This window comes from Setaria italica, chromosome IX (assembly GCF_000263155.2).
Source record: "Setaria italica strain Yugu1 chromosome IX, Setaria_italica_v2.0, whole genome shotgun sequence".
Classification (NCBI taxonomy): Eukaryota; Viridiplantae; Streptophyta; class Magnoliopsida; order Poales; family Poaceae; genus Setaria; species Setaria italica.
This window is the reverse complement of record NC_028458.1, coordinates 35,848,165-35,902,062: the sequence shown is the minus strand read 5'-3', so window position 1 is coordinate 35,902,062 and position 53,898 is coordinate 35,848,165. Positions and strand designations below refer to the sequence as shown.

Genomic DNA, 53,898 nt, shown 5'->3' with positions numbered 1-53,898 from the left:
CATCGCAACTCATGATGAGAAATGATGGCAGATTGTTAATTCCAGTCAGAGTGCGTGATATGTATTACACTCTAGACACTGAGCCTAAGGGAGGAGTCGCTGAACAAATGAATACAGTCAAGCCGTTTCAGTCAGGTACTGCAATCTCATCTCGGGAACGAGATATGGGACACGGCCATCGAGCAGTTCGTGGGTCGAAAGTTCCATCGAACTTTACGGCGAGGGGTTCGTTAAGATGTACGGCATTTGCAGACTGTCACGAGATCGATCAGCCGGGAGGAAGCTCAAGAGCGCACAATACCTTGCAAAGATAAGGCTATGTCGTTATATAATGACATTGTTGTCATTTGGGATCTGGTTGTAATGTTATCTCATATATGCTCATGTTCACATTAGAGTTGTATAAATGCCTACTTAGTTAACTCGTAAAAAAAATTGTCCTATGTAATTATGCATCAGCCATACATAGAATATCATTTCACGACACTACACCCCAATACAAACTGCCCCCCCCCCCTAGTTCCTCCACCAGGTACTTGCAGACCTCCAAATGGCCCTGGCATGCTGCGCAGTGCAGCACCCCAAAGCCACCCATGGTAGAAGAAAGGACTGCTGCTCAGTCGCTGTTTTGTATGCCAAGGCTTTTCATAATACCTTTGGCCCAACATAACACCAAAACAAATCAGATTGAGGGTAGGAATAGGAAAGTGAACATAAGCAGTGCACAATCACAAACAACAGCCTCACTAGTGCAAAGTGAACAACAGAAGCTAAGTGCATCAAACATTCAATTTGCACGAAATATATCGCGTAAAGACTTGACCACAATATGAATAGAGTATCTAATGTAAACAAAAGATGATGGCATGGCGATAATCTCATGGTTAAGATGGAGCATTGGAGCTAAAGCAAGCAATCTTGCAATCAGAACTAGGTGAAAAAATAACTTGGACATACACAAGCTAATCCAAACCCCTAGATAAGGCAAACCTCAGTTGCATGACCAAATCAGGGCGGCTATTTACAGTGCCACCAAAAAGAAAGAGATTGATTTCCATAGGCACTACAAAGTAAATTTATTTTAGAAAGCGGCAAGTGGTTATCCCCATCAAATTTCTACCATAGATGGTGCCAAAACGAAAATTGCAACAAAACATACTGGCTGGTCTCAAAATAAAGAAGAAATAAAGAAAATTAAGCATATGGGTAGGCTAGTAGGCTACCTACGAAACATCTATCTAATTTTCCCCACCATCAGCAAAATAATCAAGAGCTATATTGCTGTTCGCTTTGTTTTTCTTTTCTTAAGCATCACTATGGCGGCCTCACCTGCGCACACACAGACACAGAGCGAGAGGTATCGCCATCAACATTACATTGCAGATCGCGGTTCCCACTCACGCGGGGAGAGGTCAGTGGCAGGAGAGATGGAAGGGAAGGTATCAGCGCGGGCTTACTGTTGCCGTCGCTGGAGAAGCTGCGGTAGACAAAGGGCGCCCCCGTGTCCATGGCTCGCCCCGCCTCGCCGCCTCCGCAACCTCGCCCCCGGGGCTCCATCCCTCGCGCCTGTCCGGTGAGGAGGAGGAGAAAGGGAAGGAGACGGAGAAAACCCCTACGCCGCGCCGGGTGGAGTGGGGTTTTGCGCTCCTCCTGTCCTGGGCTCCTGGTCAGGCCAGCTGCCCTGCCTAGCTTTTCGGTGGTGCGGTCGGGCGGAGGTGGTGTTGGTGCGCCAGCTGCGGTGGCAGCCGCGCCCCTGCTCCCTGGTGTACCAACGCCGGGTGCACTGAGGTCGTCTGTACCGGGGCGGAGGACGTCAGCGCGCGGAGCCCAGGCCTTCTCTCCTCCTGCTAGCTTCACTCGCCGCCGTGTGGTCGTGGTCCATGACGAGTGGCCCACCCTGCGGCGGGAGCCACTGGCAGAGAGAGACCGGGAGGCGCGTCGAGACGTGGACGGGTGGGTGGTGCGGCGGAGAAGCGCAGCAGAGGTTGCTTGCGCGGTGAGGAAGGCCAGAGCCGAGAGCGCGAGCGCCGGTGGACGGGCGACGCGTGGCGGTCAAGGGCGAGGACCGAGCAAAAGAAAAGCTGCTGCGCCGCGATGCTCGACTGCTCCCACTGTACTGCCGTGGCGTGCTGCCGTTCTCGGCTTCTCGCAGGTCGCGCAGCGGTAGCGAGTGCTCCGTGCCTGCAGTGTCGACGTCGACGGCTCAAGTGGTAGTAGCACGGCAGTCTGCTGCTGCGGACTGCAACGACACATCTGGCTCTGGGACTTGGATGATAAGCCAAAATGGGCAAATGGCAGAACGCTATAGCTTTTTGCATGGTTACAGCTTACGGGTACTTGTGATTGCAAGGGAGTTTCGGTCCTACTTGCTCGATTTTGGACAACTAAAATCACTGTACCGGCACTGTAACGTTTCGTTTGTATTTGTGAATTATTGTCCAAATATTGACTAATTAGGCTCAAAAGATTCTTCTCGCAAAGTACAACCAAACTGTGCAATTAGTTTTTGATTTCGTCTACATTCAGTACTTCATGCATGTACCGTAAGTTTGATGTGATGGGAAATCTTGTTTTTCATAGTGTGAATTTTAGGGTAACTAAACAAGGCTACGTGTTGTACGGGATTGGCCAGCGTAACAGCTCTTTACAGCAATTTCAGGGCGTGTCCGTACGAATAGTTATGGTTGATTATTACCAGTAAAAACAGAAAACAAAATGCAATTCTTGCAGCGCCGAGTCCGCGGACGAGGCTTTGGCTTTGCACACCTTCTCATAATAGCAGATTCTTCGGTAGCATCGGCAAGGCACGATGTGATCTCGGATTGGAAATAATTGACATGAACCCGTGGTGACAGCTATAAGGAGAAGTAGAGGTACGAGGCTATCGTAAGGATCGATTGATGTCATAATGTGGAACTCCTAATTATTACCTATACCACATATTCGGTTCATCAGTTGTAATCTTATTTTTAAGTGCATGAGAAATAGGCATATGTGACTTCGTTATTTTATTATGACATATTTCGTTTGTTATAGATTGACGAAACCCAATCTTAAAAATTATAAAACTAGGAATAATTATTCTTATTTAGTTGCATGAACGGATATGATAGTGCCACAAAGCAGTAATGCATCAGTTGATTCATTAGGCAAATTCTACAATCATGCGTAAGCGTAACTGAACAATACTCATAAATCGTGCATGTATCAATGAGGTAAATATGTGCATGTATATAAGCATATACTCCTTCCGTCCCAAAAAGAATGACTTTCTGTGATTTTTCAAACAGATTAGGATGAATGAAAAAGACGCATGTATCCTTAGTCAGTTTAGTTTGCATATAGAAAATGGAGAAAATATGTTATATGCATGCACGATATCAACGTGCCAAATTATGCACGCATAAGATTTAAATCCTAGAACGTCATTATTTTTAGGATAAATTTTGAATGTCAAAATATCATTCTTTTGGGGATGGAGGGATATGTTTGTATCATATATTTCATAAAAAATCGTGCAAAACAAGCATATGTATGCAAAGGCTGCGCATCATGAGGTCCTTGTTCTAAGGGTCGTGCATGAACACACGCCTACCCTGCCAAACTCATGGGGTTTGCATACCTATTTCTGACCCTCTATGGTCCGTCATGCGCCAAGCTTAATATGGGCACAATGTGGCTGCTAGAGCGGGAGGTCGCAGCAGAGAACCTAAAGGAGAGGCATGCCGATTAGGCCTACTCCGATCCTGTCACCTTCGTTCTCTTCTCTACTATCGTGCTCATCCTTAACACAAGAGTCCAGAGACCTCCGTGCTTCTTTGTTTGTGGGTTGTTCATGTGGTGACTTAATGATATTGCAGCAGTTAATTTGTGATGTAGTAATGTTGATTTTTTTTATGCAACAGGAGGGGAAAGATCCCCTATTGATTATATAATATATTAATAAAAAGAGATCATCAACTTATGAACAAGGCTTAAGAAACCAAGAACGAAAAGAAAAAGATTAAAAAGATTACAATGTCTGCTCTAGCCATGAAGACATTGGAAGTTTCCAATCCTCTTTTACTCTAAGAATAACGTGAGTAAAAACCGATTTGAATCTAATCAAGCATGTTTGCACAGATGGAGCGACCCCTTAAAGATCCAATCATTTCTGGCCATCCAGATGCTCCAACTCATGATGATGATGATTTCCATGAAGGACTGCACCTGCAGCTAGGTTTTGAAGCTTTCTAAAATTACATATGGCTCATCAGAAAGGTTTAAAAACAGGCCAAGATGAATCCAGCATTCTTGTGCAAAAGAGCAACCAAGTAGAAGGTGGAATAAAGTTTCTTCGCCCCCATATTGACATATAACACAATCATATGAACGAAGGAACATGTTTTTCCTCCTAAGGATGTTCCTTATGTTGATCCTATCTTTAAGTACCAACCAGAAAAACACTTTATATTTATTCTGACATCGTGATTTCCATAGCCACTTGAATACTTGATGGACCTGTGTGTGGCCAGTGAGATAGCGATATGCTTTTAATGATGTGAAAAAAGAATTCCCCCATATATATGTCCACACATCTGAATCATTATTTAACACTATGTCCTTCAAATTATGTGCTAGATGAACCAGTTGATCAAGGGCTTGAGCTGGAAGAGGGAGATGGAACAAATGTTGTATATCCGCTATTTTTTGAGCTTTCTGAATCGTGATATGTTGCTTTTTGGTGAAGGAGAAGAGATGAGGCTATGCTTGGGTAGGGACTCGTTCTTTCCATAAATCATTCCATAATGAACATGTCTATCCATCATTAATGGTAACCAGAGCCAGGCCTTTGAATTTGTCCAGCAACTTTAGCACATGTTTCCACCAGAAGGAACCCTTCTTAACGTGGTTTAGTATCTTGCCATTAGAGTAGTATTTCTCCCATACGAGGTGAACCCAAGGAATGTCCTGTCTATTGAAGAACTTATGCAAAAATTTCAGAACCAGAGCCTCATTCTGTGTTTTGATATTTAGTACTCCCAAACCCCCCTCTTTCTTTGGGACACGTACCATCTCCCACGCTGCTTTAGGCGGTGCTTTGTTGTTAATATATGATCCTCTCCAAAGATAGTGCCTTCTGTACTTGTCAATTTGTTTATATACTGATTTGTGAAGGATAAACGTACACATATAGAACATAGGCAAAGCAGTAAAAACTGAATTTGTTAATTGCAGTCACCCAGCTTGGGACAGGAAAGATGAGGTGCTGACTAGTCTCCTTTCACATCTAGACACCATTGGAAGGAATTCTTCCACTTTTGGCTTTGTGAGGTCTAGAGGCAAACCCAAATAAGTGAATGGCAAAGCTCCTATAGCACAGCCAAAAAGCTAGGGCAGTGTTTGGAGTCTTTCATCTGCGATATTAATGGGCACCATCATGGATTTGGAGTAATTAAGTTTGAGACCTGTGGAGAGAGCAAAAGACTAAAGGATGTGTTTGAAAGTTTGCAGTTGTGAGGGACAGCCTTCCATAATAATAAGCGTGTCATCAGTATACTGGAGAATTGGGAAGTCTTGACTGTGAATAAGGAGTATTGGTGATCTTAGGAGCCCCTGCCTCTTGTCATCATTAAGAAGAGACCGTAATAAATCAGCTGCTAGAACAAAAAGAGTGCAGAGACGGGGTCCCCTTGTCTCACTCCTTGTCTGCATGTGAAAAGTTTTTCCTGGTGCTCCATTCAATAAAATTGATGATGTGCCTGAACTAAATATTTGCTTCATCCAACCTAGCCAAACTGCCCCAAAACCTTTATGTTTCATGATAGTCAGCATTGCCTCGTGCTCCACTCTGTCAAAGGCTTTTTCAAAATCTTAAATATCACAATTTCCTTCTTTGATCTGTGACATAAATGTAGATACTCAAATGTCCAACCCAAGCAATCTTGAATGGTTCTGGTTTTGATAGATCCATATTGATTTTTTGGATAATTTGCATAATGACTCTCTACAATCTATTGGCTAGGAGCTTCGTCAGGAGTTTCATGGAGGTATTCAGAAGAAAGATTGGCCTGATGTAGTAATGTTGTTTATGTTGTATGAGATGATTTGAGATATTTTATTATTGATTTTTGATGTTGCATGGTAGTTTTCATGTGTTGCTGTATCTTAGATATTCATGTGTGTTGTGATACATGATTTATATTGTGGAGGGTTTTTCTTACGAAATTGGATAGTAGTGACTAGTGAGTTATTTTTTTAATATTTTTTGGTGTTGCGAGTTGTGTTTTGACATGTTCTTAAAGAAATTTGCCGATGTTGCACGTAATACTTCTAGATATTGCAGCAGACTACACTTTACCTAAGGTCTGATTAGTTTGGTTCCAAAATTTATCATGCCAAATCTAGGATATGTCAAAACGTGGGCATAACAAAAAAAATTGGCCAAAATCTAGGCAAGAACTTAAGGATGCCACTTGATTGGTTGCCAAAATGTGATAGCTAAAAATTTTTAGCTTTGAATCAAACAAGTGCCAAAATTTATTGGCTTCCCCTAATTTTAGCTGGGCAAGTTTTTGAGCCCGACATGATGCCTATGTTGCAATGGGAATTTAACGGATGGATCTATCGTCAATGCTTTGGCCGGGTATCCAGATGCTAGTATGTTCCTATATTTTCATATTTATTGATGTTGTAAATTATCATTAAAGAAATTTGCTGATATGCAATATTGCATATGAGATTTCTCAATATTGCAAATAGACCTTACCGTTCAATGCAACTCGACATCTGTCCGTAAAGGCACTATCATATGCAAAAAAACGTTAGCATGTTCAGATAAGTATGTGCACCTACCACGTATGTACGCTATGTGGTGCATTCTTTCAAAACATTCGATGACATCTCAACATTTTTCAATGCACAATCCATTGTCTGAAAAACGGTAACCACGCGACATCCGGGAGCTAACTTGTCCCTAATAAAATATATAATAATAGTAATAATAATAATGAATAGCGTACATATCAAATTTTATTGATATATGTTGTACAAGCTTAAGCACTTATCTTTCGCATTGTGCATTCGTGCTGAAACAATAGACTGCATCTAAACCATTTCCATATATTGCACAACCCAATCCAATTAGACCTGCCACTGGAGAGGGTATGGACAAGCCCACTCTTGTTCATAACCAAATCAAAATATATATTATCCAATCCTCACCCTCCCTATTCTCACCCATATCCAGTGAATAATTAATTTTATACTAGATACTATCTATATCTAATTGATTAATCATACCTTTTTTATATCCTACTCTCTTCATTTCTAATGGGTATCTAATTGATTAATCATCTTTCCTCATTTTTTATGGTTATATAATTTTCTATCCATACCGTCTCCATTTGATGTGGGCGTGCATTTAGGTACGAATTACGGATACCGCGACACGTCCTGAACTCAACCGAAAAGGCACCCGGAGCAGCCAAGGCAAGCCACCCATGACCCACCGGTGCGTCGAGGCGACGCACTGTCGCACCCCGCCCCGCGCCCGACCCATCCGCGCTGTGTGCCGCGCCGGGCGGCTCGTACCACACCGCCTTCAGCGTATATAAAGCCAGCACGGAAGCACGCCCGCCGCCTCGCCTCCCTTCCCTCCGCCCGGCCTCCCCGTGCGTCCGTCCCGTACCCCGCGACGCGGGTTGGAGTTGGGCACATGATTCACCACCGCCCCAATCCCCTCCTCCCCACCTTCTAAACCCTCGCGCTCGCAAGCCCAAAACCCCACCGATGGCCGCCGCGGAAGCCGCCGAGGCCGTCATCGCGCAAATGCCGGCGGAGCCGCCGCCGGTTGCCGCGGGAGCCGTCGTGGAGCCGCCGCCGGTTGCCGCGGACGTCGTGGAGACCTTCGTCGAGCCGCCGCCTATCGCCGCGGACGCCGTGGAGACCGTCGGCACGCCGCCGCCCGCGGACGCGGACGACTCGGAGGCCGCCGCCGCACCGATACCGTTCGTTCCTCTTCCTCCGCCGCCGCCGCCGCCGCCGCCGGAGCAAAAGGTAGTGAGTCGCGCGCTTTGCTCCCCCAACCCCTTGACTCTAGTCCTCGATCGTGTGTGCATGTGTTGATTTTCTGTGCGATTGCTGGGGTTTTGGAATTCGGACTATTTTGCTGTGTATTTAGTGCGCGCACCTTTCTTAGTATTAGTTCGGTTGCCCTGCGCCCTTCACCTTATATCGCTAGCGTTTAGTCGAGGATGTGTTGTTGCTAGGAGATGAACCTGGTTGGTATTTGGAATCGTCTAGGGATTCGCGTTGCCTTGCTGCGGTTGTTCCTATCTATGCGTAAGCGTTTAGTTTATTAGATTGGTATTACTGTTTCTACTACTATTCCCCCCTGGATTTTGTAGATCGTCAGGTGCCATAACCGAGCGACACCCCTCTCATTTACTGAAGTGTTTGATTTTGTTCAGCTATTCCAAGTCTAAAAGGGTCCGTGTTATAGCTGGTTCAAACTCTTGATTTGGTGCTTTGTGCTGATCCTAGCATACAAACTTGTTAGAGCCACCAACTACACTGCGTTGTACTGCCTTTAACTATGCACGGCAATGTAGCTTGTTTTGTCATTGTGTCACCATATCTTGCAGTACAGTTTGTTGATCTCACCTTCCCGAGGTTGTGTTCTTTCTAGGTTCAATCTGTGATGGACGGTGGAGAAGAGCTTTTGCCAAATGAAATCCTCAAGGTATAACTCTAGTACCAACAGTGTTGGATGTGATTGATCAATTAAACCCTCATCATGTTACTAATTCTGTTGATCATTGCTAAATTTGATTAATTGATGACTGGTCTGGTACTTGCAGGTTATTGAAAGCATTGAGGTTCAGCTCCCTTCTCTTGCTGATGATCAGAAGCCCTGCGACATGGTAACTGCACTCGTCTGTTTCTAAATCTATGCATATGGGTGGCTAATGGTTAACTTGTGAATGAATTTATCAGATTTGCCATTTTGTTGTGTAGATTGGTCATATCTAGTTGTATATTGTTTGCAGTAACAGTTTAGTTTCTTTAGGATCTATACTTCTATAGGTTCAGCGAGTTGTTGCCTAACATGATTAAACTTCCCTTCCATTTCTTGTTATGCTTGTTTGTGACAGAACTGTTTCATGTTGTGATGAACCTTAGCATGAACGATTATTGCATCTCTGAACTGTAAATGATTTCATTTACTACCAAAGTTCCTGTTTCATCTTTAAAAATTGTTTGTGAACTGTGATATGGATTATGAAGCATTTATAAGAGAAAGTTCCATTGTAGTATGCCATCAAATTGGGAATTTTTATTATCATGCTTATTTCTGTAATATTTACTTACATGCAGCATTTGCCTGATTATTTGGTCCCTCATTCTTAGGTCACTGATGTCATCTGTGAACTTATTATCCATTTAACTTCCTTTTCTTTTCTTTTCTTTGCTTCATTACCTAGGTTGTTTCTGACAACAGCAGCAGAGAAAGTGACAAACAAGTACCAACACAACCATGTCCTTCAAGCCAACAGCAAATACCTATGGTGATAGTCATTTCTGTGCAGCTTATTCCTCAAAATATAACACTAGTTCCTTGTAAAGAATCGCTTTTACCTTCTCAAGCATGCTGTGTTCTTTAACCCCTATATTTTGGTCCTTAGTTGGGTGGTGCTGTAAACAAAGAAAATCAGGATGTTTCTCCTATGAGTTCCAGTATGGTTTTAATAGACAACTGCCCACTGGCAGCTACTGAGGAAGACCAAAATTGACATGGGAAGAGGCAATAAATGGAGATTTGAAGGGATGGAATATACCCAAAGATTTAGCCCTGGATAGGAGTGCTTGAAAAACAGCTATTTATTTGCCCGAACCCTAATTTGTAGCTCTTGTTGGGTTTCAACTCCAGCCTACCCGAACTTGCTTGGAACTGAAAGGCTATGTTGTTGTTGTACCAGATTCTGGTTTTCATTAGGAGCTGGCAATGACAATTCTCAATGACTTCCATGAGTTGCTATCATAAATTCATAATTGTGCATTAGCCAAATACTCGCACCTTGATACCTTTCAGTATAGTACTTGTGCTGCCTAAACTCTTTCATGATAGCAATACTTTGGCCCACAACCCTGCACTTGTTTCTGCTGCTATTTATGGTCTTTGTTAAAAAATCTACTGCTTTGTCTTATGATGCTATTTTGAATTTTAATTCTTTGCTTAGAATTCATGTTCTGCTTAATTTCCTTGCCAACTGGGACTTTTTTCATTGTCAGGCCTGTTGTATTCTATCATGTACTCATTCCTTGAACTAAGCTGCATGATTACTTTTATTAAGCAACATTATGCTTTTGTTGCTTGCACTCATAACTTTCACTCACGATGACCATGGTTACGGTACAAAGAGGGATTTATCTCAGCATTGTCATCCCTGGTTACGTATGGAAGAATCATCCTCTCTCAAACACACAGGAGAACTGCGTGTCATTGTATTAATAGATAGAAATGGTCCCAGTGCATGCCGATTCCACGGCTGGTGTTAATTTTTTTTTGTTACATTCGCGCCTTTGCATTATGGACATGGATCTATTTCTTTCAATGATCAGATTGAGCTCCACAGTGCATACTTGTTCTTCAATCTCTGGGGCAAGGACACTGCATCTGCATGGACGCATGCACAAGCCAATACCATTAAAGTGCTATATTCTTTTCCATTTGTTCTACAGGACACTGATGATCTTTCTGACGATTCTCCTACGAGGAACCCTAATGACGATAGTGATCACAGTGATGGTGATTGTTGTGATGACCCCTTTTATTATCGATTTATCCATGGAAGAGAGCGGAGATATCGTGGATATCGATATATTTGTGATGCTAGAAGAGACTATTGGCTTCGTGATTACCCATTTTTCTCAGGTTTGGAAAGTCCATGCAATCCCATGGTAATCCTCTATGTTCCCTTTGTATATATAACTATTTGTATACATAAGAAGTCATTGTTTTAGCATCTTAGAGTACAGTGTAGTTTTAGTTTGCGATTTAAACCTTCATGTCTATTTGCAGCCTTCTGACTTCAGATTATACAGTGCAATTTCATTGTTTATATTGATACTTTGATATCCTAGCTTGGATTGTTTGATTTCCATATATTTACTTCTCTTTTCTGCCATAGGCTTGTCATGATACTGAGAGTTGGAGTCATTGGTCCTCTCCTGAACCAGACCATGTAAAGAAAAGATACCATGCAGTAACCTAGACTTGTTGCACTTTCATGCTTGTCTTTTTTTTTTGGGTGCTCTTGAAGTCATGACTGAATCAGTTTGATAGGCATTGCAAATTTCACTGTTTATATTTGTGATCCTTTGATGTCCTAGTTTTTTCTTTCCCTTTTAAATATCAGATTTTTGACATCTTCTGCTTTTGTTTTTCATCGTAGACTTCTGCTAATACTGGACATCTGAGTCATTGGTCCTCTCCAGAGCCAGATTGTGGGAAGAAAAGATACAATGTGGTAAGCTAGATTTATGCTGCTGTTTGATGCGTAATGCAGCTATACCTCTTGAAATCAAGTTCAAGTTTCTATACCGATTTGTGTTGCTTGCACAGGGTGCTGGGCTATTCAATCCTCGTTTGTGGACATGTTTTCTTAATTGCATCCTCCAATGTATGGTTCACACCGTTCCTCTTGTGTTGAAGCTTCGGAAAGCTGATCACCCAGATCCGTGTCCTCGTAAGGAATCTAGTTCAATCAGTATGACATTGTTCCGCATCATCTTCTCTCCATTCTTACCTGCTTTTGTGATTTTAATTGGGATTCCATAGGTGCTTCTATCGGATTCTGCTGTTTCTGCTCCCTGAAACTGCATGCTGATGAATCTATCAGACTTTCTGGAAGTGCATTCTACCCTGAGAGATTTGTAAATCACCTGAAATGTATGTTTGTTCCACCAAACTTCTATTTTGAAGTAGCTGTGGTATTATGTGCAGCTGAACTGGTACTCTTGTTATTAGAAATTTGAGGCATCTAGAACTACTTGAAATGCATGACTCAATAATACTTTAACAGGATAATGATAGTTTGCACTGAACCTAATTCTTCACATGTTATCTGTAGCAATTTCATCAAATTTTGAGAGTGGAGTACAGCAAGATGCGCAGGAGTTCTTTTTCGACTTGCTTGAAAAATTGGATGAGGCATATGTCGCTCCCAGGTCGTCAGAGGAACCCTCTTCAACTGAAGAAGGGGGCATTGCAAAACAAATATTTGGAGGCCGCCTAAAAAGCCAGGCAAAGACTTGTAAACTTAACTTTGCCACTTGAATCCCGATGATCTCTAATGCCTTACTGTTACTTATTTCCCTTTTTTGCTTTTTTACTCAGCTGCGATGCCCAGAGTGCAAACGTTGCTCGGATAAATCTGAGCCTTTTATTGATCTTAGCTTGGAGGTTACCATGGTGGAGAGTCTGATGGATGCATTGCATTCTTTTACAAAAGTTGAGTTGATTGAAGACTTCATGTGTGATGGATGCAATTCTCGTGTGAACATGGAAAAGCACTTTAAGGTAGAGCAGGCACCTGAAGTTCTTGTAATCCATCTGAAGAGGTTCACTAATTCTAGGGGTAAGATTTGGGACAAGGTCAAGTACCCGTTAGAGCTGGATATAAACTCCTTCATGAGCTCCTCGGATGATGTGAGTTCCAGATTCTTGTAGTTTGATTTTAGTCCCAACCATTTGGCTCATGTATTGCTGTTTTGTTGCAGACACCACAAAAATATGATCTATATGGAGTTGTAGTACACCATGGCATATATGGCAGGGGTCACTATGTTTGTTATATCCGGTCATCTGTAGATGATTGGTACGAATTCAATGATGATAAGGCAAGAGAATCTATCTTCTTTAGTAGCTGATTGTTTTCTTCTCTGAGCTGTTGTTTAGTTGCACAGTTCTTTTTTCTTAAACACGCAGGAGAGTTGCATATCATTTAGTTGCATGGTTCTGACCTTTCAGCTGTGCAGGTATGCAGATGTTTTGAGGCTAGCGTTTTGGACAGTGCAGCATATCTTCTTTTCTATGTGAAGCAAGGTTCATCCCCTTGGTTCTCTACCTTGCTTGAGAAAGAAGACAAGTTTCCACAGGATGGTTCAGTAAGCTTGGCAGAACAAGGTACCAGTGAATTTGCTCTCGTCAACAACAAAGATGAGTCAACATTTTCTCATGGGCGAGATAATTCAGGTTACTGCTTGTTTGGACCAGCAGAGGAGAATGGTAACGGGTCTAGTTTGCCGGAATTCTCTCAGGACATACAACAGAATGGAAATGGCAATACCTTGTCAGATTCGACAGACAAACTGGCAGAAGGTTGCTGCTTGGGTGGAATGTCAGGAGGAACACAAGAACTGAGCTGCCTTACTGGGTCAAGCGATAAGAATGGCCATGCTGATGGGTTTTTGGAGCCATGGGAGAAGGAAGATGTTAGCCTAAGGGGCTCACTGGACACAGATGAAATAAACCCAAGCACTCATGGATCTTCAGAAATTGATCCCACAGTCACAGAGGGAGGTTCACCGCCAAAGATCTGCAGCTTACTCCAAGTGTCACATAAATATGACGACAAGCCATGGGAGAAGGAAGATGTCAGCCCAAGTGGGTCGCTGGACACGAAGGAAATGAACCCAAGCACACATGGATATTCAGAAGTTGATCCCGTAGTAACACCGGGAGGTTCACCGCCAAAGGGTGAGAACATCTGCAGCTTACTCCAACTGTCACATAAGTATGATGACAAGTCATGGGAGAAGGAAGATGTCAGCCCAAGGGGATCACTGGAAACGAAGGAAATGAACCCAAGCACACATGGATCTTCAGAATTTGATCCCGCAGTCGCAAAGGGAGGTTCATCGCCAAAGGGTGAGAACATCTGCAGCTTACTCCAACTGTCACATAAATATGATGACAAGTCGTGGGAGAATGTCAACCCAAGGGGATCACTGGACACGAAGGAACTGAACCCGAGCACACAGGGATCTTCAGAAGTTGATCCCGCAGTCACACAGGGAGGTTCACCACCAAAGAGTGAGAACATTTGCAGCTCACTCCAACTGTCCCATAAATATGGCAACAACTGCAGTTGCAGGAATTTCTCCTCTCAGGGTAAGTATGGTCACATTTGTCAGTCAATAGAAATGATTTGATACTTATGCTAATACAGTGTCCACAGTACTAAGGCTGATTGTTACTTTCTAGAAAAAAAAACTGTGTTATTGGTAGACTTACTGGTCTTATTTTTTGTTTTTATAGAAAATGAAACCGGGGCTTATTCTGGAGCACCACCTGTGGGGATGTGCACCTCAGAGAACGAAACAGTAGATTCCAAGTCCAAGTCTAACCTTGAATTCGAGACAGCAGATGGCGCTACTAGGGGCAAGTGCAATCAGCTCTAGTGAGTTAGCCGAGTCCATTCACATAGAGTAGGCGCCTTCTGTAATTCAGCCACTTACTGCTACATGTGTACCTTGGTTCTTTTTGTTTCTCCTGAAACCTCGAGCCGTGGATATTCTTAAGCACACAAAAGTAGAAAGCACCATTTGTGAAACAGAATTTCTGCTATCAATTTACCATGAACTTACAGATGCGTGCCCGCACCTGTGTACCCCCGTTCTGAATTTTATAGTCAATCTGCCATGAACTGTGTTTGCATTGCATGGCGTTCCTATTTATTTCTATTGTGCTTCTGTGGTGTGCAGGCTGCCGCGAAGAAGGCAACGGAGGGTGCAAGAGTGAGAAGCGGAAGAGGCCCTCGTGCGCGGATACAGGCGGTGGCGGTGGCGGGGAATCGAAGGCATCAAAGCGGAGGACAAAGCTCCGCGCCGTGGCAAGGTACTTCGATCTGTGTAGGCGGAGAGCATGGGCGGCTGCAGGAGAATGGAAGAAGAGTGACGACGACGGCAACTAACGGGGTTCGGGGGCTTGCCGCTCCTGCACTGCACCTCCCTAAGCTCTCATGTACAGCACGGATAGGCAGTCAGAACCGCGCGCAGCCGGAGCAGTTAATAATCTAGAATACATAGAACCAATAGGCCATCACTCGTGACCACAAGCATTCGAAACAGGAATCGTGTTTTGGGCACTTGCTTTAGACACTAGGGGAGGTCTGTGTCGCGCTCTCAGTATAGAAAGCATGTTAGCCTTTAACTAGTGGAGATGTAATTTAGCGTCGCGACTTTCCTATATGACATCTTTTTACCGGAGACCCATCACCGATGCATAATCGAAGGATCATGATGAGAGCCCAAGGTCTACAACTGCTTACCACAAAGCTGATCCTCAGTCGAGCTAGGAATGCCATGTTTAGATCCATTAGAACTAATAAGTTAGCACTTAATGGTTCAAATTGGTAGATGGGGATGCAAACAATGGCTGCAAATAGATCTACTAACTATTAACTATTATCGGTCCACTGTGTTAATAGTTACTCCTTCCGTTCTAAATTATAAGTCGTTTTAGCTTCCATCAAATTAAATTTTTTAATAAATATCTACTCTCTATGTCCCACAAAGAGTGTCCCTTAATGTTTGTCCTAAGTCAAGCTATTTTAAATTTAACCAAGTTTGCAATAATTAGGTATGCTATAAAAATATATTTCATAACGAATCTAACGAAACTTGGTAGATATCAAAAGTATTGATATATTTTTATATAAATTTAGTTAAATATAAAATTATTTGACTTAGAATAGAACTAAAGGGACCCTTTTGCAGAACCTCTTTGCAGAACAAAGGGAGTACAATGATATAATGCTGGGTTGGTGGGCCGAACAGAAACTCAAGCCCACGATTACAGGCGAGCCTTTTTTGTTTACGCTAATTAAAGAGTGGAAACGAAAAGTGTGACCCTAGCGGCTCAATTCAGCCCAAAGCTGAGGAGGAAAACCCAAAAATCCTATCCATCTTCTGGAAGATAAATTTACCAGTGTATGAGATTCGTGTTGCAAGTGTGGACAGATTGGATTCACGCAGAGGAGCGCCGCCAAGCATGCACCCATGCAACAGGCACGGCATCTGCACACACGTGGCGAGCAACTGTTGGTTGCCAGATGGGTGGCAGGTGAGCAACGTTACTTCAAGATTCAAAATTATTTATCTCCTAAGGGGATGTGTGGATACACCCCTAAACTTTAGTACCTGTCATATCGGATGGTCGATACTAATTAGGAGTATTAAATATAGTCTAATTACAAAACTAATTGCACAGATGGAGTCTAATTCGCGAGACGAATCTATTAAGCCTAATTAGTCCATGATTTGACAATGTGGTGCTACAGTAACCATTTTCTAATGATGGATTAATTAGGCTTAATAGATTTGTCTCGCGAATTAGTATAGAGGTTCTGCAGTTACTTTTATAATTAGCTCATAGCTCATGTTTAGTCCTTCTAATTAGTGTCCAAACATCCGATGTAACCCTCCTAAAATTTAGTAGGTTGTATCCCAACAGCCCCTAAACTACTTATCATTTTTCGAATCCGTTTGAACCATGAGATTATTTAGAATTAATGAATAAGATGAGATCCAATTTGCATATTTTTTAATGAAAAATAAATATTTTAATATTTGCCTGAACCATTTCAACATTTAGACTAACTGTTTCAACATTTTTATGTTGTTTAAATTTTTTTTCTATATTACCTTAACATTTAACTTTTTATACTGTTTCAACATTTTTTCTATATTACCACAACATTTACATAAAAATGTTGAAACATTTTTTTAACGAAAATGTTGAATTAGATCTAAGAAATGTTGAATATGATATTTTCCAACATTTTTCATAAATGTTGAGGTAGTTTTTCTAAGAGTTGAACGGTGTTTCGAGAATCGTTGAATCTGATTATTCAAAATGTTGAAAGGATGAAAGTATAAAATAGTAACTTATAATCACATAGATTAAAGCAAATGGGATAAAATGAGCAGGATGTTGTTATAGTTGTCCGTTCGTACTTCGTAGTACATACAAATTAAAAAAACAAAAAGCAGCAAGCTGGCAAGCTACTGCCTCCGGTGATTCTCGCGCTAGTTTCCCACGTAAAAAAAAAAAAGTAGCAGGCCATCCTTGACGCAGAGTATTGAGCCGTGATGGGCTGTGCGACGATTAGCTTACCCATCCTCCGGAATACAGATAGGAGCGCCCGGAAAACCTACATCCTTCCTGCAGCACCCCAGCCGTCACTCTTTCCCAAAAGTAATAGCACATCCTCGCAGCCGAGCCGCCGCCGCATCTCCAAACACACTTCTCCTTCCATCAAAATCGTATCCAAACCCTGATCTTTGTGCGTGCATCGGTGTCGAATCGCTGCATTTGTTCACCTTCGTAAGCGCATCTCACATCAGGCGGAGTCCAGGTATTCTCAGAATTTTTTATTTGATTTTATGATGCTTTCTTGACAGACATCAAGATCTTTTGTTTGAATTCCGATGCAATTTTTTTTTGTGTCGCTCTGAGTAGAATTTCGTCGCATGTTTTTGTTGCTTCTAGTAGAGAATTGATAAGAGGAGCCTACCCTCCAAGTGGAGAAGAAGGGCAGCAACAGTAATCTGCAATGGCGGCGAGCTTCCTGCGGCGGTTTGTGTATCTGGTGTTGGACGGCCATAAGCCTTGCACTTTGGACCTGCACCGCATCAACATTTCGGGCTTCTTTAATCCGAGATCCCTGCAGGCCTTGTCTGCGGCCATGGTGGACGCCCGGCTGCCTCGCCCCACCATAACCTTCTACGCCCCCTCGTCGGAGCAGCGCAGCGGCAACATGCACTTCATACTCATCGATCGCGACAAGGTGCTCGCCACGGACCAGACGGGCCGCGCCAGCATCTACGACGCCGGCCTCCACGCCATGTGCACCGTGCCCAGCTTCAGCAAACCCAAGGATAGGCCCATGTCCGTCGCCGTTGGGGACAGGCTTTATGTCCTCGACAATTTCCATATCGTGCCCTGTTTTGGTGAGAAGCAGCATTGCTTCGAGGCTCTCGTATGTATGTGAGCATGGCGGCGTTGGCTGGCACTGCCGCTCTCTCCCGACACCGCCCTACCACCCCGCCCACATCCAGGCCTACACGGTGGTTGGTGGCTCGGAGTTGTGGGTGTCCACGGAGGAGGACGAGGGCACCTACTCGTTCGACACGGGACGCGGCGCCTGGGCCAAGCAGGGAGACTGGACGCTGCCGTTCTGCGGCCTTGCTGAGTACGTTCCTGAGTTGAAGCTCTGGTTTGGCCTCTCCAGCAAGAAGGGCAGCTACCTTTTCTGCGCCTTCGACCTCGCCGCAGCTGTCAGGCGGCAGTCTGCCCCTACCCCTCGCAACGTCTGGGAAGACCTCCGGCCGCCCAAGGAGTGGCTCCAAGTTGGATCCTACCTCGTTCACCTGGGCTCCGCCAGATTTTGCATCGCCAGGTTGTTCTGTGATACAACTGGGAAGCCAGGCGACATGGATGACTTCCCGCCTTGGAAGATGCTTGCTGTTTTCACCGCCGTTGAGGTGGTGCCGTACGGCAACAGGGGACTTCGAATGATCGAGCACAAATCGGTTGGGGTTGGGCGCGCCAAGAAGTTGGGCACGGGCTTAGGCAACTGTTGGAGCCGTGTTCTTTTCTGTTTCCTCCTGAAATTGAGTTTTGGGAAAGTATTTTGGACACTCTTGGAGATGTTTAGAAAAGACAAAATGAGTTGAAATTTGGAAGAAGTTTTGATGGAGATCGGATGATTTTAAGGGATTGGGAGCGCAGCGAGGCGCACAAATTTACCTCCGCTGACCGTCGAATTAGGCGCGCGAGAATATTGGATATTGGTTTGCACGTCTATTGGAACTCGTGTTTTTCCGGTTAACGCTTCATCGTTTTCTCTGGAGGCCCATTCATATACGCAGGATCAAGAATTGCCTTTCCTTTGTGTTCGATTTGCAAATGCCGCTGCCGTAATGCGGTCGACGAGAGCCCCAAGTTGCCCCTGTTTGCCACAACAGAACCTCAGTCGAGCTAAGCTTGCCAGTTGCCACCGAACAGAACGTAATCTAGGTCGAGGATAAAATTGCAAAAAGCTCCCGTAACTTGGAACTACTCATGCAATTGGTCATTACAAAGCAAAGTATAAAATATATGTTGAGTTCCTTCTGGAACAGAAACAGAACCAACGGCAAAAGAACGTTTCTGTTACAGCTCCAGGTGCATACATGACTACAGCATTCGCACAAGGTTCCTTTCTTTCGATTTTCCCTAAGTCCCACTTGAGGTTTTCAGACGCCTACGAACTCCTAGACAGATGGTGCCGGGCCGGCAGGTTTGTGACCCAGTTGACGGGTGAAGCCAGCCACTGAAGCAACGTAAAGGAGACTCCACTATAAGTCAAGCTCAGAGGATCCGGTCCTGAAGATCAGTGATGATGTTGGACGCCATAGATGTCAACTTCTTCCCCGTCTCCCCCGCCATGTTCTTCAGAGATGACAGGTCCTGAGTGGCCTGCCGAGACAACACAAAAGGTGTTAACACAGGTCCGCTAAGGAACCAAACGCTATCATATGCAGCCAGAGTGGTTTTACCTGGAATGAGATTCTATTAATCAGATCTGAAGCACTAAGATCCACACTGGAATTGTTCGCCGGGTGGCCAAATAGGTCAGCACTTGATATGGACGAGGAACCCTGCAAAGAGATCAAGTCGGTTAAGTGTAAGATTCAATGTTGTACCAACAGTACCAATCAGTATGGTGATTTCAAAATAGCAATGCAACAATACTTACAGAAAACTTTTGGAGAGAAACTTGAGCCTCCTTTTCAAAGCTGGCCTGGTCACCGAAAAACTGAGAGGATGAAATTGATTTCGCATTCGAGAATTTCTCTCTTGCTTCACTACTTTCCTCAACCTGGAGAACATTGGAACCAATTATTTCAAACTACTTGGAAGTCACCTCAAAGGGATGAAAAGAGTACTTGGAATTTGGAACAGAAGAAAATCTAAATAAGGTATAACGTATGTAACAAGGTTCTTCCTTTCAAGAATGTTGACACATGATTTTTTATGCATATATGAACTAAGGAAATAAGCATGATATCAGTAAGAACTTGAGTTGAATGTTTTAAAGGCATAACTAGAAAGAGCTGAAAGGCTTAGCTACATGTTTAAACGCATTCAAACAACTTCGAGATTCTGTTCATTAAAAAAACAATTTAGAGTTCTTGAGCTAGAGCAGCATCAATGAGATATGGTCCTCGATCCTCTAGCTGACAGTTAACTAAGCAGGAAGGTCAAAGTATTTTATACAGCATGGAGAACAGTCCAATCAGAGAGAATTCAGCTTCAAATGCGTACACACAATTTATATGCACAACTATTTTACCACCCCTACATGAATTTAAACCTTTCACACTATCGTGTTACTCACAGATAAGAATTCAACGTGGACATGTCAGTGTTCTTAGTAACAAACTAACTATTCCATAGCACCTCGCCAGAATTTGATGACCTAACAGTGGGAATGAACACTCCAAAAAGAACTAGAAGTAGTAGTGCGTATCAATCTCCAGATACTTCCCCGAGGATCTCAAATCAAGTGAAATAGTGGAACTAAGTACAGATATAATTACTCAAAACTAAGACAAATGGGGGCCACCAAAACATAACAGAATTCACATACTCATGATTCATCCTGTTTGTATGAATAAACCAACAGTTACCTGCACTTTGGATGAACTGGAAGATTTTTTGTTATATCCACTGTCCATCCCAAATTCAGCAAAGAAGTTCGAAGACTTTGGGGGTGCAACATGTCCACTCATCTGGTTATCTCCTGAACTGCTCCCAGTCCTAGAAGCAGGTGCATTTTCTACATATTCAAATCGTGAAGTATAGGATTTGCTCCTAGTTGTAGTACTCTCAGTAACCGATGGCAGGACAGGAGCTGGTTCCTCAGGCTTCTGCTCATAGAGACTTTCATTTGGCTACAGCAAAAACAGAAATTGTTGGAAAGGAAACCCCACATTACTTAAACAAACACGAAAAAAAAACAATGAAATGAGTTATATAGCTACTCTTCCTTTTTCTCACTCCTTCGACACAACATAAGAAAGCAGATATTGTTACTTGGTGTCATATGGAGAATAAGGACCAAAATGCTGCAATGAGCTCTCAAGATAATGAAGTAAACACTCCATCATACACTGCATAAAGCATACCTTTGACGTAAGCTTCCGCGCCCCAAGTCCACCAGTCTTATTTCCAGGTTTCTTCGCACCAATTGGCTTCTTGAAAGAATGAGTTGGAGCTCTAGGTGAACGAACAGGCTCAGTCTTTTCACTTGCATTTTCTTTTGATGCCTCTGTCGGCTTGAGATCGGGAAATGCAGCAGTTTGATTTGGGCCCTGGGGAGCTGAAACTGGGGAAGATGGCCAACTATTATTGCCATCTTCTGTGGAGCTTTTAGCAACCTCTTTAGCAAGCAACTGCCGGTACAAGTCAGCAGCTCTTGATGTATACTTTGCTTCAATTTTTCCACCATCTGTCCAACCATGCTGCTTAAAAAAAGCTTGTGCTCGGTGGTTTCCTCCGTAAACCATCATTTTCAACTGTTCTGGAGTCCACGAATCCAAATTTGTTGACCTGCAATTACAGAAGTTTTTTCAGTATTGATTCAGTTGTTCGATATGAAATTGGATAAAGCAGCAATGTTGCAGAAAAATTGTTAAACACTTCCAAAGGATACGATGTTAGGTGGTCAGGACCAGAAGGAAAAAAAGCAAAGTCACGTGCATTCAGAGAAGCTTAAGTCAACTTGGACTAGAGGTCATATTAATTGTATCTACTCAAAGTCAAATGCCAATAACATTAAGTCCGTGATAGTAACATTACTCAGGATCATGAATTCATAATACAGGAAGTTTACAAAATGTGCGTCAAACAGTTCTAATGACAGTGCAAAAAATTACTCTATAAACAAGGAACACAAAAAAAAATGGACTTTTGCCTCATGCCTCGCACACAAACTGTGTATTAATCTGCATATGGGGCACCATACCACAACAGAGTATGGGACTACAGATTACATGAAATCTGAACATGCGTGGCAGGCAAACCAGAACACAAGAAATTCAGATTTTGCATTCATGTAACCTTATCTACAGTATTATATAAAAAATGTGCAGTTGTACGTATGGACACGTGATCGAACAGTCACCCGCTGCAGCAGATTAGTATTACTATTATGCACCGAGGCATGGCCACGCGCTCCCGTACGTGGACAGGTGTGAGAAGAGAAGAGAAGCAGATGAGGGGAGGGGAGGTGACCTGACGAAGGAAACGTGGACGCCGAGGCTGCGGTGCACCGCCGAGCAGTCGATGCAGAGGAAGACGCCGTAGGTGACGGACGCCCAGGTTGGGTTCTTGGCGTAGCAATCGAAGCACATCTGCATGCGCACAACCGTCAGAACCGGGAATTGCCCAGAGAGGGAAAAAAAAATCACACACACACACAGACACAGAGACGGCACTCCAGAGAAAGCGCGATCAATCTCGAATCCACAATCGAATCAATCACTGCCAAAAGAATAATACCCTACCTTGTTGTCCGATTTGGCGCGGAGCTTGCGGAAGACGGCGTTCTTATCTGCGGAGGCCTCCGTCGCCGCCATGGCGCCCACCGAAACCAGGCAATCAACCAACCCGATCGAATCGAAGTATCGAACGGGAGGAACCGCTCCGGATTGGGAGCCTGTGCCCCGTGCTCGATCGATGGATGGGCCGATCGATTGGCGCGGGAGGGAGGGCGAGCGGTGGCCCGGTGGGAGGGGATGGAACAAGGGAAGGGGTGGAGGCGAGGAGGAAGAGGAAGAGGAAGAAATGGTGGAGGTGGACGGTGCTGCCCCTCTCCGCCTCGCCTGCCTTTGCGTGCGTGCGTGGCGTCTTCTCTTGTCAAATGGAAAGCTAGTGGAGCAGTGGACTTCCCCCATATGTTTTATTCATTCACGTGATGTGCGCGTACTTCTTGGGCCGTCCTATTAGGCCGTCCGTGACCCATGTTGGGCCTTGAGCTTTAATTCGGCCTAAAAGAGGTATCGCGGAGAAAAATATGGAGCCTTTTTGACTAGCGACTTGTTGTAGAATAAGCGGATGACTGCCTACCGTGAGCTTGGTTGCTTGCCAAAACTTGGGCATGCCAAAATTTTGGCAATTCAAAATTTGAGAAAAAACTTACCAATATTTTGGTAAGATAAGTGGGAGAAGTTGCCAACTTTTGGTAACAAACCCAACGGTGGCTAAAAAATTGACTTGCCAAAACTCTGACATGCCAAAATTTTAACAACAAACCAATCCAATCAAGCTCTATATATAGTCTGAACCCCACGCATTTCTGCGGGAAGAATTGAAAGAATCAAATGTAGAGTTTAATGAAAAGGTACGAAATAATTATAAGACAGGATGCTGGTAGCAAATATAGAGGCTGCAGGCATTGTTTTGTGTTATATATAGGTTAAATGCAGAATTTACGTTGCAACAGCTGGGACATTTTAGGTGGATAGAGCAGACCTATTGTGGGTACTACATTTTGTTGTACGAAGAAAAACTCCAACCAACAAAAGTAGTTCTTTTGCAGAGGACCATTCACAAGAGGAATCAATTTCCATGGGCCTGTTTGTGCAAACATGTAGGGGGAAAATTTGAAGAAGATTGGAATCCGGTTAGTTGGTTGGAGGTACATCAACAAATAGTATCGAAGACATTACAAATTCTAGGAGAACGAAAGGAACACTCAGTTTTCAGGTTTTCAGAGGATGCTCGGTATATGAAACTTGGCAAAGTAAATAGTGAGAACTTGGCCTCAGAAGAATAGTAAGAAGGATGATAACATGTGCTTCGATTATCTTGATTGGGTTTCGTACAGAATACTGCTGGTGTGCCAGATGACCAAAACGTTAGTACGGAGTGCATGTTCAGTTGTATACGTACAAATACCGAAATACGGAACCCAAAAGCATGAGGGACGCATAGAAATATAAGCTGAATAAGGCAAACTATATGAACAAATTGGCAGATGGCAACTTTTAATTTGAAACTGAATACCGTTCATCTGTCATCTCTACGAACCTTAAAGGAACTGATGGATCGCCAGGATATGTGAACAATTCCAGCGACCAATGTCCCGTAAGTCGACCTCCTGCCCACCCGTTGTACATTACAGTGCATCCATATTAATTTCATGTCCGGCCTCACGTTTTTCTTTCATTGCTGAGTGACCAAGTTGAATGAGAACAAGTGAAGATTGCTTCTCCGCGGCTATAATCCATACAAAGGCTGATTAGTAACATTTTTATATAATACCTAAAAATAGTAGCCTATAAACTAATTTAACGTAGTAAATACATACATGCGCAAAACTGCATATGGACATACGAAGGGGCCATGCCCCCTCCATCCTCCTACTAGCTCCCTTCCTGCCTCCATCATCCTCATTTTGATCTAGTTTTCACTGGGTGGGTACTACTACAAAAATTTGTAGGCACGTCCCGATTATTTTTCAGGGACGTTCCAAAAGGTCCCACGCTCCTACAAAAAGAACATGGTTACTGTAGCTTTCTGACCGCCGTCTAAAGAAACATTTGCAGGATTGGATCATGGAGTGAGACTCCTCTGGAATGTTAACTACTTTCCCAAAAATGATTTCTACAGATGGATGATGGTATGATCCGCCATAGAAACGGTCTCACGAAGATAAATGTTTCATATAATTTTGTATAAAGACAAATTTTATATCAAAATTGTAGAGTTCGGCGAGACCTAAAACCTTGTAGTTGATAAATTTTTCATTCAAGGTCATTTAATAGTAAAAAAATCATTACAAGTTCTCTAATTTTGAATTTTTCTAAAAATCTCGGATGTAGAACATCTTTATATTAAAGTTGTAGTGGTCAACATGATTTAAAATTTTATAGTTTATACATTTTTCATTTAAGATGGTTTAGCATCACAAGATCATTTAGACATTAGTTGTGCCCTACACGACTATTATTGTGAATATGGATAGTGCATTTATATACACCTCTGCAACTATCCTCATATGTGCCGGCATGAAACCATCATTCGTGCCAATGATGGGCCTGCTACCACGTGACCGATACAAATGAGGGTACGTTATTCGTGCCAGTGTCAAAACCGACACAAATATTTTTCTAAATGTGCCGGTGTACTTTCCACCTATTAGAATATGGTATTATTCTAATTGGGTTTCACTAAGAGCCGGTACGATTGAGTAGCTAATTCTACTGGTGTTTGTTAGCGCCGATACGTATAGGGGTACTAGTTGTAGCAATGTCGAATTAGGCCGCAATATTTGTTAACCTCTAACTACCGTTGCAGATTAGCGCCAGTTAGACAAAAATAATTGGCAATTGTGTTGTCCATAAAATCCACGATTAGTACCGAACGAATTTCACAAAAAATAGATGCACATTCAAAGGAATATGCATGTGTACATACTAGATGTTCATAACAACAACATATTACTCTCAGCATCATTTGAACATCATCAACTGAACTAAACTGACCACATCATTATAGAGAATATACATTTATTTGAGCCTATTTTAAATTTAAAATTTTTCCTGTTGCAACGCATGAACATATTTACTTTCTCTTCATTTCAAATTGTAGGTCGTTTTGACTTTTATACGTTCATAGATATTATTATACATCTAGACTTACACTATATCTAAGTGCATAGCAAAAATTATATACCTAGAAAAGCCAAACGACCTACAATTTGGGCGGAGGTGGCAGTACCTATAAATTAATCAACTCAAATAGGTATTCAGGTGCTAGAGTTTCATAAAACATTTGTCTTATTTTTTTAAAAAAGTTACTCCCTCTGTCCTAAAAAACAAGTCATTTTAGGTTTATCTTAAGTCAAACTTTCTCAAAACTTTAACCAAATTTATAGAGAAAAGTATCAATATTTATAGCATCAAATAGGCATATTATAAAAATATATCTCATGATAAATCTAATGGCACTGATTTTATACCATAAATATATGATAATATTGATTGAACTTAAAAATATTTGAATTAGAACAATTCTAAAATGACTTTGGACGGAGGCAGTATTCTACATGCATGTGCCATGTCACATGTTATATACGGCAGCTGCTTGCAAAAAAAATATTTGTATCGTCCATGTAACATGTGCGTGGGCTGTGCTGTGAATGATGCGAGTCGCGACCTGGGCTACCCAGTGAACCAACATCTAGCCCTGATGATGAGACGGGCCGGGCCTCGCAACAGCCCAAGACAAATCGTGTTTTTTATTTCTTTATAAGGAAACAAGGCGTGTTTGGTTGCTTCCAAGCACACCGCTAGACGCGAGTAGCTCTTATCTTTGTTTTTTTTAACGAATGAACATAAGACGGTGCCTATTTCATTGATAAAGAGGGATAGTTACAACCGGCTAACTGGTAAAATGAAAAACAAAAACTATACAAGTTATGTGCTTAAACTCGTGCTAGTAGGCCCGCAAGACTTTTTGCCCCGGCTGTTATCCACAAACTGGCTGAGTTCTTGATTTTTACCAAAATTGACGGTACTAATGATTCTGGTGCCAAAATATTTTAGAGTTCTTTTCGTTCCATACTTTCCACATGATCAGTAGCGTTATGCTATGTGTCGTCTTTCGTGAAATTCCTGGCGTTGATGTAATGTTAGTCCACCATTCCAGGCACGTCGTACTTTGCGGCTATTCGTGTCCATATTCGTCTGGTAAATCTGCATTTTACTAGTAGATAGTACGCCGTCTCCATCGTGCATATGCATAGGGGGCAAGTCGGGGAGTGGTCCCAACCTCGTTTTGCTAGCCTGTCTAACAACCAAACCTTGTTCTGCAGAATTAGCCATGCGAAGAATTTGCACTTAGGAGGGGCCCACATATGCCAGATGCTTGCCAGCTTGGGTGTCTTTGTGCATCTGATGAAATGTGCCTTATAGGCTGATGCCGCTGTGTATTGACCGCTTTGCATGAGTTTCTAAGTGATTCTGTCCTCCTACATAGGGTGTAACTTGTATGGTCATATTAGGTCCATAGTGTGGCAAACTTGCTTAGGTGTGTTGTAGTGAAACTGGAGAGGTGGTTGAGGTCTCTAATCTAGTTGTTGTTTTGTAGTGCGTCGGCCACCGTCCTCTTTTTCTTCTTTGTCCTAGCATAAAATCCAAGGGTGATGTCTTTCGGTCATCTTCCCTGTATCCACGCATCATGCCAGAAATGTGTTCGCTCACCGTTTCCAAGATGGATTGTCGTACACGCGGCGAAGAGCAGTCTATCGTGATCGTTACACGATGTTTTGGTTCCGACCCACGTCTTATCCGGGGAAACCTATTCATGCTAGAGCCATCTAATGGGCGGTGTCCTTGCAATTTTGTCGAAGTTTAGAACCCCTAGTCCGCCATGCTCCTATGGCAAGCTGGTTCTTGTCCAGTTGATCTTGCATTTTCCTCTAGAGAGTTCCTTTTCACCTGCCCATAGGAAACATTTTTGGATTTTGTCTATCTCTTCCAATACTTCTTTTGGCGTTTTGAGTACCGTTAGCAGGTACACTGGTTGTGAGGATAACACCACTTTAGTAAGATAAACACGGCCTGCCTGGGTTAAGTTCCTGCTTTTCCAACTTCAGAGTTTGTTTGTTGCTTTGTCCACCAGTGGTTGGGAATCTATTTTCCTTAGGTGTCTGATCGTTAGTGGTAACCCTAGGTATTTGAGCGGAAAATTCTGTCATGTGACCGGGAAGTTGCGTAGCACTGCTTCAATATCTGTGTCGGTACAACTGATAGGTGTGACGCTTGTCTTGTATATTTGTGTGGAGGCCAATAGCTTCTCCGAATTTGAGTAGTAGGTCTTTCATGTTTGTTACATATCTTGTCATGGGCTTGACGAATATTATTGTGTCATCTGCGTACATAGATACTCTCAGTCTTGCTGCTCGGCCGTTTAGCTTGTTTAGTAGCCCTCTTTCATGGCCACTGTCATAAGTCATTGTAGCAGATCTATTCCTAGTATGAAGAGCAGCGGTGAGAGCGGATCACCTTGGCGCAGACCTCTGCCATGCTGTATGGGGTCCATGGGGATCCAGTTTAGCTATATGCGTGATGTTGATGTGGTCAGAATGGCTGCAATCCAGTCTCTCCATTTCGTTGGAAATCCTCTTTGCTGTAGTAGAGTCATTAGGTAGTCCCATCGTACCAAGTTGAAGGCCTTGGATATGTCAAGTTTCATGACCTCGTTTCTATGGAAGCGGCATGCCAGGTTGCGCATGTAGAGGAAGTTATCATGAATGCTTCGTCCTTTAATGAAGGCACTTTGGTAGGGCGATATAGGCTGTTTCATGAATGAAGCTAGGCGCAGGGCTAGGATCTTTGTTATGATCTTCGCTATAGCGTGGATTAAGCTGATCGGTCGGAAATCTTTAATGTCCTCCGCTCCATCCTTTTTTGGAATTAGGATGATGTTGGCCTTGTTGAGTAAATTTAGATTTGCGCAACGGGAGTTATGGAAGGAGTTGATGGCCGCAATTAGGTCGTACTTGATTGTCTCCCAACAATGCTTAAAGAATATGCCAGTGAAGCCATCTGGTCCCGGTGCTTTATTTTTCGGTGTTTGATTGATTGCCCGTAGAATTTCGTCCTCTGTGAACGGGTTATCAAGGGAGGATAGGTCCACCATAGGTAGGTTTAGCGCTAGCCAATTAAGATCGACCGGTCGTGGTGGTGGTTCTCTCATTATGTTCTCGAAGTGATCCTGCACGATTCGCTGCTTATCATTGTGAGAGAACACCCATCCGTTGTCTTTACGTAGCCTCTAGATGAAGTTCTTCCTACGTATTCCATTCGCCTTTAGATGGAAGAATCTCATGTTAGCGTCCCCTTCCTTGAGGTAAGTCCCCTTCCTTGAGGTAAGTTATCCTGCTGCATTATTTTTCCCTTATCTTTTCAATGGCTGCCCATCCCATGAGTCAATGTTTCAATTTGCCCCGCAACCATGTTTTGCCTGATGTCTTGTGCCTCATCCAAGCGCAATATGACCGTCTGGGCCATGTGCATCTTCATTCTAGCCTCAGATAGCATGGACGTGCTCCATTGTTTCAAGGCCCTAGATGTTGCATGTAGCTTGTGACCGAGTCTGTGAAATGGCTCTGTGTGTTGAGTAGGAGTATTCCAAACCTAGAGACTACTTCCTGAAAATAGGGCACTAGCACCCAGAAGTTTTCAAATTTGAACGGGGTCAGGCGTCTGAGGCCTACTTGGTTGGTTAGCAGCAAAGTGCAGTGATCTGAGTACGAGGACGATAGCGCGTGGAGGAGGCAATTGCCGAATTTAAGGTCCCAATTTTTGTTGCAAAAGACTCTGTCAAGATGTATAAGCGTAGGTCTCCACCTTTTATTGCTCCATGTGAATTTTCTATTCTACAGGTTTATTCCTTTGAGGCTGCAATAGTTTATTGCATTCCTGGATCTTCTCATTAGCTTCAGGTTGAGGTTTCGGTTTTCTTATCTCTTGCGCGGTAGATGAGATTAAAATCCCCTAGTATGATCCATTTTGAGTCGTCGGAAGTCCACGCATGTATCTTAGAAAGGCTTCTTTTTCGGGGCGTCTCGACGGGCCGTAAACCGTAGTAAGCGTGAAGGTCGTCATGCAGTGTCTAATTGTTACGTCTACCGATACTAAGTAGCGTCCAATCTGCAGGTTCTGAATGTCTACTGCCGTGTCATTCCAGAGCAGGAGAATGCCTCCTCTTGTGCCTACCGCCAGCTTGTACGCAAAATTATTTAGTCTATAGGTTTCAGGAAGTGTGCCAATGCCGAGTCTACGTTTTGAAGTTTTGTTTCTTGCAGACACACAATATGGCATGGTGTTGATTTCAGTGTTTCATGCACCGTCAGGCATCGAGCTGCCGCGTTTAGGCCTCAGACGTTCTAGGATAGGATGTCTACATTTTTGTTCGACATGATGCTTCTTTAAGCACTCATGCTGGCCCGTATTTCCATGCCTTCATGACATCGGTCACATTGATTGTAACTTTTAACGAGTCCCTGGTGTTGGGAGATGCCCATTCTGATCGTATACAGGTTCTTTGGTTCAGATTACACACAGTCGCCTGAAGGTTGAGGCCAGCAGGGCGTGCAGGTTCGATTGCCAGAAGGTCGCAACCAGCAGCACTTTTTGAAACAGTAGATAAAGTGGACGAAGTAGATTGATACATGTAGTGCAGTTTGATGCTCGACACTTGCCGCTGAAGTTTCAGGTCGCGGACGCTTCATTTACCTCCTGCAGATCCACCACTGTCGTGCCTGCGTGGCGAATCAGTGCCTCGTCCAGCATGTCCGCTCCCTCATCATCCAAGTCAATGATGGCTGTCATGGCCGCCATGATGTGCTCTAGAAGCGGTCCACGGAACATGGAGATGAAGTCGCGCAGGACCTCCTCGATGGGGGCCATCTCATCATTGGAGATGCCCAGCTTGCGCCACTAGTTCCTCTGAGCTCGCTCAGCGGTTGGGATGGAAGGCTTCTTTGCAAGTCGCGCGCTTCTTCTTACCGCCACCATGTCGAAGGCACGTCTTTGCCGGGGGCAGCGCGGCGTCGACTGTTGCAGCAGCGGCGGCCGTGGGGTGCAGAACAGGGATCCCGCTGTTGGTCTTCCATGTGTGGGCTGGAATCCTAGGCTCCGTCTTGGGTGGCCTCTGGAGCCCCTGGAGCCTCCTCAGGGTTCTCTATGGCCACCTGTGCGGCCTCCTTCACCTCCTGGGCCCCCTGCACCGCTTTGGCCGCAACGTCCGCCCCGGCCTCGGCCTGGGCGGCCTAGGTCTCCTCACCTGGACCGCCAGCTTCTTGGTTGCGCTAGCAGCCTCTGTAGCCACGCTGGCCACCTCCACGCGGGTCGCCTTCATCTCTCCTGCATGGGCCGCCTTGGACGCAGAGTCCACCTCCTCGGCTGTGTGGGCGGTCCTCGAAGTCACCTGGGCCACGTTCATGCGGGCTGCTTTCACGAGGGCCGCCTCGGCCTTGTTGGCTTCAGTGCAGGCCTCCACACGGGCCGCCTTCAGGAACAGCTCGGCCGCAACGGGGTGGAGTGCCCCTTCCTGGGCCATCTCGCTGCTTTGGTCCGTCGTCGAGTCCATCAGTAAGGTGTGTTCCACACCTATGGCCATGTTGTCCAGGGCCTTCTCGACGTCAGCCACCATCGGTGGTGGTGGTGCGGCGAGCAGCGCCAGCCGCAGCGTGGTGAAGGCGCGTGGCACCACCACCGGCTCAGACCGGGCTTGTTCCCTAGCGTAGGCATCTTCAATTCCCAGGCGGTCGGCGAGCTAGCAAGCCTTACGGATGTACTCATCAGCGCCGACCATCCAACAGTTCTTCCTCGCATACATATCCACGGGGTTAGCTTGAGCAGGTGGTGTGGTGATTACCTGTTCATGAATGTAGCTCTTCAGTGCATGTGCCTTGGACGTGAAGAGGGATTGCAGTTGAGCTTTGTTCATGTTGCCCAGTCCCTCATCCTCCATGTCGTGCCGCCGTCCATGTCGTGGTGCGTAGTCGCAGCACGGTGGGGACCTAGTACGATCCCGGTGGAAGAGCTCAGCTGTGCCTCAGTAGTCGTCGCTGTACTTTTGCCCATGACCCGGATGTTCATATTCGCCGCCGTCTTCGTCATCACCGTCTCCGCGGTGCGGCGGCCAGATGAAGGCGCGATCGTTGCAGCTAGACCTGCCCGCCCGCTGCTTGCCACGTTCGCGTTCGCGGTTGTCCTGTGGCTCACGGCGTGCGCGCTGGGCACGTCCGCGTCCCCCGGCCCCCGCGTCGTGGGCGTCATGGGCATCGCGCCTGTCGCAATTACCGCGACCGTCGTTGTTTCATCCGCGCTCGTCCGATGGGCGTCTTTGTTCCTGGCCGCTGAGCTTCCGGCAGCCCTCATCATTGTCGCGTCCCTCCGGTTCCCACGGTGACCTAGGTAGGCAGGTTTTGAAGCATGAACGTGCATCCGGTGGCACGCCATCGACCAGCCCATAGCACCACTCGTAACACCGGCGAATTGGCATGATACCCGCCGTGTTGTCGACCGCCTCCTAGAGGTTGCGTGCCACCGCCGTGTAGTCCTCGAGAAGCAGCATGTGGATGAACACTTCGTAGCAGGTGCCTTGTTGACATGACTCCGGCGGGGGCTCGGTGGACATGAAGATTGCCGAGGATCTGTCAGTAGGCTTGTGCGTGAACGCGAGCCACACCTTCTTGGGGATCTCACTCGGGTTCGCCGTCCACGCCCAAAGCTCGATGTGTCTTGTGTCCGTTGGCTGGATGAGGTCGGTGACGATGCACTGGAGCGCGCACTTGTGGTTGACGACCTTCTTGACGATCTCCGGCGTCCAGGCGTGGGACGGGATGCCGTCTAGGCAGAGGCAAATCCTGTAGAAGATGCGGAAGTCGAGGGCGTGCGTGAGGCTGCGCTAGGTGCGAAGGCAGATGTTGATGCCTCCTCCTATAAAGCATCCTTGGCGGCGCGCCTCTGCCACGTGGACGGCGTGCTCGAAGCGGATCAGGTACGGCTCCGGCTAGTGGACCGTGACGGAGACCTGCCCTCGCTGCAGTTGGAGCTCTCGGGTGAGGAGGTCGGCGATGTCGCGTGCTCCGATGTCACGTGTCAGATGGAGTGCCCACAGGACAAGGGTGTAGGATTCCCAGTGCCGCACATCGTGCTCGAGACGAAATGAGTTGAAGATGAACATTTTATCCACATCAGGGCGCGTGTTGGGATCCCCTATCGCCATTGGCGCCACTCTAGTAGGCGTAGTTGGTGGTGGTGGTGGTGGTGGTGGCGGTGGAGGCGGAGGATGCAATGGCTTTGGCTGTGGATGGGGCTACGGATGGTGTCGCGTTGTCGACCGGCGATGGTCAGCAGCGGAGGGGCACGATGCTTTACAGAATCGCTCCCTGTGACTTGAGCGGCGGCAGCGGAAGCAACGTACCGGGTCGTGGCAGGTAGCAGCACGACGGTCACGAGCCAAGCAATTGAAGCAGCGCCTTGTGGTAGCTTGATTGAAGGTGCGCAGGGCTGCGGTCGGTGTCCGCCTTGAAACCTCTCTGCGGTGCCGGTCATGTCCGCCGTGGCATCGGAGTAGGTTGGGTGGCGCACACTGTGATGAATGCCCTCTATGGTGCTTGATTGGCACCCACTCCTGCCGCGCTAAGGCTTGCTGAGGTGAGACCGGTGTAGCATGGCATGTGGGCACCTGACGCAGGGCCCTGGCTCGCCATGTCCTTGGCGCCTCGCCGGAGTAATTGTGCCGTGTCCTCATCCCTTCGCTGAAGTAAATGCTGCTTCCTCGGGAGGAGGCGTGCTTGGCTTCAGTGTGGTGATGATGTGCCATTGGCCGGAGGGGGCATTGAATCGCCCCCTCCTGACGACCTCCGCATAGGTGGCCCTCAGATCCGGCTTGGCAGAGGGCGGATTCTAGGCGGCAGGTTGCGGATCCGTCGATTGGGCCCGCAAATCCGGGTTCTCCGGCACGCATTCGTCGTCCACGGCGGCAGGCCGGCCGCGTTGAGGTGGTGGGCACGGGGAGTCGAAGAAGAACTTCTCCCAAGAGGAGAGGGTGCGTGGGGTGGCAGGTGGGGTGTGGGGTGGCTCGGGCTGTAGTTGGCAGGGTTCACGGTGCAGGATGCGTGGCAGGGTGGGTTGTGCTGCTCTCGCCGGCTGATGGTGGGGCGGCGGCGGTGGTGGAGGGGGTCGGGGTCGGGCAACATCATTAGCTCTTTGTGATGTTCGAATGTTGGATGGATGGGGATGGATTAGCTTTTAGCTAGGTTGGCGATTTGCTTTAGCTTCATTTGTTGTTGCAAGTCGCCACGACACACATGCAAGTGTGGTGTGGGACGCGACAAGCCATCTTTAGACGATGGCAAGCATCTTTACCGACCAAACATTCGTGTGGTTAGGAAAAGAGGGCTTGGCATTGGCGACAATACATACCATGCGCTGTACCTATGAATTTTTTTATTTTTAATACTAATTAATACGGTAATTACAAAAATAAACACCGAAAACAAAACATATCGGAAGTATACCTAAGTCGTCGAACGAGCAGACGAAATCAAGTTTTCGTCGACTCATCAGACGAAATCATCGGACGAGCGGACGAAATCGCGTTTTCGCGTCGGTCCAGCGGACGAAAGGGCTCGCGTGTTGCGCGGCGAGCGGAGACGTTGGTCGTCGAAGAGGGCCAGAGAGTAAGAGAGCTCGCGCTTGGCGCCGGGTGCGGGCAGCGGGTGTCTGGGCCATGACTGCCGGCGGCATGAACTGGGCGGCAGCATCAAGGCAGGGCAGTGCCCGGCGGGTGGGCGCATGCTGCAAAGCAAAGCTCGGCGCCGCCGGCTAGAGGCGGTCTGCGCCAGTCGCAAAAGCCTCCTCCGCCACTACGGCTTGATCCGACGCGAGGGATCCGCTGCCCAGGCTTAAGCCCGCGAGCGCTCCGGCTTGATCCGACGCTCGGCGCGCAGCTCGAGCCCCGCCGCGTGTGCCCTCCGTATCTTCGCGCAAAAGAGGGCTCCGCCGGCGTACCTGTAACTCCTTCGTGGCCTCGTGCCACACTCGAGCCCCTGCTCGCTGGTTCTATTCCCTTTCCTCCATCCGCTCCCCTGCCGGCCGGCTGCCGCTGACCGCACGCGCGTGTGGCGGCAGAGCTGCGATGTGCGCAGCCCTGCGTGCCTCCGCCAGTCCGCCGCCCCTCTCTGTGTGCTATGCGGCTTGCGTCAGATAGCATGGATTTGATTTCCATGAACAAAGCCGGCGGATGGTGCGGAGGACAAAACAAGCGCCAGTTGAGCAAATTTGCTTGATTAGAGAAGGCGGGTGGTGCTCGGCAGTCTCGGCGGTGAACGGCAGCGCTTGCGGGAGACAGCCGGAGACGGCGAGCAAGGCATCCAGTTTCCGTCTGCTGCTCGGACTAAAACTAATTTCGTCATGCAAATTCGTCGGCTCAGTCGACGAAATTATTTTCGTATTTGTAACGGACGAAATTCTCTAGATTTCGTTCTTCCATCAGACGAAAATAGATTTCGTCCTACTGTTAGACGAGATTAGGATTTTTCGTCCGCTCACTAGACGATAGTGCTATATTTTTGTAATTTTATGATATTAGGGTTTATTTTTGTAATTGATGTATTAATTAATATTAAAAAAAACTCCTGCGCCTACTGGAGTACGTGTGCTGATGTGCCTAACGTAACGGAATGCATGAGGGGCAACGCAGGATGTCCAGTTAGCTCCCATCTGCTTTATTTGTCCATCTTTGCGTATTTGTCGTCCAGGTACATGAATAATAATGCATCGTACGTATTACACCGTGCTACATTATTTTCCCCACCCGGGCGAATGGAAGAAACGTGTCACGCGCATTTTAATTTTCTACTAGGATCGTGACCGTGCGTTGCTACGTGCAACAAAACATTTATATTGCAATATACTGATCGTTCAACGAGGCAACAATAATACGAAAATAAGCACAAATATTAAAAACAGTACACAAATGTTGCTACGGTCGAAATAAATTATCTCCAATAAGCATTAATTTTCATATGGACAATCATGCACAAATCATTGTATATAAAAAACAGTTGTCTTCTCAAGCCAACAATGAACAAGTCAATTTCCATTGGTGGCCATCAGAACCTGCCACTAGAGTGGTCGACGATGAAGCTTGTGCACAGCAATACAGCTGCCCCAACTTCCAATTAGATGTGCAATGCTCAAACACCTAAGATATAAAATTTTGATTGGAATATCAACAACCACAATTATTTCAAAAAAATCACTTTCCCACAGCAAAGACTCCTAATTGAATTGCAAGTTCTGAGCATCCAATTGACTTTACTTAATTCATAAATAGAAGTTATCTTCACTCATTACTTGAAATCATGTAGGTACCTGGTGAATATCCTAGAACACAGAGGCACCATGTGCACCTCCGTTAAGATTTAACGTATATACATGCAAGGTATGAAACTTGCACCTCTATTTAAAGATAATATATACAAGCAAGACAAGATGAATAGACAAAGAAATTCTATGGAGTGCATGATTTCTTCATGGAGTTTTAAAACAAAAATGGAACATGCATGTTAATCACTGGATTTGGCCTCAACCTAAATCATCTGTTACAAAATTTGCGATGCACATGGCAAATATCGATCCCGGAAGGCTGAATCATTTTAGCATTTTTAACAAACATGTCATAGGCATGCTTCCTCCTGCTGATGCTAACTGATAAGGAACCAAATAAACAAATTAGACCTGTTAGGGAGGAGTTTGTCGAAGGGTTGCTAGCACTAGGTATGTTGAGTGTAGGGATGCAGCAGTGCAGGCAACTGCCATTGAAAAGTACGAACACCAGCAGCATGGCAGCATCCCATGCGCCCCTCTTCCAGATGTTTACCATCCTAAGTATTGTCTGTCTCTGTCCACCTATTTTTCATATCAACACGTTGCAACCATCTAGCTTAGGCCTGACTCATGAGAAGCAATAACACAGGATCGTAAATAGTGATTAAAGTGGAGCATGTAAAAAAAATGATCAATAAAGAGATCGGTCAAAAATCACTTGCATTTGGATTGGATACAATTGTAGAATGGGAGAGAAAGAGGAAACAGAAGAACTGGCAACCAACAACCGGATCACGAACTATCTAAAACAAAACTACAAACCCAGCAATAATGTACAGTACGACATTACCCGGACTCACCGGCAACCGAGCCAGAACCTGATGTGCCGCTCGATGTTGGAAGATAAGTTTGCGAATCCGAGTGTGCCATTGCAAAAAAGACCTGACATGCAAACACAGTGAAATGAATTGTAAGCTATCAAGCATCAAGTATTGATTAGAAGCTATGAAAAGAAAATATTCAAGTGGACCAAGAGGAACATATGAAATTACAGGAAAGTATTCTGCCCTTTACAAAAGAACCCTAAGCGATGACGGGAAAGTATTATGCCCTTTACTAAGGAAGAAGAAAAATTATATGGTAATTTTTAATAAAGCTGGTAGCATTTCAACCTTATGCACCAAATATTGAGGTTGGATGTACGATATAAGCTTGCCAATGTTTCAGTTATGAAAAAAAATTATTGAATAGTGTAATAGACTATAAAACTTCTGAACTTCAATTTTCTAATCTGAATGTAACCTTTTGAAAGTATGAGCTGGTCACGAGCTGATTAGCATTACAATATTGTAATATGAAAAGAGAACTCTTTCCAATCCGAGCTGATTATGATCTTTTTTCCTAAATCAGCGTTGTTCAAGATCTGTATGAAAATCCAAGAATCAAGTTCATGGACTGGCCTAACATACTATACAAAAATGAGGCATAGACATTGCAGTTAACAGTAAGAAAAGACACTGATTTTAGTTGTCCTCAACTGTACTGTCTGTAATGTAAGCAGCACACTACAAAGATAACCAGTGTAATGTACTAATGTCTGCCCAAATTCCACAGACAAAACAATTAATGACAGAATGTAGGAAAATAAGAATGATTAGGTGAACAAGTTGAAAACATCACCTGTTTTGGAGCAGGTCCTGCAGGAATTTGGACCATCTTCGACGTAACTTCCAATATATCTTTTTACTGGCAGGTAGTTCATTTTCCACAGGTAAATGATGCTTTTCTGGCCACAAGTGAATCCTTAATCCAGAACATGGAGCAAGATTTGTTACAAAAAACAAAGTGTCCTCTGCCATTTGATCCCTTCCACACGAAAAGAGCAAAGCTGTCAAAGCTATTCATCATATGTGGCAGTAATCCAATTTAAACTTCAATGAAAGTTTTTAAATGATAAACAAAACTTCTAAACACATATAGATAGCGATTGAACCCTAAAATGTCAGTCACCTACCAGCTTTTTAATATCCACCTATTTTTCTCATGCTCATGCTTTCCTGAGAGAACCATGGAGAGTCAAGATGAAAAGACACCTACCTAAACAACATTATAATTCTAGCTGCATCAAGCAGTACACTCCATTTTTCAATTTGCATTCTGGTCATATCTATTCCTACGCGAAATAGCAGGGTATATTTGAAACGCAGATGCTTACCTGCAGTAGTGATGGCTATCTACCTTTTCAGCTTGGTCAGTGTCTACAGCGAAGAGAGGCCACAAACAGCACACAGCTTGTTAATTATTGGGATGTTTATAGTTACTGAGCCCTACTTGTCCTGATTCTTGCTAAAATTTTAAGAATGCAAAGGTAAGATGCACCTACACATTCCTTGCAGTGCCTTGTAGTTTCCAGGTAGTGACATGCTCTTGTAGATTGAAGGTAATCTCATGAAAACAGACTAGCGACTGGTAATCAAAGCCAACATGCAGTATTAGACTATCAATGATAAAAAATGAAGTCTGAATTGTTTTACAGGCACTCTTACAGCAGGTTTTCTGACAACTGATATGCAAGACTACCACTCATCATTGCAGTAGAAAAATGATAATTTAAACTTGAAATGCAAGAGGAGGTTATCAGTGTTTCAGTTAATTAGATAGATCAGCTGGGAATTAGCCCATTGCACACATCTAGCTAATCCTACTTGTGTTAACACAAGAGCTTGTTAAATTAACACGGAGGAGATAGCATTTTTTTTCAACCTCTATGATTCCAATTTCATCAGTATATGCGTAGTCCATAATTGACTTATTGGCATATTTAAAAAGGTATACTTTTGATGTCTCAATCTCAACAACCACCATGTAACCCTCTAATAACCATGATATTCTATATGCAGTATTGAGAAATCTAAAGGTAGAAAAATATTAGGGTGCGTTTGGTTAGGCTGTGGCTTTTGAAAAAGCTGCTGTGAGCTGTGGAAAAGCAACTGTGAGAAAGCAGCTGTGGGAAAAGCAGAAGACAGGAGCTGTGAAACTGTAAGCTGTGTAAGAAATACCTGTAATACCCCTAAAGGTCTGTGGGTGTGTTTATAGGCAAATTGCTCGTAATAAAATAATGTGTTTACTAATTCACATGTAAATAACTATTTTAGAAAGGAAAAAAATAAATTTTATATGTTCTTCATCCATTAAAGTGATTGGTCCACATAAATAGAACAATATCCATCAAAACTTTTATACAATAATGCCATCCCTCAACATTATTGTCCTCCTCTCACACTAACCAAAGCATCAGCTATTCTAGTACAAATGGTATTCATGGTATCCTCATTCTCCACATCGTCACTCTCATCTCCTTGTGTTTGTCTCGTGCCACTTGTATGTTGTACCAAGTACTCCTCCTCATCATCATATCTCTTGAACTCCTTATCACACAAATTGCTATCACGGATAAAATTATGCAATGCAAGACAAGCCATAATTATATGCTTCTGAGTACGAGGTGAGAAACGTGGCATGCCCTTCAAAATACGCCACTTCTGCTTTAAGACTCCAAAAGACCTTTTAATGACATTACGAAGAGATGAATGCAAGAAATTGAACATCTCGTACTTTCCTTGAGGAGGCCCTGAACGTTGCCGAAATTCTGGTATATGGTACGTGCTTCCTTTGAAAGGCGCAAGATACCCAATTCGGTTTGGGTAACCCGAGTCCACAAGATAATATTTTCCTACAAAACCAAGTTAGTAAGATACATAATAATACAAGTATTGCTAACTTGATGAAGGAACCATATATATCTTTAGGAGGCACGGGAGATGAAGGAAAATTTACCAATGCATGATTGAGGATACGTGTGTCATGTGCAGAACCCGGCCACCCGGCAACCGCAAAGGTAAACCTCATGTCAAAGTCACAAATAGCTAGCATATTTTGAGATGTATATCCATGATGGCATGTGTGGTTAACCACTTCGTCCACTGGCACTACCACTTTAACGTGTGAACCATCTATTGCTCCAATTGCGTCTTTAAGTATGGCCAAAAACGGTCCTCTCTCACCCTTTCATGCTCCATAGAAAAAGTAGGATCTCTCGGCTTAATGTCCTTATCTAACTTACGCAAACACTTCAACACTTCGTGAAACTTCATGTGAACTGTCCAAAGTGACCGTGTGAAATGATTTTTAGCTTGTGAAAAAGATTGTGGTCCTCTGACGATCCACAAGAATATTGCCAATGACTCAGTAGATGAAACATTCTTGCTTGATGTCAATCCGTAGGTAGAGACCAGCAAGTCATGAAGTTTCTCAAAAATCTCAGTGCTCATCTGAAACATCTTATAAAAATACCTCGGACGTGACATACACCTCATCACCCATTGAATTCCAGTTTCTGACGTTTCCCTATATTCAGCTTTTTGCAAATACCGTTCAGTATACAAGTTGCCCATTTCTCCAATAGCACCAGCATGCTGTGCAAGTTCAGCTAGCAGTAGTAGTCCTTTTTGTCCTCCTTTGGCTACATCTCCCAATCTATCATCCATCTACATGAGACATTAGTATATTAATAATTAAATACAACAACTTTCTTGACAATACTAAATGAAGAATGTCAACATAAACAAATAATAATAGATAAATAATGTTTCACATCTCCAAGCAAATTATGGTTCAACATAAGATAACTTATTTTGGTTCAACATAGGGTAACATATGACAAGAAAATAATTTGACAAATATGGAAACAAATCAGTGACGCTTCATCGTCTCCTTTTCTAGCTCCCTCTCAATCAAATCGAGCCTTTCTTTCATTGTTTCTAGAGAGCTAAAGAGCTCCCTAAATTCAGGCTTAACAATTAGGGAGGCGGTTGTATACATTAGAGCAGTTCCTTCTTGTACCCCACATTCTTTCACCACCTTCATAGTCTCTGCAATGGTAGGAACTAGGTTGGTTGGAGGAGCTGATGATGCTTCAACACTTGTGGAGATCCTCTCTGCAGCATTTTCTATCTTCAAACAAGTGTTTTTGTACAAACGAAAGAATGGGCTCTTCTCATCCTTCTCTTCAACACCACTGGAAGTTCTTTTTCCTAGGTTCACTGTCATATCCTTCTGTGTAGGTTTTGGTACCTCATCCACATCCTCATGACTTGCCTCATCGGAGGATATATCTCCAGGACAGGATGCAAAAGATCCACTGACATGTGCTTTGCCAAACAAGATATGGAGGTCATCAAGGAACTTGGGTCCTTGTTTTCGAAACTTCACATGTTGGCATTTGATTCCTTTCTCTATTGTTGCATCTTTAAAATTAAAAAAAATAGCAAGGCAACCAATAACAAAGAATAGGAAGAATATATTTAAAATGGCAACATAGTTCTTATAGCAAGATGTTCATTCCACCATTCTTCTGAGCAGTCAATAGTTTGTTTTGCATCATCCCATCCAAGACCAGTGGCACAATTATTGAACTCCATAAATAATACTCCTTTTTCAGAAGATCTAACTTGTTCTTCAATTATTTTTTTGTTCTCCTATCACCGGATTTTTCTGCAAACTTGGAAACAACATTCTTCCCACCGGTAGTAGTGAAAATTCCTAACGGCCTATTCACGGCTTCAATCTCTTCTTTGCAGGCATCAATCAAATGCCTTAAAAAAGCATCACCCCAATCTACCTTGTCACCCATTCTTCAACCAACCAAAAATAAATCATAAGAATTCTGTAAAGCTGTAGCTGCATGTAGTGAGTATGTAGTGAAGAGTAATGAAGAGCGGCCACAGGTAACAGTACAAAATGCACAGGAAGTATGAAATGCACAGGAAGTAGTTTTGTAGGAATTGAAACTCTAGTACGAAACATTCTACATGACTCAATCCCTAGATATTCTGTATGAATTTTGTATGAAATTCTAGTATGAAATTCTGTATGACCCAATCCCAATCCCTAGCCATAGGTAACAGTATGAAATTTTAGTATGAAACATTCTGTATGAATTCTTTCTACAATATGACATTTTTTCTGCAAGGTAGCATGATTCTTCTCCCCGTTGTCATTGCATAGAGAACTGCTATGACCGGTGCGAATGTTCTTATCCAGGTGGCCTTGATTTTTCTTTGCCCTCCTACCACCAGTGCATTTTTTTCCACTAGTAATGGAAGCCCAGGATTCGGTCGAGCATGGAGTGCGGCTTACCAGATGGATGGATGAGCAGGGAGCAGCGGACGCCTGGCCAGCGCCCGGCAACTGGGGGCGACGGGCGGCGGGGTGCGGCGGCCAGGGTCGTCGGGCGGCGGCCGTCCGGGGGGCGGGGTGTGGTGGGCGGCCGGGGGCGACGGGCCGGCGACCGGGGTTGGCGGGAGGCGGACTGGTGACCGAGGGCGACGGGCGGCGGCCGGGGTCGATGGGTGTCGGGCGGTGGCCGTCCGGGAGCGGGGAGTGGCGGGCGGCCGGGGGCGCCGGGTCGGCGGGAAGCGGACCGACGACCGAGGGCGGTGGACGACGACCGGCGGTGACGGGCCACCGATGGCGGTGCGCAAAGAGACGGAAGGGTATGCGGGGAGGAGCGGACGGACACGTCGGGAGAAATAGATCGGGGCAAAAAACGAATCGTTACCGTCATAATCAGTGGCAGGTGGGGAATTTTTTACCCCAAAAGCACTTGAAAGCAGGGGAAGGTGCTTTTAATTTTGTACTAGAGCAAAAGTTGTTTTTGGCAAAAACACATAGAGCTTTTAGCCCTTTGATCGGCTTTTGGTTTTTGCAAAAGCAAAAGCAGGTTGGAAAGCCCAACCAAAAGGCACCCTTAATCCAGTTGCAAAACTCGAATATACCAATCATGGTAAACCTCAATGCAGCTTTGAATTTGATGTTTATATCAATTGGAACTCATGAAACCTATCTCAAATAACCAGTTTTATGAAACTCAAAATCTCAGCACCTATCTCAAATGGTTGGATGGGCCTGGAAGATAGAATTACAGGGCTTCAGACGGAGAGGGATGGGGCGGCAGATGGCCAGGCTGCCATTTTGAAAAGAGTACGAAGCTTCAGTCACAAATATTCCCTCCCTGACGAATACTAACCAAGTTGTAAATATTAATCTAGAATCTGCAACTGCTAATTAGCATTTTGGCTGTAAGTTAACTTCACTTATATATATAGCTTGCATATATCCTTGGCATAGCTAAAGTTGTACTCGTTCCTACAGGTGGGACTGAATAAATCTTTGATTCTCATTTTGCAAGAAGAACATAGCAGGTAGCAGCATCCATTTGTTATAACTAAAGGAATACTCATATTTTGATAGAATACAGTAACAGTACATTCTGAAAAAACAAAGATATTATCATCAGAAAGGTGTAAAATTATCCCCTGTAGGCAAATAATCAGGAGTAGTGAGATGACAGCGGCGTACCAAGAGCTTCCTTCCCACGCGGTGGTGAGCGTTAGGCGCAAGACGGCGGCTGTTTCTTCGTCGATCTGAGGCTTGTCGTGCGCATGACGACGACGTCGCAGGGAGCGGCGAGGACGACGGTGAGCAGCGACACACAAGAGCTCAGGTCATGTCCTCGTACGCCGCCCGTGCTTCCGCCACCGCCACCGCTGCTCCTCCCCTGCCGGAGTCGATCCGATCAGAGGCTTGGTTGTCCAAGCTCTCTGCCCTGGAACTGCGCTGGCCTGGGGTAACGAAGATCCAGCGCGCGTCGAGGAAGACCCAATCGCCGCCTGCGCAGATCCGCCGAGCGTGGAGGCTTTGTGCCTAGGGGAGCGCGGTAGAGGATCCTTGGGTCGGAGGGCGGGGCGATGCTGCGAGGATGGGGGGACCTGTTTGGTTGTCGTCGCCGCATCGAGGTCGTCCTCCCTCGCGGACGGCACCGGCGTGTTCGTGGTGGCGTAGGCGGCGTCCGGAGGAGATCGAGGTCGTCCTTCCTCGCGGACGGCAGCCCGAGGAGATCGAGTTCGTCCTCCTCCTCCGCGACCACGAGAAGCTGTAGAGAAGAGAAGAGATAGAGATGGGCCATAGCATGCGTGGAGTGAGCTGCGCCGAGCACCGCACCCACTGGGAACTGTGCAACTGCCACTCTGCCCACTCATCATAGAGTCAGCAACCAGCTCTGTGCCTCTGTCGGTTCGGTTGTTTGTTTCTCCCCGGGACTCGACGGAGCAGCTAGGAGCGTTTAGGACAAAGTGACGGTATTTCTTCATTCCTGTCAAATTTGCTGGACTCTTCCCGGTCTCTCTCACACACACAATGCTCAGGGACGAAAAACAATAAAGCCTTGCTGTTGTTGATGGAATGGGGTCCGTCCCCGTTGTACACTGGACCAGGAGCAGCAGTGGTTGTGCGATGGCAACTTGATCATGGTGTCACATGCTGGTGGACGCATGCATGGATACACGGAGGGTTAATTTTGCCCGATGGGAATGTATATATTTTAGGACGAGGTTTAGATCAGTAAATAATACTCAGATCGTTTTGAATTTAGATTTACAACATTTTACTATATATCTAGATATAGTGTATATATAAATGCATAGCAATATAGCATAATATCATCATCTGCGAGCTGCTGCAGCTACGGCCGCTGCGTGGTCGTACCGAGGGGGCAGGAGAGAGGAAAGGAGGAGAGAGAAGAAAGAAAAAGAGAATAGAAGAGAGAAGAATGAGCTTACATGTGCGCTCCAATGCCAAGTGTCATCCACATCAACGAAACTTAAAGTAGGTAGGTTGTCAAACATGAACGGTGTTGGCAGTTGGAGGGTCAAGAATACCCGATTCTAGAATTGAATGGTCAAATCAAACTCATGCGATAGTTGAAAGGTCAAAAATGAATTTCATCCTCTCTTTTTTTAAGAGTGGTGCTGGTCAGCTGGTGTAGTGGTGTGTGAGTGTGTCTTGTTTCCCAATCTTTATCAAGAATATTGTTGGGTCTGGCTAGGCAACCTCTGAGTTAAAAACTGGGCCGAGCTCATAGTTGTGTGCTGGATTAGGGAAACGAGAGAATTAAAGGTACGTTTGGATCCAAGTGCTAATGAGTGAAAGTGTTAAAGTTTAGCACTTTTTATGCATTAGCCCATCGAAACGGGAGGGTTGCTCTCTCCAAAAAGTGAAAAGATTAGCCAGTGGGGAGGAGCTAATGGGTGCTAATGGCTTGTGAAAAGATAAAAAGGAGAGAGAGAAAGGGGAGGTGAGGAGATAAAGAGGCAAAATTGACATTTAATGAACTTTAACTCTATCTATTAGTCACGTCTCCAAACAGAAGTGTTAATAGGTGGAAGTGCTAATTTTAGCACTTGCTAAACTTTAGCAATAGTACGTCTAAACAGATCATAAGATCCACGAGACCAAGTGCGTCTAATTAGTTGCTTCCAGTAGTTGCTTCCAAGGGCAAGATAGCAGTATTGCGTCTCGTATCCTTTCAAAAGAAATTCTAATAATATAGCTCAGTTTGCTGGATTAGCTAGGCCGGCGACTTGCTTTCGGGACTTTTATTTGCTGTCGCGCGTAGCCGCTGCAACTGCAGGCGACAAGCCACCTGCAGACCGCCGGTGGCAGGACCAAACCATTCGTCCGATGAGGAAAAAAAAAAGAAGCAGCAGCTCTGCGTTGCGACGACACCATGCGCGATGCGCCGCCCACCGCATGTTACGTGTCCTGCCAGCTGTTTCTGCTGCTACGCAGTAGAAAAGTGCTCCAGGGCTGAAGCCAAGCGAAGCCACCCCAGAAAATGAACTGCATGCAGAGCCGAAAATGTGGCTCCCCACCGCTCCTCCCCTCCCTGTCGCATTGATAGTACCAAAATATCCCTGAAATTAGCTTAATTTTCACACAAAAATGCCACCCAGCCTCCCAACCGACACAGCTCGATGCGGCACAACAGAAGAAGGGGCCGCCGGCCAGGCACCAACAGAGGAGAGCACGCGGTGGCGAAGGGCTGCGCCGGAGCCGGTGCGCACAGCCAGACACCGGCATGGTGGAGATGGGACGGGACCGCCACGGCGGAGACGGAGTGGTGCGGCAGGGCCGAAGTGAGACGGCAAGGCAGGCCTGGTGGATATGCGGTGTGACGAGGTTAGAGCGAGATAGCGAGGGAACTGGGTACGAGGCTAGAGCAGCGCATGATACTGGAGTAGTGCAGCAGGGTCGGATGAAGCGATATACGGCGAGGGAGAGAAAAGAGATCAGGAGATGGATGGCGAGACGGAAGAGACGGGAAAGAAAAGGGCGGACGGATAAGTTTGGAACTTGTGGCAAGGAAAGAAATGCTTGCACTCCGTATGCGTTAAAAAGAAAAAGAACAGAGGCAGATTAATTAACAAGGAAGAAAATGATGCGTTCAAAATAATGGTATGGGATAATCTATACATTCATATATTATTTTTCATTTTTCATATAAAATCACAAATAAATATGTTAATCTATAATTATTATTCATTGACTTTTTATATGAAATCATATTATAAATTGAAAGAGCAAATATAAACTCATATGTACAAGTCAATAGATAAGGATGTATTTGTCGTACATACATCTATGGTCCACTAGAAGGTTTGGACAGTCCTAAATATAGGGCTGGACACCGGGACACATCTAACACGAAGATCATGGCGCAGGACGGCATAGTCTACATAAAAAGATAGGAACTAGTCGAGGATTAGGAAATTACTTATTGTAATAAGAGTAAAACTCACCAACCGGCCTGTAGCCCTGCCCCCAACTATATAAGGCGAGGCAGGGATCCCCTCCAAAACAATTCAATCCAACCAACACACAGGACGTAGGGTATTACGCAATCTAGCGGTCCGAACCTGTTTAAATCGTGTATTTGTGTTTACCTTCGAGTTCCTGATCTCGATGAGCCTCACTAACCAAAACACTATCTCGGGCACCCCCTCGGTAGGTTGCTGGGTCTAAACACCAACAGCTGGCGCGCCAGGTAGGAGAACTCGTCGGAATCCACTGGCGAACTCGATGGCACAAGTCATCATCAAGCCAATCATTGCATTTGAAGCAGGCGTGACGTTCGTCTTCGGCTCCTGGGTTTGCATGGCAAGTGGCGTTGGAAATTTTCACCGCCACATTGCGCTAGCCCCAGAGAAGAAGCAGCAAACCATGAAGCTCCAGCGCCAAACTCTGGAAGATCTTGTCGAGAATTTTGGCGAATTTTCAATTTCTGACCTAGTTAAAGGATAGAGGGACAAGTCCGATTACAACTTGACTTCTTCTGCTGGTCAGATTGACTTGCACGAGCCGACGCATAAACTATCGTGCGAGTCGAATTACCACCAGAGTCGATTCCCATTCGAACTCTGCAACGCGACCACTGTTTATCAGGCAGCCCTATCCAGATCACAATTCGATACGGATGCGATCGAGGACCTCGACTACTACTCGGATCCGGACGAGAAGACTCCTTTATCATGTCCACAACAAGGTCTGGTAATCACATCAACTTCCCAAGACAGATTCATCTACTGGTCCAACATGAAGCCACCTGCTCTCGCTAAGGACGACAATTTGCGCCTCATCGCCTACCTTGACACCCTGTCGTACCAGAAGGGAACTCCTCTGTCGCCCATCTACGAGAAAGGCAGCACCATGGAGGTCACCACTTCAAGCTCAGGAATCTACTCCCTGGAATGAGAACTCTTCGCTCTCATTACTGGACAAGAGGACGAAGAAGAAGAGCAACGGGACACAAACCCGCGACATGAATGTCTCCCGAATAATGTCTCGCAGGATGAGCTCACCACCAACGTTGTCGGAGAAGAAACCAAAGCCCAAAGAACTCGACGACGAGCAAGAAACGCCGCAAGAACAGAGCGCCGCCGCTACCTTGCAGCAGACTTACCGATCCAGAACCTGGATAACGCCTTTGAAGCAGTTCAAATGCGTCACCATCATACTCCTCTGGCTACTGTCGCGTCTATTGATCTTATTACCCGTGCGATGCCTCAGAACAAATATACTAGACAGTTGACTGAACTGGTGGAACTCGTGTACTGGGAAAGTGATGCAAATTACAGATTGACCCTCAGCCTGATTCTTCGATTCAAACTAAGGCTCGGGGGCTATTCCATATGGAGTGCGGCTTTCGTTGCACTTCCATATAGAATTTAAGGTTGAAGGATACAAGACTAAAGATAAATGAGGCTTGAGCACATTCTAGCCGCATGGTAGTGCTCGGGTACCTTTGAAGACTCAACCCGATGGAGCAGAACTAGTCAGTGAGGTCTACAAAAGTACTCGGAACTGCTACATTTGACCTAAAAAAATACTCGGGAGCTTGTCGTGCACACATCTATAGGCCCACCATAAGGATTGGATAGTACTGAATATGGGGCTAGACACCAAGACGTATCTGACATGAAGACTATGACGCAGGACGATGTAGTCTACGTGGCAAGACAGGAACTAGTCGAGGATTAGGAAAAGTACTCGTAGCAATAAGAGTAGAACTCGTCTAGTTGAATCCAACTAGTATTTTTTAACCAATCAACTTGTAACACTACCCAGCAATATAAGGTAAGGCAGGAATCCCCTCCAAAACAGTTGAATGCTTGTTCGGCGCCGTGTAGCTAGCTCCCCCCATCTTCTTGTATATTCAGCCTATCTATTATGTATGCATACTCCTATGTATAGTATATATATATTGTGTCATCCGGTACAAGCTACTCCTTCCATAACAAAAAAAAAGGTGTTGTCCGGATACATAGCCAGAAACGTATAATTCTGATAGAGGGAGTAGGCAGAAGGTTCTCGGAAACGATTCCCCTGCAATACTGCAAAATAACTCGCTGCTAAGTAGTCGGATCCACACGTCAGTGGGACGAGTTCCTCTGCAGTTACGTAGAGGATCAGGCTCATCCCAGACCCCCTTATGGTATTGGGCGGCAGCTTACTTTATTCCAACGTTATACACTTAGCAGGCACTCCACACTTGCACGTCAGTCAACTATACCTAACATATGTCTGATCGGACAAGGGAGCGCTTTGGTTCGTGCATGTGCATGCATTGCATGTACCCCTGCAAGCATCAAAGTGACTGGTGAATGCTAGCTGATGCTTTGTTTTGACAATTAAACTTGACAAAAGGGAGATCGTATGAAAGAGGGAACGCATGGAAACAGAAAAAACAGGGGAAAAAGTAATAAGGAGAAAAGAATCATGCAAGCATCAAAGCATGAGCTACATATGTAGTGTAACACTAGACAATAGTAAGACGAAGGGCTTAGTTAAGCACGTGATAATTGCTGATCACTGAAACTAGCTAGCAACGGCTGTTAGTATAATAAGCAGGGAGGCAGCTGCTTTAGAATGGTAGGTAGGGCCATGTTTAGTTACTCCCAACTCCCAACTTTGACACTATGCAAAAAGAAGATTCTCCATCACATCAAACTTGCGGTACATGCATGGAGTACTAAATGTAGATGAAATTAAAAACTAATTGCACAGTTTTGTTGTACTTTGCGAGACGAATCTTTTGAGCCTAATTAGTCAATATTTGGACAATAATTCACAAATACAAACGAAACGCTACAGTGTGCTACAGTGCTGTAACAGTAATTTAGCACCCCCAAATTCGCCAAACTAAACACGGCCTAGATGCCTAGATGCGAATGCGATGGCCCCGCAGTGGTTCCACCACTCGCATTCCACTCCACTAATCCAGCTAGCGCCGCTTGTCCCTCAGCTGATGTGACGGGGATGTGGATGGAACCTGGAGGTGCATGAATCCCGTACGTAGCAGTCGATCGATCGCTCGATGAACAGAAGAAATTGAACACGAAGTAAACGTGCGCGATCCATGAGCCACGCCGCCGTGCAATTAATAATTAGCTGCCGGCTTGCATTGCTTGTCGTTTTCTTTTAATCTCCTAATAATATACTCCTTCCGTCCCAAATTACTATTCATTTTAACTTTTTTTTACATAACCTTTGTTGTGCACTTAGATATATACTATATCTAGATTCATAGCAAAAATTATACATTAAAAAAGTTAAAACGAATAGTAATTTTGGACGGAATGAGTACTGTAAACACGTCCTTATGCGCGTGTACATCTTGATTAAGTTGTTGATTAGAAACAAAACGGAACAAAATAGTTAAGTGTTTTCCCTTTTTACATACTCCCTCCGTCCCAAATTATAGGTCGTTTTGACTTTATTAGATTCATAATCTTTGTTATGCACTTAGATATACCCTATGTCTAGATGCATAATAATATCTATGTACCTAGAAAAGTCAAAACGACCTATAATTTGGAATGGAGGGAGTATACGATATGATGATGTTTATGACAAGCTACAAATTAAACACATATGCTAACGACAGATTCCAAATAGTCTTCTAAATATGTGTTTACTCGATTTCACGCGTTTCTACAATATGGAAACGGAACCGTACATCGAGGAAAAGAGAAACTAGACCACTACATGCTAAGCTAAGTCAACCATATGCTTGTTCATCATGCCATGGTAAAGAACATTTGCACATAGCGAATCCCGTGTGATCACACTAATCTTTTATCGGAGATTATTTTGGTGGAAGACCCAAAAACTGTCAAGATTGCATTTCTTAAAGTATCTAATTTTCTTAATGACTACATTGGCTCCGCATTGCCAAGAAGGGGTCAAATTGGTGGAGCCCAGTGGGGTGATTGCTTTTACAATGTGGCCGAGTACTAGTGATCATTAATGTTAATCCCACTCCAGCACCCTTAAATTTGTTTTAATCCACACTCCCTGATGTCAATGGAAGGCCAGTCTCAATGCACAGTTTCATTGCGCTGTTACCTACTCCCTCCCTCCCAGAATATAGCTACGTTTAGGTTTTTCTAAAGTCAAACCTTTTTAGCTTTGACCAAGAATATCTCTAAAAATAATTTACTTTCAATGGAAAATATTACATATTATGATAGTTTGTTTCATGATAGATCCACTAACATCATTATTATGTCATTAATCTTTTTGATTCTTTCGTTATTCATGGTCAAAATTGAAAAGTTTGACTTTGAAAAAATCTAAACGTAGCTATATTCTGGGACAGAGGGGGTAACTGCAAACTTGGTAACTATGCATGCTAGGTTTCATGAGGATAAAACTCATCTCTCATTTCATGAAATGCCATTCTCTCTTTCCTCATAAAGATCGTGCTAAGTCAGCAAAATTGTTGATACGGCATAGAAATTAATGCTGATGAAACTCTTTACGAAACTCCCACTGAGACTGGCCTAAGAAACTACATTATTTGACTTTGTCATATGTTTTTTTTCAAAGTACAGTTTGGGTATTGCCCCATATTGTTTTCTGACCCTCAGTTCACGTAGAATCACCATTCCTTGTAGAAAAATATTATCTCGGGAAGAGTTAATGATGTCTGAAATCTACTTATATGAAGTATCAGCCAAGGTTAGCACCTTAGTAAAACCACTACCTGATATTTAGCACACCTCATCGAAGGAGTTGAAACATCTCTATAAATGTTGTTGCTTTGTGACGAGCATCAGGAAGGTAACCATCGATCATCAAAGCGTTTATATATACTGGTGTTTAGAGAAGTTGAACCATATAGGAGAGGTCGTAAATGAATTGCTACATCGATCGTCAGTTAATTTGTTGCTGTCTCTTTCCCTTCTTTTTCCATATTTCAACAGGAATGTAAATAGCGAAGAAGAAAATGCACCCGAGGGTCATATGGTTTATAGATACAAGTATGCTCTAGTTGCAGCTTGCTACTACCTCTGTATTGAAATATTTATCATTATTAACTTTTGATCGTGATTTTAATCATTCTTCATATTCAAAAAAATATGTAACTATCATTTATTTTGTTTATAATCTACTTTATCATCAAAGATACTTTAACCAGGGGTAATGAACGCGTGGTGCTGACTGCTTTGTCAACAAGATATAATCAAGTGAAAAATGCTGACTTGTTGATGGATCGGTGGAGAAGAAGAGATGGGAGCAAACAGCATCAGCAATAGTCGATCTGGTCGGTTGATTACAGTCTGAGAGTTAAACCCGTGGTTACCATTACCAACTTACTACCATACTGTTATCAGCAGGCGCTGTCGGCGTGCTACTAAGTGATCTATTCATCCAGCACCTGAATGAATGGACCCACTGTTGGCACGCTGTGAGCGAACATTGGTAGCACGTGCGAGGCCTGCAGAACAGGCGAATGGCGAGCGAGGTAGGTGTGTCATTCGTGTGGTGGTTGTTGCGATCCAGGGCAGTGTCAGTACGTACGTGTATCACATGCGCGGATGGACGCCATGCCAATGCCAATGCGAGGCATGGGGCCTCACTGCCTCACCTTCTTCCATCGTGGTAGTTCCATTCCATCTCCTCCGCCGCTCCGATCGTCCGGGCACCGTCACCTCATCCATCTGTTTTATCCTCCCCGTCGGCGTCGGTCCATCTCCTCCGGCCGGTTCTCGACTCGACGCTCGACGGCGAGGCGTCCATGCTTCCATCGCTCGCGTCCTTTTCGGGCGGGTACTGTGTATCTTGTAAGTATCTACGGGGCACGGCGGCACTGGCAGAGGCTCCAGCCTCCAAGAACAAGGCAACAAAACGTCACAGCTCTAGCTCATTCACTCATCCATTCAACGTCCCTTGTTCCTATTCCTATTATATACCGGCTCAATTCAGCAACAAGGAAACAAAGGAAAAATCCAACCAATCATCAGCCTGCTGGGCCACTTGCGACCGGACCATTCTCCTACTTTTGCAGACACGTCCCTCAACTCCGCTCTAATTTCCCTGGACCCCTTCTGCCCTAGTACAATGCAGCCCCCAATTTTCTCATGGCAAAACTGCATATACATTTTGAGGTGCATGATACATGTCGGCAAATGAAATGGAGTAATTAAGGACAGGGATGGGCCAACCTGCCGGGGCTGGAGCTTGAAGAAGCTAGCTAAGGGAGCAATAGACAAGCGGGTCGGAGGAGCAGAGGAGACCAATCCAATGCAACCACATGGTTCCATACCTTCCCTTACACGATTCAGAGCTACTTTCTTCATTTCAAATTATAGATCATTTTAATTTTTCTATATTGCACTATATCTACGCGAGGGAGTGCCTCAGAACTTGGCAGCCGTGTTTATCTGCTGCGAGATCGATGGCTCACCTAACCTATTGTTCACTAGAGTTAAAGCTCCAGTATCTAATTGAGCAAGCCGGGTTGTGAAAAATAAAAGTGAAGGAGTTGCAGGGCCTGTACGTAAATATGTGAGCCCAGATAAAACAATGGCGACAGATAATAATAATTAGAATAAAAAAAGCTCCTGCAACGAACCAATCCAGGTGCGGCGTAAAGAAAGGGAAATGGGAAAGCAGGAGGAACGCGTGCTGCCCCTCATTCACATCACATGCTTGCAGGCCCCGCCACCACGTGACGACAACCGGTGAAAAACATTGCATTCGGACGGGGCGGGCGGCCCACCACGCGAGCAAAACGTGCTCCACTCCACCCCCACCCCAGTGCCGTGAAGCTTCCGCGCGCCCCTCAGTCGTGCAGATGGACGCGGTTACTAGATTATGATATCTCCTTCCGCTACGCGTACACGCGACGCTGCCATCTTGTTTTTTTCTTCTTCCATGATCCACGGCTTACGCGACTAACAAAAACATTATAAATTCATGAGGACATTGTTAGACTAGACGTGACCATATTTTGTAAGGAGTGAGCACTTTTTTTAAGAGTGAACACTTAATGCCAAAAGCAAACAAAACTAATTTAGAACATTCTACATTCCATTACATTTAATCTGAATTAGCAATGATTAAAATCTCACTTCCCCGCCTTCCGTTGTTTCAAGTAATATACCATGCATCCTCTGGAACTTGCTGATAAGAATCGATGGTAAATCCTTCGATGTGGACCCACAATTTCCTTGTCGCTTACAAAAAAATGGCACGTGTCTCCTCAAT

General features: G+C 44.8%; 2 protein-coding genes, 2 long non-coding RNA genes and 1 pseudogene across 11 annotated transcripts; 3 read left to right on the top strand and 2 right to left on the bottom strand.

Moving 5' to 3' along the window:
• Positions 1–8,841: 8,841 nt before the first annotated feature.
• On the top strand, positions 8,842–10,876 carry LOC111255728. Its single transcript, XR_002675604.1, has 3 exons — positions 8,842–8,903; positions 9,465–9,548; positions 10,723–10,876. It is a non-coding gene; the product is annotated as an uncharacterized LOC111255728 (long non-coding RNA).
• Positions 10,877–11,305: 429 nt separating this feature from the next.
• Positions 11,306–14,544, top strand: LOC101757056 (ubiquitin carboxyl-terminal hydrolase 20). Its single transcript, XM_022829740.1, has 9 exons — positions 11,306–11,317; positions 11,436–11,510; positions 11,606–11,663; positions 11,822–11,932; positions 12,114–12,286; positions 12,380–12,691; positions 12,763–12,882; positions 13,021–14,155; positions 14,303–14,544. The coding sequence occupies exons 1-9, from the start codon at positions 11,306–11,308 to the stop codon at positions 14,443–14,445; spliced, it is 2,139 nt and encodes a 712-aa protein (XP_022685475.1). The 3' UTR covers positions 14,446–14,544.
• Positions 14,545–17,197: 2,653 nt separating this feature from the next.
• LOC101756640 lies at positions 17,198–18,746 on the top strand (annotated as a pseudogene).
• A 328-nt stretch (positions 18,747–19,074) lies between these two features.
• On the bottom strand, positions 19,075–22,959 carry LOC101774311 (probable ADP-ribosylation factor GTPase-activating protein AGD8). Its single transcript, XM_004983502.4, has 7 exons — positions 22,600–22,959; positions 22,328–22,446; positions 21,220–21,643; positions 20,722–20,985; positions 19,788–19,910; positions 19,588–19,689; positions 19,075–19,507 (listed from the first exon to the last, which is right to left on the bottom strand). The coding sequence occupies exons 1-7, from the start codon at positions 22,669–22,671 to the stop codon at positions 19,400–19,402; spliced, it is 1,212 nt and encodes a 403-aa protein (XP_004983559.1). The 5' UTR covers positions 22,672–22,959; the 3' UTR covers positions 19,075–19,399.
• A 12,655-nt stretch (positions 22,960–35,614) lies between these two features.
• LOC101774050 lies at positions 35,615–44,185 on the bottom strand. 8 transcript variants are annotated; one of them, XR_002675867.1, is made up of 6 exons: positions 43,369–44,173; positions 39,787–40,496; positions 38,333–39,682; positions 38,165–38,207; positions 37,630–37,815; positions 36,162–36,891 (listed from the first exon to the last, which is right to left on the bottom strand). It is a non-coding gene; the product is annotated as an uncharacterized LOC101774050 (long non-coding RNA). The 8 variants fall into 8 exon arrangements; XR_002675862.1 differs by adding an exon at positions 35,615–35,824 and having other exon boundaries at positions 36,361–36,891; positions 37,630–39,682; positions 43,369–44,185; XR_002675868.1 differs by having other exon boundaries at positions 36,162–36,572; positions 36,800–36,891; positions 37,630–39,682; positions 43,369–44,181.
• Between the last annotated feature and the right edge of the window lie 9,713 nt (positions 44,186–53,898).

What these genes read in the sequence shown, in the direction of transcription:
- LOC101757056 (XM_022829740.1), top strand. An exon ending in GAGGCCGCCTAAAAAGCCAG is followed by an intron (nt 12,287 to 12,379) that starts GCAAAGACTTGT and finishes TTTTTTACTCAG; the next exon opens with CTGCGATGCCCAGAGTGCAA. An exon ending in CAGGAATTTCTCCTCTCAGG is followed by an intron (nt 14,156 to 14,302) that starts GTAAGTATGGTC and finishes TTGTTTTTATAG; the next exon opens with AAAATGAAACCGGGGCTTAT.
- LOC101774311 (XM_004983502.4), bottom strand. Translation starts at nt 22,671, where the DNA reads ATGGCGGCGACGGAGGCCTCCGCAGATAAGAACGCCGTCTTCCGCAAG. An exon ending in CGCGGAAGCTTACGTCAAAG is followed by an intron (nt 20,986 to 21,219) that starts GTATGCTTTATG and finishes TTTTTGCTGTAG; the next exon opens with CCAAATGAAAGTCTCTATGA. An exon ending in TTTCTCTCCAAAAGTTTTCT is followed by an intron (nt 19,690 to 19,787) that starts GTAAGTATTGTT and finishes ATCTCTTTGCAG; the next exon opens with GGTTCCTCGTCCATATCAAG.